Here is a 72,089-nt window from a genome sequence, read left to right as displayed (position 1 = left end):
GAGAATATGTGCTTCCAAATCAAAGAGGGGCAGGAGCATAAACAGAGACAGAAGCACACACTCTAACACACTCGCATAAAACACACATACAGAAAACACACACACATACATACGCACTTTCATAAACACACACACACACTCGCATAAACACACACATACACGAACATACACGTACACACAAATACTCAAACACAAATCAACTTTCCGTTAAAAGCTGTCATGAGGTGGGAGAGGTGGGTGTCATAAGTGTCAATCGAATTTGAAAGTTTGTTAACGAAATGGATTTATTTCAACTTCGTTTGACACGTGCCAATTCTCCTGCCCTTCACCCCCCACCCCACCTGCCTCTCTCTTTACTAAGACTTTTCGGTGGTTGGGGTGTTTATGCTACGCTGGGTTAGGTCGTAAAAATAAACTTTTTTTTTCGTTATTAAATTGTAATATTTTAAGAAATCATTTCCTTAAAAGTTAAGAAAGCCATTCTTAATGTATAGAGGAGCATGTTAACTATTCTGTACTTTCACCCAATAATTTAATAAGCAAAAGATAGGATAAAATTGAATTTAACTTGAACATTTTACCCCAAAATATCGCAGAAGTTTTCTTTGATATTTTTTATTTTACAAGCTGCCCCAGCGTAGTATTAACACCTCCAATCTCTCCATGATAAGAACGGCTTTCTAAAAAAAAACACTCCCAAGAAAGCCGTTCTTAACATGGAGAGATTGGAGGGGGTATTCCGGAAGTCGTTCTTAAAATGGGGAGAGGAGGGCGTTTTGTAACTATTCCGTACTTTAACCTAACGATTTAATAAAAAACATCGGGTTTGTATTACTGTACACATAGATTCGAAAAAGTTGTCAAAAAACAAATATATAACAAATAAATGTTATCAAAGGCAAGATAAATTACTGTTCTACCAAACTGTATTGGAAAATTCAACATAGCGGCCGACTCTCTCTTTAACACGGTAAGTTCGGAAAAAGGTGTAATAAATAATAAACTCGACAAAATACTGTTAGAAATTCGCTCGATATATGTTACCGTGACATAACTTGACATATATTCGGTGGTTTTTTAATAGTATTTTGCCTAGTTTATTATTTATAACACTTTTTCCCGAACTTACCGTGTTAAAGAGAGAGTTGGCCGCCATTTTGAATTTTCCAATACATCGGTAAACACTGTATGCTTTTCGAGCTGAATAAACATGTTTAATTGAATAAAAACACGAAAATTATATCCAGTTTGGTAAAAAAGTAACTTATCTTGCCTTTGATAACATTTATTTGTTATATATTTGTTTTTTTTTTGACAACTTTTTCGAATCTATGTGTACAGTAATACAAACCCAAAACATCAAATGTTAAATAAAAATAAGATAAATAAAAAATAAATAAAAATAAGAAACATAAAATCAAATAAAAAACGATCAATGTGTTGTATCTGTTAACGAAAATATATTTTTTTAATTATTGGCAAATAATTCAAAGTGTAGTATCTGTTTTATTCTATCGCAGTATATAAAAAAAAAGAGGCGGAGGAGAAATCGTTTTTATTTTCATTCCAATTCAAAATACTCCTTTTTGGAAAGTTGGGTTTTCTTCACATGAAAATAAAAAAAAAACATTAAAGCTTCAAATCATTATGGCTCCTTTGTGCTCGTCAACGAAAGACATAAAGCAGGAACGATGACGACGTGCGAATGGAAACAGTAAAGGATGTCATCCCCACCGCCGCCGCCGACGGCGCCAACAGCACGTCTGTTTCTCTGACCCTTTAAAATAATTCGTTTTAACTAAGGGGACCCGCGGAAATTCCACGGCGAATATTTCGCAGCAGTTAAAGACAACAAAACGAAAACGTGGCCATCAAAGAAATATATAACAAATAAATGTTAGCAAAGGTAAATTACTCTTCTACCTACCTAGTTAAGTTTTTTGTTGTGTCATCTGATTTCAACAGTTTATTTACTTTGTAATAAAATTAGTGTCGAGTCTTAAGTTGGAACAAGAAAAAAAAAACGCCTGACAGTCATATGGTGTGCTCGATCATAGCTGAAAACTCGAAAGTCAAGCAAAATACGGTTAGAAAATCACCTGATAAATGTCACGATAACTTTTATAGAATACGTTTCTAACAGAATTTTGTTTTATTGTCTATTTTTGACCGATTATCGAGACTCCAAGTATGTAAGAGTCACAAAAAGGCGGGACTGCTTAACTGCATCGTCATCATTTTCAATCCACTCATGTCGAACGCACGTGAGAAGAAAAATAGATGGCCCATCAAGCCAGAAATTAATTAATGACAGTTTAAAGGCTTCAAAATCACTTTCGAATTCAATATCAACTGTCGCATTAACACGCATTTTAGATTTCCGAAATCTCGTCCCAATAGTGTAGAAGCGCCCATTTCAACCTAATAACATGGATTTCAATTTGATAAAACAACTATCTAATAAATAAAATGTAATAATTTTTATAAAAATACAGAAAAAAGAATAGTTACTACGTTTTATCTTAAGCCAGAAAGAAATAATTAGTAATTATGCATTTATGCTACCGTATTTTAAGTTTTAATTAAAGAAAAAAAACAGATACCACAGTTTGATTTTCTCCAAAATGTATGGATAGAACTATTTCTTTCCACGTGGCTGTAGATTCCCACTAAATTTCTTCTTATAATATATATATATATATATATATATATATATATATATATATATATATATATATATATATATATATATATATATATATATATATATATATATATATATATATATATGTATATGTATATATATATATATATATTTATATATATATTATTTTTTAATTTTTTATAACTTTTCAAAGTTTCGGGTGCTAACCTCTCTCTCTCTTTCTTTCTCTCTCTTTCTTTCTTCCTCTCTCTCTCTCTCTCTCTCTCTCTCTCTCTCGGTCTCGCGTGCGCTTCTCCGTGTCCTTATATATAGACAGAGAGAGAGGGAAAAGGGGGGGGTGAGACCGAAAGAGACAGAGAATGTGTCTACTCTCTCCTCCACATGCTGCAACGCCAACGACGCACACACCCACATACACACACACTTGCATTAACACACACATACACAGACGCACACACGTCTACATTCACTCTTCAAACTAAACAAGTTTAAATCAACCAATGAAAAGGCAGCTACGTAACAAAAACTCCATAAAAGGTAAAAAGTTTGTAACGTCGACTGGGAAATGTTGGATTTTTCCCGGAAAAAGTTAACGGTTTTCACGCCGATGGTGAAATATAAAAGAGCCCCAAAACGGGCTGTAAATTCAGTTTGACCCTGGCAGCGAGAGATGTTCCAGAAGAATACATGACCAGCCAAAAGACCCAGCTAAGCCGCCGCCCTGCCGCTGCTTTTATTTCTGCCTATTTCTCTGATGTCAAACAAATATAAGGTATTTATATTTTCCTCATTTCAAAGTAGACAAGTAGACGACGCATTTATTTAAGGTGTGTAAACTGCACAAGTGTTCAAATGAACGTTGTTACTATGCGCACAGTTCATAAACACGTCAATTTCTTTTCAAATTTCGACACTTGTGTAGTTTAAACGATTAACGTCTTTTTATATTTAATTTTATATTTTATTATATAAAATACTGTTAGAAACCCAGCCAATAAAAATTACCGTGACAATTGTGCAGTTTATAGACCGTGCTGTTCTTGGATAAAATAGTTTTAATTTAAATCTAAATTAACGTCTTTTAATTTTATTTGTTAGATGAAAGTATACATATAATATTATTTAAGGGCGGTCAATAAACTGTAGAATTACCGTGACACTTGTGCAGTTTATAAACCGTGATGTTCTTGGATAAAATATTTTTAATTTAAATCTAAATTAAGGTCTTTTAATTTTATTTGTTAGATGAAAGTATACATATAATATTATTTAATGGCGGTCAATAAACTATAGAATTACCGTGACAATTGTGCAGTTTATAGACCGTGCTGTTCTTGGATAAAATATTTTTAATTTAAATCTAAATTAACGTTTTTTTTATTTAATTTGTTAGGTGAAAGCATGCATATAATATTATTTAAGGGCGGTCAATAAACTGTAGAATTACTGTGACAATTGTGCAGTTTATAAACCGTGCTGGTCTTGGATAAAATACGTTTAATTTAAATTTAAATTAACGTCTTTTTATTGAATTTGTTAGGTGAAAGTATACATATAATATTATTTAAGGGCGGTCCATAAACTGTAGAATCACAGTGACAATTGTGCCGTTTATAGACCGTGCTGTTGTTGGATAAAATATTTTTAATTTAAATCTAAATTAACGTCTTTTTATTGAATTTGTTAGGTGAAAGTATATATATAATATTATTTAAGGGCGGTCAATAAACTGTAGAATCACAGTGACAATTGTGCAGTTTATAGACCGTGCTGTTGTTGGATAAAATATTTTTAATTTAAATCTAAATTAACGTCTTTTTATTGAATTTGTTAGGTGAAAGTATATATATAATATTATTTAAGGGCGGTCAATAAACTGTAGAATCACAGTGACAATTGTGCAGTTTATAGACCGTGCTGTTGTTGGATAAAATATTTTTAATTTAAATCTAAATTAACGTCTTTTTATTGAATTTGTTAGTTGAAAGTATACATATAATATTATTTAAGGGCGGTCCATAAACTGTAGAATCACAGTGATAATTGTGCAGTTTATAAACCGTGCTGTTCTTGGATTAAATTCTGGATGTGTATTTTCCCCCCTAAAGTCCAACCCTATCCTCACCGTGGTAGGGGGGTGTAACGTTGTAGTTTAACAGCTACACGGCTAAATGGGCTCTGGCAAAAAAAAAAAAAAAATCCAGAAAATGTCGGCATTAGTTTGTTGCGTCCGTCATCTGGTCGTCTTTTTATACGCTTGCATGTGGCGAGCAAAAAGGCGTGAAGGGGGCAGGCTGAAAGGAGAACAATACCCGAAAGATGTAAACCGAACGAAAGAGAAAAATGGGCCTCCCTGCAAGGCCCCGTGCTCTCCCCAGCCTGCTCCCAGTTTCCCCGACTTTGCATGCAACTGGTTTTGAGCTTTTGGAAAGCTCTTTTCTCAGTGTCGGGGTGTTGACTCCACTTCCAAGTTAACAAATAGCTGCAAGTCTGGGTACGGTCCGATTGGTTCCGAAGCTCTTCCGCTGTGAGGTGCGCTTTCGAATCTCCCGAAGGGGGCTACCCTCTAAGCAGGCGACACGTGCTCGTGTTACTATGTAATGCATGCTTGCCTCGACTCGACTAAGGACGACTAGAGTTCGACTAGATTGTGTGCTCACAAGCCGCTTTAAGGCCGCTTTTATTATTCCTACTGTCTACGAACTGCGAAACAGTATGGTAGTGCAATTATATATGACCGTCCTCCGATACGAAATGGTAGTGCAATTATATATGACGGTCCTCCGATACGAAATGGTAGTGCAATTATATATGACCGTCCTCCGATACGAAATGGTAGTGCAATTATATATGACGGTCCTCCGATATGATAGTAGGAATGCCAGTTTTGTGAGCGATCATCGCCGTCTTATGAACACAAACTAGTGGTATCTTTACGAATCCTGTTGGGTAGAGAGAACACCTCTGTTTTCTGCTCCGCCTGTTATTCTGAGTAGAAACCGCTTTTTAGGAGATGTTCGCAGCAAAGCTTGTTTTTATATAGTGCCTCTCCTTTCGGGAGTTCATCACCTCGCTGCCCAGACAAGCGCTTTCCCCGGCGGAACCTGTTTTTTTTTTCTTTTTTTTCTTTTACTTTCCAGTTTAATGGCGAACGAACAGTCACCAGCAAGTGGTCTGCACCGACAGGAAGATGAGTATAGTATCACCCTTTCTTCTTTCTATTTCGATTTCAGTCTTTGTGATTTGAAAATTTAATTTAACTGTTTCCATTGTTCCAGCTTTCACACAGCAGTAGATTATCAACACTATAAATATCATCTCGTTTTTATAGATTGGAACAAGCAACGAAACCTAGCAGCATCACCGTTCCTGTCTGCCACGTGTCTTGTGCAGTTTGAATCAAGTATTTCTTTGCGTTCAAGCACATCTGGGTACAATCAAACTCTGTATGATGTATGTCTATCTGTTTCTTCCAACATTAGCATCTCAAAGTCTTGGCAGCAATCATTGTCATAGAAATAGAGTAAGTATTCTTTTTCTTTCCTTCTGTGTGTATATTTTTGTAATTTCAGGTACTCCTCTTGATCATTATGAAATTCTACTATCAGCTATTGTGAGAATTATGTGGATTGGAAAAAACAACTGACTCCATCAGCATCAGCTATCCTAGGTGCCACATGTTTCCTGTAGTTACAGAAGTCCTCAAGTAAGTGTTTCTTTCTTTGTGTACATGCACATCTGAGTACAATCAAATTCTAAACTATTAGCTTTATTTAAATGAATGCAGTTCTGCTTGTATTTCTTCTCATCAGCTAACTTATGCAACTACAAAAAAAAAGTAGTACATGGGTGTTTGATCATAGCCAGAAAGTTAAATATATCATTAAAAAAAATCCATTAGTTATGTTGTCTCTCTTCATTATATAAATAAAAAAAAGTTTTTAAATAATTAAAAGAAAAAAATCATCACAGTAAAAATTATATATGTAACAAAGAACACAAACAAACATGAAATTGCCATTAGTTTCAGCAAGAAGCAGAAAAGAGAAAATATGGAGATAACACCTGGGAAGTAACAGGTAAGAATTTTCTTTATTTCTTTTATTTCTTGTCTCGAATAGCAAATAGATTTTTTTCATGTATCAATTAAAAAAAAATAACCCAAGTCAGACAATTGATAGAAAAACTAAGCATTAAAGTTCAATTAAGCATTAGAAAAATAACTTCTAATAATTATGTGATCTATATACAAATTGTCTCCCTTGAATACATATATATATATATATTTTAATTGAAATAAATATATATATATATATATATATTTAAATTAAAAAATAACTTCTAATAATTGTGATCTATATACAAATTGTCTCCCTTGATTATATATATATATATCTATATATATATATTCAAGGGAGACAATTTGTATATAGATCAGATAATTATTAGAAGTTATTTTTTAATTGAAATATATATATATATATATATATATATATATATATATATATATATATATATATATATATATATAAATATATATACTAGCATGGGTTCCCGGCGTTTGGCAGTGTATGCTGCCCCCCTCCCCAACCAAAAAAAAAGGCAAAAAAATGGTTAATTTTTTATAATTTGACCCCTATTATGAACCCTTAAAATTTATTGTTTTGAGCTCAAATCAAGATATTAAGTTAGATCCATGTCCAAGGAAACTATATCAAAAATTTTAAGTGTTTAGACCCATAATTGTTGGAGGAGATTTGTAGAGTTCTCAAAGGCCAAATCATTGAACTTTGACCCCATTAATCGCCAAATTTCTGTCCAAATACCAATCGCATAGATTTTCCAAAATCTCAGTACTCTGTATATCAAATTTTGAATATGTAGACTAAAATTGACAGAGTGATTGCTTAGGGAAATGTACACACAGACAGACATTTTTACTTCTATAGATAGATAGATCGATATATAATAGGAGACAGAAAGATAAATATATACAATGATTAATGAATTAGTAGAGATAGTTGTTAAATTTTTGGAAATATGTATGGCAATTTGATGGTAAGACTTAGAGCAAACTGTTAAGATTTAAACTATATACATAGAAATTCAAATGACATGACTTATATGTAGAGTGCTCAATACATCAGTAGAGCAAGGTAATAAGTTAAGAAATGCATACGTCAATTTAGACGACCACACTTTTTTGTATTCTTGTTTGAATATGACATATTATAATATAAATTTTAATAATTTTATTCAAAATGTTATGGATTCTCAATGAAAAATCTAATATGTCAATATTGCTCTATGTATGATAAAGCATTGCCATATAATTTTCTTTCAATAACAAAAACGTTTGATAATATCAGCTCTGTCTAGTTTTGAGCACTATTTAAGGTGTAATTATAAAGTAAATATCTAAATAAAATGTCTGTATTGCTCTATGTCTAATTGAGTACTCTTATATAACTCTGGTTCAATCTTAATGTTTATTTATCCTGTAATAAAATAAACGTTTTATAATATCAGCTCTGTCTAGTGTTGAGCACTTATTTAAAATGTAATTATTAAGTAAAAATCTTAATAAAATGTCTTTATTGCTCTATGTCTTATTGAGCACTCTTATATAACACTAGTTTGATCTTAATGTTTATATCTCTTATAATAAAATAAACGTTTTATAATACCAGCTTTGTCATGTGTTGAGCACTTTTTAAAGTGTATTTATTAAGTAAAAATTTAAATAAAATATCTTGATTGCTCTATGTCTTATTGAGCACTCTTATATAACTCTAGTTAAATCTTAATATTTATATCTCTTGTAATAAAATAAACGTTTTATAATACCAGCTCTGTCATGTGTTGAGCACTTATTTAAAGTGTAATTATTAAGTAAAAATTTAAATAAAATATCTTGATTGCTCTATGTCTTATTGAGCACTCTTATATAACTCTAGTTAAATCTTAATATTTATATCTCTTGTAATAAAATAAACGTTTTATAATACCAGCTCTGTCATGTGTTGAGCACTTATTTAAAGTGTAATTATTAAGTAAAAATTTAAATAAAATATCTTGATTGCTCTATGTCTTATTGAGCACTCTTATATAACTCTAGTTAAATCTTAATATTTATATCTCTTGTAATAAAATAAACGTTTTATAATACCAGCTCTGTCATGTGTTGAGCACTTATTTAAAGTGTATTTATTAAGTAAAAATCTAAATAAAATGTCTGTATTGCTCTATGTCTTATTGAGCACTCTTATATAACTCTGGTTAAATCTTAATGTTTATTTATCCTGTAATAAAATAAACGTTTTATAATATCAGGTCTGTCTAGTTTTGAGCACTTATTTAAAGTGTAATTATTAAGTAAAAATCTTAATAAAATGTCTTTATTGCTCTATGTCTTATTGAGCACTCTTATATAATGCTCGTTTATAGATATTTAAATAAAAGTAACCTTTAATAATATCAGCTCTTTTTTGAAGCTTTGTATTTAGTTTTGAAAACATTTGTCATTTATAGCAGAGAAATTTCCTTTAAGAGTGCTCAATGTATGAGTTCATCTTTGGAGTTATTTGAAAAATATAAATTTCTGTTATGCGATCCAAAATTTTCTTTGAGACTGCAAAATAGATAAGTACAGCTCCGTAGTGAGTTTTAAAATTGTGTATTGCGAGTATGCTGGAAAAGTAATTACCAGAGTGCTTAATACTGTGGTAGAGTTCTGTGGAAAGATTTGAAAGAATTTTTCTCATTTATGCTAGACAAATTTACTTCGAGTAAAGCTCTTTCGTACGTTTAAACAATATATATATATATGCCAATGATGCTTGCATGTGCTCCATAGTTTAATATAGCTGTGTAGTAAATTTAAAAATTGCTTTATTTAATTATGCAAGACGATTTTACTTTAAGAGTGCTCAATGCATTTATAGAGCTTTGTAGTAAGATTTGGAAACATTTTGGCAATTATTTTAGACAAATCTACTTCCAGAGTGCTCAATATATTAGTAGAGCTAAATAAAACATTTGAGAAACAGATATGGCATTTCAACTGCATAAATTTATTTTGACAGAGTTCAATACATTAGTAGAGCTAAATATAGACTTTCAAAAAACATGTATGGCAATTTAGCTACATGAATATACTTTGAGAGTGCTCAATACATTAGTAGACGAAAGCATAAAATTCAGAAAACATGAAGAGCTCTGCAGTATGTTTTAAAAACCTAAAGGCATAGATATACTGTAAGTTTTTAAAATATATATATGACAAGTATTTGAAAAAAGTTTCCTATTTGAGTGCCTAATATATTTGAGAGCTCTATGGTAACTTTAAAAAACATATTTCAAAATTATGTTAGACAAATTCTCTTTGAGGGTGCTCATTTCTAATTAGAGCTCTGTAGAAAATTTTTGAGACATGTTCAGCAATTTAAGTTCATATGAGTTAATGAATAGAGCTATATAGTGAGTTTTGCAAATTTATATGGCACTTATCCTAGACAAGTTAACTCTTGTAGCTGTGCAATGCATAAGTAAGGTTCTGCATTAGTTTTGGGGTATGGTTCTCACTTTATTAGGGCAATAACTTGGACACATTATACTCTGGACAGATCCATTGAGGACAACCAAAGGTACCCTGTTTTTTTCCACTCCGCTGAATAAGACTCATCCGTCTTGGTTCACTCTTGGGACATTAAAACAAAAAAGGTAAAGAAATAAAAAAAAAATGCAAAAATGTAAATGTCTTTGCAAGTCATTCATTTTCACTTTCATAACACAAAAACATCTGTCAGAACTTTATAAAAGAATGCACAAACAATAAAATACAACTTTGCTGTCTTGGAATCTGAAATCAGTAGGAACTTCCCCTACTGACATTCCCGCACACCTCAAAAAAAAAAAAAAAAAAAGAATCCTTCCCAATGCAATACTTTTCAAGCAATTACAGTGTCAGACTTGGTACTGCAATAACTCTGTAAACTGAAAAAATATATATATAAAAACAAATGTTAAGCAAAATTGATTCCTGTTAACACCTCTCCCAACACCACAGATTAACTACAAAAATACTTGATACAGCAAGACACATTTACAAATGTGTATGAAAAAAAAATTAAAACACAAAATAAATCAACCAAGCAATGGCTCATGATTTTCTGGTGTTTGATGGAATGTTTGTAGGCATACAGCCTGGATATTTTTCCAAGGTAAGTGATGATATTCATCATTATTGTCTTTTTGGATTTGTTCAGATATATCTCATAACTATACTTGTTTTATGTATATATTTATATGTCTAGATGTTATGTGTCATGTTCCCTATAGATCTATAAAATCTAAAAGTGTATTCTGATGTAAAATTAACCAGTAAAAACAATGCTTGTGTTCCTGATGCATCAACTATTTCTTATTAGAATTTAAATTGAATCATGAAATTTATCTCCCTTGCCTGTCTTTCTTTATACCTCTGTATTTATCTAGATGGGTCTATCTCTCTTTTCTTATTCTTTATCCCTATTCCCCGTCTTGCCATCCCCTATGTGCGAACTTATAAATTTCAACATGTTTAGATTGATAAGCTTCTCATTTACGGGTACCAAACTCCCGTTTTCAACTTAGACGTTTTAACTTGAATACACGTTGAAATGTCATGGTAACAGAAGGCATCGATCGGGCACTTAAAGACACAAACCTACACGGTGAAGAGAAAGAAGAGAAAAAAACTAAGTGCCTAGAAGATTAGAAGGCATTTTGCAACGCCTACATGGACCCAACATGGCAGTAGGCGTCGATCAGGCACTTCCAGACACTTACACTGTTTTGAACTTAGAACTGAGATGATTTGGTCCACAGGCTTCAAATCTACCTATACCTACGTCCCCTCTCGTTTGGACTTAGAAATTTTCATTTGAATACAATCTGAGATGATTTGGTCTATAGGATTGTCACCTACCTACACCTACATCCCCTCTTGTTTGGACTTAGAAATTTTCAATTGAATACACGTTGAGAGGCCTTGGTCTATAGGATTCTCATCTACCTATATCTACGTCCCCTCTTGTTTGGACTTAGAAATTTTCAATTGAATACACGTTGACTTGCCTTGGTCTATAGGATTCTCATTTACCTATACCTACGTCCCCTCTTGTTTGGACTTAGAAATTTTCAATTGAATACACGTTGACTTGACTTGGTCTATAGTATTGTAATCTACCAATACAATACATACATCCCCTCTTGTTTGGACTTAGAAATTTTCAATTGAATACACGTTGACTTGTCTTGGTCTATAGGATTCTCATCAACCTATATCTACATCCCCTCTTGTTTGGACTTAGAAATTTTCAATTGAATACACGTTGACTTGTCTTGGTCAATAGGATTCTCATCAACCTCTACCTACATCCCCTCTTGTTTAGACTTAGAAATTTTCAATTGAATACACGTTGACTTGTCTTGGTCTATAGGATTCTCATCAACCTATATCTACATCCCCTCTTGTTTGGACTTAGAAATTTTCATTTGAATACACGTTGACTTGACTTGGTCTATAGTATTGTAATCTACAAATACATACATCCCCTCTTGTTTGGACTTAGAAATTTTCAATTGAATACACGTTGACTTGTCTTGGTCAAGAGGATTCTCATCAACCTATATCTACATCCCCTCTTGTTTGGACTTAGAAATTTTCAATTGAATACACGTTGACTTGTCTTGGTCAATAGGATTCTCATCAACCTATATCTACATCCCCTCTTGTTTAGACTAAGAAATTTTCAATTGAATACACGTTGACTTGTCTTGGTCTATAGGATTCTCATCAACCTATATCTACATCCCCTCTTGTTTGGACTTAGAAATTTTCAATTGAATACACGTTGACTTGTCTTGGTCAATAGGATTCTCATCAACCTATATCTACATCCCCTCTTGTTTGGACTTAGAAATTTTCAATTGAATACACGTTGACTTGTCTTGGTCAATAGGATTCTCATCAACCTATATCTACATCCCCTCTTGTTTGGACTTAGAAATTTTCAATTGAATACACGTTGACTTGTCTTTGTCTATAGGATTCTCATCAACCTATATCTACATCCCCTCTTGTTTGGACTTAGAAATTTTCATTTGAATACACGTTGACTTGACTTGGTCTATAGTATTGTAATCTACAAATACATACATCCCCTCTTGTTTGGACTTAGAAATTTTCAATTGAATACACGTTGACTTGTCTTGGTCAAGAGGATTCTCATCAACCTATATCTACATCCCCTCTTGTTTGGACTTAGAAATTTTCAATTGAATACACGTTGACTTGTCTTGGTCTATAGGATTCTCATCAACCTATATCTACATCCCCTCTTGTTTGGACTTAGAAATTTTCAATTGAATACACGTTGACTTGTCTTGGTCAATAGGATTCTCATCAACCTATATCTACATCCCCTCTTGTTTGGACTTAGAAATTTTCAATTGAATACACGTTGACTTGTCTTGGTCAATAGGATTCTCATCAACCTATATCTACATCCCCTCTTGTTTGGACTTAGAAATTTTCAATTGAATACACGTTGACTTGTCTTGGTCAATAGGATTCTCATCAACCTATATCTACATCCCCTCTTGTTTGGACTTAGAAATTTTCAATTGAATACACGTTGACTTGTTCTTGGTCAATAGGATTCTCATCAACCTATATCTACGTCCCCTCTTGTTTGGACTTAGAAATTTTCAATTGAATACACGTTGACTTGTCTTGGTCAATAGGATTCTCATCAACCTATATCTACATCCCCTCTTGTTTGGACTTAGAAATTTTCAATTGAATACACGTTTACTTGACTTGGTCAATAGGATTCTCATCAACCTATATCTACATCCCCTCTTGTTTGGACTTAGAAATTTTCAATTGAATACACGTTGACTTGCCTTGGTCAATAGGATTCTCATCAACCTATATCTACATCCCCTCTTGTTTGGACTTAGAAATTTTCAATTGAATACACGTTGACTTGCCTTGGTCAATAGGATTCTCATCAACCTATATCTACATCCCCTCTTGTTTGGACTTAGAAATTTTCAATTGAATACACGTTGACTTGCCTTAGTCTATAGGATTCTCATCAACCTATATCTACATCCCCTCTTGTTTGGACTTAGAAATTTTCAATTGAATACACGTTGACTTGCCTTGGTCAATAGGATTCTCATCAACCTATATCTACATCCCCTCTTGTTTGGACTTAGAAATTTTCAATTGAATACACGTTGACTTGCCTTGGTCAATAGGATTCTCATCAACCTATATCTACGTCCCCTCTTGTTTAGACTTAGAAATTTTCAATTGAATACACGTTGACTTGTCTTGGTCTATAGGATTCTCATCAACCTATATCTACATCCCCTCTTGTTTGGACTTAGAAATTTTCAATTGAATACACGTTGACTTGCCTTGGTCAATAGGATTCTCATCAACCTATATCTACATCCCCTCTTGTTTGGACTTAGAAATTTTCAATTGAATACACGTTGACTTGCCTTGGTCAATAGGATTCTCATCAACCTATATCTACGTCCCCTCTTGTTTAGACTTAGAAATTTTCAATTGAATACACGTTGACTTGTCTTGGTCTATAGGATTCTCATCAACCTATATCTACATCCCCTCTTGTTTGGACTTAGAAATTTTCAATTGAATACACGTTGACTTGCCTTGGTCAATAGGATTCTCATCAACCTATATCTACATCCCCTCTTGTTTGGACTTAGAAATTTTCAATTGAATACACGTTGACTTGCCTTGGTCAATAGGATTCTCATCAACCTATATCTACGTCCCCTCTTGTTTAGACTTAGAAATTTTCAATTGAATACACGTTGACTTGTCTTGGTCTATAGGATTCTCATCAACCTATATCTACATCCCCTCTTGTTTGGACTTAGAAATTTTCAATTGAATACACGTTGACTTGCCTTTGTCAATAGGATTCTCATCAACCTATATCTACGTCCCCTCTTGTTTAGACTTAGAAATTTTCAATTGAATACACGTTGACTTGCCTTAGTCTATAGGATTCTCATCAACCTATATCTACATCCCCTCTTGTTTGGACTTAGAAATTTTCAATTGAATACACGTTGACTTGCCTTGGTCAATAGGATTCTCATCAACCTATATCTACATCCCCTCTTGTTTGACTTAGAAATTTTCAATTGAATACACGTTGACTTGCCTTGGTCAATAGGATTCTCATCAACCTATATCTACATTCCCTCTTGTTTGGACTTAGAAATTTTCAATTGAATACACGTTGACTTGTCTTGGTCTATAGGATTCTCATCAACCTATATCTACATCCCCTCTTGTTTGGACTTAGAAATTTTCAATTGAATACACGTTGACTTGCCTTGGTCTATAGGATTCTCATCAACCTATATCTACATCCCCTCTTGTTTGGACTTAGAAATTTTCAATTGAATACACGTTGACTTGTCTTGGTCTATAGGATTCTCATCAACCTATATCTACATCCCCTCTTGTTTGGACTTAGAAATTTTCAATTGAATACACGTTGACTTGCCTTGGTCTATAGGATTCTCATCAACCTATATCTACATCCCCTCTTGTTTGGACTTAGAATTTTTTCAATTGAATACACGTTGACTTGCCTTGGTCAATAGGATTCTCATCAACCTATATCAACGTCCCCTCTTGTTTGGACTTAGAAATTTTCAATTGAATACACGTTGACTTGCCTTGGTCTATAGGATTCTCATCAACCTATATCTACATCCCCTCTTGTTTGGACTTAGAAATTTTCATTTGAATACACGTTGACTTGTCTTGGTCTATAGGATTCTCATCAACCTATATCTACATCCCCTCTTGTTTGGACTTAGAAATTTTCAATTGAATACACGTTGACTTGTCTTGGTCAATAGGATTCTCATCAACCTATATCTACGTCCCCTCTTGTTTGGACTTAGAAATTTTCAATTGAATACACGTTGACTTGTCTTGGTCAATAGGATTCTCATCAACCTATATCTACATCCCCTCTTGTTTGGACTTAGAAATTTTCAATTGAATACACGTTGACTTGCCTTGGTCAATAGGATTCTCATCAACCTATATCTACATCCCCTCTTGTTTAGACTTAGAAATTTTCAATTGAATACACGTTGACTTGCCTTGGTCTATAGGATTCTCATCAACCTATATCTACATCCCCTCTTGTTTGGACTTAGAAATTTTCAATTGAATACACGTTGACTTGCCTTGGTCAATAGGATTCTCATCAACCTATATCTACATCCCCTCTTGTTTAGACTTAGAAATTTTCAATTGAATACACGTTGACTTGTCTTGGTCTATAGGATTCTCATCAACCTATATCTACATCCTCTCTTGTTTAGACTTAGAAATTTTCAATTGAATACACGTTGACTTGTCTTGGTCTATAGGATTCTCATCAACCTATATCTACATCCCCTCTTGTTTAGACTTAGAAATTTTCAATTGAATACACGTTGACTTGCCTTGGTCAATAGGATTCTCATCAACCTATATCTACATCCCCTCTTGTTTGGACTTAGAAATTTTCAATTGAATACACGTTGACTTGCCTTGGTCTATAGGATTCTCATCAACCTATATCTACATCCCCTCTTGTTTGGACTTAGAAATTTTCAATTGAATACACGTGGACTTGTCTTGGTCTATAGGATTCTCATCAACCTATATCTACATCCCCTCTTGTTTGGACTTAGAAATTTTCAATTGAATACACGTTGAGAAGGCTTGGTCTATAGGATTCTCACCTATCTATACCTACATCCCCTCTTGTTTAGACTTAGAAATTTTCAATTGAATACACGTTGACTTGTCTTGGTCTATAGGATTCTCATCAACCTATATCTACATCCCCTCTTGTTTGGACTTAGAAATTTTCAATTGAATACACGTTGACTTGTCTTGGTCTATAGGATTCTCATCAACCTATATCTACATCCCCTCTTGTTTGGACTTAGAAATTTTCAATTGAATACACGTTGACTTGTCTTGGTCAATAGGATTCTCATCTACCTATATCCACATCCCCTCTTGTTTGGACTTTAACATTTTTCAATTGAATACACGTTGAGAAGGCTATGTCTATAGGATTCTCACCTATCTATACCTACATCCCCTCTTGTTTGGACTTAGAATTTTTCAATTGAATACAATCTGAGAAGGCTTGGTCTATAGGATTCTCACCTATCTATACCTACATCCTCTCTTGTTTGGACTTAGAATTTTTTCAATTGAATACACGTTGAGAAGGCTTGGTCTATAGGATTCTCACCTATCTATACCTACATCCCCTCTTGTTTGGACTTAGACATTTTCAATTGAATACACGTTGAGAAGGCTTGGTCTATAGGATTCTCACCTATCTATACCTACATCCACTCTTGTTTGGACTTAGAACTTTTCAATTGAATACACGTTGAGAAGGCTTGGTCTATAGGATTCTCACCTATCTATACCTACATCCCCTCTTGTTTGGACTTAGAACTTTTCAATTGAATACACGTTGAGAAGGCTTGGTCTATAGGATTCTCACCTATCTATACCTACATCCTCTCTTGTTTGGACTTAGAATTTTTTCAATTGAATACACGTTGAGAAGGCTTGGTCTATAGGATTCTCACCTATCTATACCTACATCCCCTCTTGTTTGGACTTAGACATTTTTCAATTGAATACACGTTGAGAAGGCTTGGTCTATAGGATTCTCACCTATCTATACCTACATCCCCTCTTGTTTGGACTTAGAAATTTTCAATTGAATACACGTTGAGAAGGCTTGGTCTATAGGATTCTCACCTATCTATACCTACATCCCCTCTTGTTTGGACTTAGAATTTTTTCAATTGAATACACGTTGAGAAGGCTTGGTCTATAGGATTCTCACCTCTCTATACCTACATCCCCTCTTGTTTGGACTTAGACATTTTTCAATTGAATACACGTTGAGAAGGCTTGGTCTATAGGATTGTCACCTATCTATACCTACATCCCCTCTTGTTTGGACTTAGAACTTTTCAATTGAATACAATCTGAGAAGGCTTGGTCTATAGGATTCTCACCTATCTATACCTACATCCCCTCTTGTTTGGACTTAGAATTTTTCAATTGAATACAATCTGAGAAGGCTTGGTCTATAGGATTCTCACCTATCTATACCTACATCCCCTCTTGTTTGGACTTAGAATTTTTTCAATTGAATACACGTTGAGAAGGCGTGGTCTATAGGATTCTCACCTATCTATACCTATATCCCCTCTTGTTTCGACTTAGAATTTTTTCAATTGAATACACGTTGAGAAGGCTTGGTCTATAGGATTCTCACCTATCTATACCTACATCCCCTCTTGTTTCGACTTAGAATTTTTCAATTGAATACAATCTGAGAAGGCTTGGTCTATAGGATTCTCACCTATCTATACCTACATCCCCTCTTGTTTGGACTTAGAATTTTTTTAATTGAATACACGTTGAGAAGGCTTGGTCTATAGGATTCTCACCTATCTATACCTACATCCCCTCTTGTTTGGACTTAGAAATTTTCAATTGAATACAATCTGAGAAGGCTTGGTCTATAGGATTCTCACCTATCTATACCTACATCCCCTCTTAATGCAAAACATCTAGAATCATTATTTAATGCAAAACATCTAGAATCATTATTTAATGCAAAACATCTTGAATCATTATTTAATGCAAAACATCTAGAATCATTATTTAATGCAAAACATCTAGAATCATTATTTAATGCAAAACATCTTGAATCATTATTTAATGCAAAACATCTAGAATCATTATTTAATGCAAAACATCTAGAATCATTATTTAATGCAAAACATCTAGAATCATTATTTAATGCAAAACATCTTGAATCATGATTTAATGCAAAACATCTATAATCATTATTGAATGCAAAATATCTAGAATCATTATTTAATGCAAAACATCTAGAATCATTATTTAATGCAAAACATCTAGAATCATTATTTAATGCAAAACATCTAGAATCATTATTTAATGCAAAACATCTAGAATCATTATTTAATGCAAAATATCTAGAATCATTATTTAATGCAAACATCTAGGATCATTATTTAATGCAAAACATCTAGAATCATTATTTAATGCAAAACATCTAGAATCATTATTTAATGCAAAACATCTTGAATCATTATTTAATGCAAAACATCTAGAATCATTATTTAATGCAAAACATCTAGAATCATTATTTAATGCAAAACATCTAGAATCATTATTTAATGCAAAACATCTAGAATCATTATTTAATGCAAAACATCTAGAATCATTATTTAATGCAAACATCTAGGATCATTATTTAATGCAAAACATCTAGAATCATTATTTAATGCAAAATATCTAGAATCATTATTTAATGCAAAACATCTAGAATCATTATTTAATGCAAACATCTAGGATCATTATTTAATGCAAACATCTTGAATCATTGTTTAATGCAAAACATCTAGAATCATTATTTAATGCAAAACATCTAGAATCATTATTTAATGCAAAACATCTAGAATCATTATTTAATGCAAAACATCTAGAATCATTATTTAATGCAAAACATCTTGAATCATGATTTAATGCAAAACATCTAGAATCATTATTTAATGCAAAATATCTAGAATCATTATTTAATGCAAAACATCTAGAATCATTATTTAATGCAAAACATCTAGAATCATTATTTAATGCAAACATCTAGAATCAGTATTTAATGCAAAACATCTAGAATCATTATTTAATGCAAACATCTTGAATCATTATTTAATGCAAAACATCTAGAATCATTATTTAATGCAAAACATCTAGAATCATTATTTAATGCAAACATCTAGGATCATTATTTAATGCAAAATATCTAGAATCATTATTTAATGCAAAACATCTAGAATCATTATTTAATGCAAAACATCTAAAATGATTATTTAATGCAAACGGTATTAAGATATAAATATATTTGTAAATTCTTGATTTAAGACGAGCGGAACTTTTTTTTTAATTTGAACAGATTAATGATAAATATTTTTTCTGTTTCGTTGAATCTGAAATGTAATTGTTTCGTTAAAGTAACTTATGTCTCAAAACCTATCAGACAGTAATGAGTTTCGTTTGGCGATATGTTGCACTCCTAAAAAAAAAAAATAAGTAAAGAAAGTTGAATTTCTTCTTACATTTAAAGTAAAGTTAGATAATAATTTAATTTGACCTTGATATTGACGCAAGGTTCATGCATTGCTCGTATATACTGATATGAAAACGTTATGTTTATCTTCAATAAAATTGTTGGATGATTTGAGAAATTTCTTAGTAGGACGGCACTTGGAGTAAATGTGGTATTATGGTCATAGATGATTCTAATTAAGAGTACGATAGACATTTTCTAAAGTGTGAGAAAATGGGTGTTGTTGGTCATCCTTTATCAGCATGACTAGAAAATGTCTCGTACTTTGTTAAAATATAATTTTTATGTCTTGTGCAAATATTTCAAAGTGTAGTAGCTGTTCTATCTGTAGTCATTATGGGCAAATAGAACAAACAGAACTTTCCTCATATGTACAAATAAGGTTTGTCATAAAATTGTCATACTATTTATAGGCTGATTCAATTTTTATTCTCTGCTTTGATATTACTAGTTAAGTGATCTCATTGTTTTATTTTTTGTTTTCACGTATATCAGGCTGACACAAGGCTGTTGGCTCTGGAGGCTCTCCTTGGTGCATGAATTACATAACATTATGGTATGTTTATAATTCAGGAAAAGATAATTGTTGTATATTTTAATTTAATTTTTTTTGTTTTTCTGTTTTCTTATTTAAAAAATGCTGGAATTGGACGAGATGTGGCAAAGATGCTGTCGAAATGTGGTGCCAAAACCTATGCCCTCAGCAGGACTGAAGAACACCTGAAAACATTAGTAGCAGAGGTCAGATAATTTTTTTTTTACATATTATATAAATAAATGAAAATAAATTAAAAAACATGCTTATCAGGTCCAGAAGCCACTCGACGTTAAAAGTTAATGAGATGGATGAATTGTTAGTTGAATGATGAATAATATTTTTTATTTTTTTTATTACATTTTCATCCCAAACAAGGCGCATTGCCACTTTGGTGTAGGGGGCTACTATGAGGGGCAACAGCTACTGGGATACTATGTAGGGAGTTGGGCAGCAAGATGTCAGTTCATTATTAAAGTTGTAGATGTTGCATGGATTTTATTCAATAAATATTTCTAATTCCATTTCCTTTTTCTCTCTCATATGAATTAAATAAATTTTAAGTATGTAATTAAATTCTAACTTGCAACGTCAATTTTTAGAATTAAATATTTAAACTTTATGAATGTAATACTTTTTTTATGTTAATATTACTAATTTTCATTCAATTTTTCATTCAATTGTTTTTATGTTAATATTACTAATTTTCAACTGTTTTTATGTTAATATTACTAATTTTCAACTGTTTTTATGTTAATATTACTAATTTTCAACTGTTTTTATGTTAATATTACTAATTTTCAACTGTTTTTATGTTAATATTACTAATTTTTAACTGTTTTTATGTTAATATTACTAATTTTCAACTGTTTTTATGTTAATATTACTAATTTTCAACTGTTTTTATGTTAATATTACTAATTTTCAACTGTTTTTATGTTAATATTACTAATTTTCAACTGTTTTTATGTTAATATTACTAATTTTCAACTGTTTTTATGTTAATATTACTAATTTTTAACTGTTTTTATTATTTCGCTTCACATTTTTATCTTTATGAACATTCCTATGATAATTGGAATTATTTTTATTTTATTATCAGATATATGCATTGACATCTTTTAAATCTCTTAAAATTTTAATGCAAAATTCTATTTTAAAAATAGTTTTACCTTAAATTATGTCTTAATTTACATTTTTCTTTCTCTTGTTTAATTTTTTATGGTTTGTTTTTACTTATGATTTTTTTTTAAATTAAAATATATTAAATTATCAGTAACATTAAAAAATAATTAACTTTAAATTAAATTATGCCTTTTTTTTACATGAATGATTTTATGGTCGTAAACACTTAAAAGCATTAGACCATTTAATTTGACAAACTTCTAATTCTCAATCTTTATTAGTGGTGCCATATGAATTCAAAGACATTTTTTTGTTCAGATATTCAACTAATATTATGAAGTATTTATCTTAAAATCTCACAGATTATAATACACTAAAAAGGGACATTAATAGTTTATTGGAAATTGATATTATTTACCTAGGTTTAGGGTTCCAATATTGAATCAAAACTTCTTGCCAGCAAAAGTAGTTCAAAATGAGAGTCAGCCAACAAACCCAGTTATCTATTATAAAGTGAAGTCGTATTCCTATCTGTTTAATATATACAAAAGGTGCGCTCGATATAAATGCAGGTGTAATTCAGGGGTCGGTCATGAACCTTTATTATTCCTGATATTCATAAATGATCTCCCTGATAAAATAGTCTCTGAGATAGGTGTATTTACTGACGACACCACACTGTATAACAGCACGAGGAGAAAACAAATGAAGACATATCTAAGGCAATGGTGGCAACCCTAGTCTGTAATGGAATGGGGTCAGAAATGGATGGTAACATTCAACGCTGCCAAGACTAAGCTCGTTTCCTTTAATAATTACATGAAACCTTACCAACCACCAATAGCTATGGCTAAAGATAAATTAACTGAAAGTATTTCATTCAAACTCCTCAGCTTAATGTTCACGAGGAACATAAGTTGAAACAGATACATTGAGAGCATTGCCAAGGCCGCTGTGAAGAAGGTGGGCTCTCTCTACCATGCTAGAAAGTTACTTACGCCAGAAAGTATCCTATACCTCTACAAGGCGACCATTCGCCCATGTATGGAGTATTGTTGTCGCATTTGAGCTGTTGCATCTGCTACTAGTCTCTCACTTCTGGACAAAGTTCAAAAGAAAGTCGCCAACCTGGCATGTCCTGAACTGTTATCTAATCTTAAACCTCTGTCTCATCGATGAAATGTTACATCCCTCCGCCTGTTTTACAAGTATTTTAATGGTGAATGCTCTGACGAACTACAAGCCCTTGTACCCCCTTGAGGTAAATACCCCTGACAAACAACAAAGTCCCACCCCTACACAGTAGAGATCCCTAGATGTAAGAAAGCCTTCTACTTTAATAGTTTCTTCCCCGGAACTGCTAGACTTTGGAATTCCCTTCCGGGTTCCTGCTTCCCCAACTGTACTGACATGCAGAAGTTCAAGTGTAATGTAAACAGACATCTTGCTGCTCAACTCCCTACATAGTATCCCTGCAACTTATTTCCCTGATAGTAGCCCCCTCCATCAAAGTGGCACTGTGCTTTGTTTGGGGTGAAAATGTTATAAAAAAATAAAAAATATTATTCATCATTCAACTAACAATTCATCCATTTCATTAACTTTTAATATCGAGTGGCTTCTGACCTGATAGCATGTTTTTCTTTTATTTATTTTTATTTATTTATATAATATGTTAAAAATGTGCTTAAAAAAAAGTTAAATAATCTCAACGAGAAAACTTATCATACTTGCTAATGTCATATCTCTCTATATATAAAAGGCACTTTGTATATATGGGTCCTGGATATGACCTTAAATTATATCCGATGGTGAGGTCCCAGCTTGCAGGCTTTGGGGAGTATGGAGCCACCCTTTAATTGCCATTGCTCCCAGGTCCACTCTGACCCGGAGTTGTAGTACCTGTTAGGGTTCCAACTATAGGTTAAATAGAAACTGACTTGAAAAAAAACAAATATATTCTATTAAAAAATTTTTTCAAAATCAATGGATTCGGCATTAAATAACCTGAAAAGGGTTGATATGCCGTAAAACAAAAACATCCAACTTGTATGTGTAAACTTGTTCCCTATAGACTCTGAAACAGCTGAACCGTTTTTTCTTTGTTTTTTTTTTATTTTCACTTAAATGTATTATTTTAGAAGTTCTACAGAATCTGCTCTGCTGGGCCTCAACTTCAGTATTCAATATGGTATCACTTCAATAACCAACATGGTCACAGAAAAGAACATAGAAAATCTTGTAGTCTATTTTTGTTCCATTGAATAAATTTACTTTCTTTTGTGTGTGTATTTTTTTTTTTTTTTTTTTGGTCCTGAAACATGTTCTTTTATTACAGTGCCCTGAAATTCATGCCGTTGTGTGTGATTTGAGTGATTGGGACAAAACTTGTTCCACAGTTACCTCCCTTGGACCCATTGATCTTCTAGTCAATAACGCTGGCATTGGTATCCTGAATTCGTTTTTAGAAGCTAAGAAAGAAGACTTTGAGCAGTAAGTTTAGTTATTAGTTTTTCAATTATTTGGTTTCCACAGTTATTTTTCTTTCTTTTTTTTAAGAACTTCTATTTTTAGACAGGAGAATTATTACAGCCCATTTTCCTTAAATTGCTTATTTTCAAGCTCATTCATTGGTTAGAGGTGTCCATATTTAACAGTCTTCCATCATGTTCATTAGTTCGTCTGATGACATCATCATAACTGGTCCACATATACATAATTTCTGGCCTTCCTTTTTTTAAAAATTTTTTGATTTCCACATTATTAGTTAGCATACACATTTATTGTTTGGGCTCAAATCAAGTTATTAAGTTAGATTTATGTCCAAGGAACCTATATCTAAAATTTCAATTGTTTATACCCAAAATTGGTGGAGGAGTTTGGTAGAGTTCTCAAAGGTCAAATCGTTAAACTTTGACCCCCTTAACAGCCAAATTTCTGGCCGAAAATGGATTACAAAGATTTTCCCAAATCTCCATACCCTGTATATTAAATATTGAGTCTGTAAACTGAAAATTGACAGTTATTGTGTAGGGAAATGTACATACACACTTTCACTTTTATAGATATATAGATAATCATTGAAAAGTTTTTTCAGTCTTGTTTTAATTAAAAATTATTGAAATTAGTAGGGCTTTTTTTAATAAAAATTATTGAAAACACTTTTTGTGCTATATTTTTTAAAGAATAATTATTGAAAACACCTTTTAAAATCTTTTAAAACTATAGTTTGTGTGTTTGCTATTATATTGTATTTGCCTCATAACTAAAGACGTCTTAATACATAATGTGTATTTGAATAATTTTGACTTTCAACCTTTCAGGACATTCAGTGTCAATTTGAATGCAGTAGTGAATGTATCACAGGCAAGTCAACTTTGATATTTCTGTGAATCTTCAAGAAAAAAACTTAATTTTCTCAAGGTTATTTTAACTCTTTTTGTTTATAAGCAAACTAAAAAAGTCATTTATTTTCTTTTTGGTTAACAACACATTGCATCAATTTCTTTTTAGAAAAAAATGAAAAAAAAAACACATTTATTCACCATTGTCACTAGTTTTGTATTATTAGAGTGGGCTATTGTTCAGGAGAGTTGGAGAAATGTCTGAAATTATAAAGCTTTCTGAAACAAAAAAAAATGTCTGTTCATCCTGTTGATGGAGGCACCCTTTGTTGCTAATAAATCTTTGACTTGGATTCCATTTTTTTTTTCTCTGAACGATTCTACTAAGTCTTCTTTCCAGAAAATGTTCAAAAATTATGGTGCTAAAAATAAAAAATTGTGTTTATGCAAAACTTTGAAACAATATAAGTAAAAATTTTCTCCTCTGCGTGTTTTGTCATTTTTTGAAATTGGGAACTATTCCCAATATGTTATGCATTATTCTATTCTCATTGTGAACTATACATATATATATATATATATATATATATATATATATATATATATATATATATATATATATATATATATATATATGCATGAATAAATATATATTATTCCAAACAATTTAAAACAAAAAAACTCGGAATAACATTTTTGCATGGCTAATGACCCCCTCATTCTAAATCCGAAAGGTGAAAGAAAAACTCCTTTTAAGAAGTAAAATATTCAGAATTTTAGGTCCAATGGCTTAAATTTCAAAATGCGAAAACATTCAGTTAAACGTTCATAAAAGAAATTGGTCTTTTCGGTTGTACTGCATTTGCAGAAAGCTAAAATTCAGTTAAGGAAAAGTGCAAATGGATACATAACCAACAAACATATGCTTCCATTGTTGGCTTAGTAAGAAAAATGTTATTCTGGTTTGTTTGTTTTTTTTTGTTCCCCCCCCCCCAATTGTTTAATGTATATATATTTTTTAACTGTTTTTGTTACAATTTATGATATTCAATCATAAATTGTTTTTTTATCTAATGTATCAACCAGCAAATTTCTAGCTTTGCTGCAATCATAATTTGCTAATTGCTTACCGTCCTCTCATTAGAAGAATAGCAAGAGTGATACTATTCACATTCCCTAAAGTGTTAAGACACACAAAAAGAGTGGAAAAACTAAAATAAAAAGAGGAAATAAGTATAAGAAGCAAGGTTAGTAGAAAGACAATTGGGAGTAAGTGGTTCACTAAAGCACACAAAGATCATCTGAACTAGGATTGTTAATCAAGTTATGGTGGCCAAAAAACCGGACATAAAGGTCGAAATATTCAGAGGTAGTTCACAGAGAGTTTTAGTGGTGGCAATTAGTTTTGTGACAGTTTTACAACAATTTTTCAGTTAGAGATAGTCGATTGCAGGTTGCTGCTTGGATCAGATGAGAAAAGTTTAGGAGGCAGAGATGACCTGACATCAACCAAGGTGTGAACGTTAGCGGTAAGACGGTTAATCATGTCACACACATGCAAAGTACAACTGATATTTGCAGAATTTGTGTTGTGATTTTTTTTATGTTTGTGAGCCATTGCGGTTGCTCCTACTGCAGTGAGAGACGATGACATGGAAACGGTGTTGAGATTGGCGATTGTTGTGGGCGGGGGAACACATGGTTGCACACAGGCGATACTAAGAATATAATTAAGGATTACTTAAGATTTCTACCTGGTCATGGCTGACGAACTGAAAACAATGTCTTGTAGAATAAATATAGATTGCAGTTTGAAATTCTGTACAGATTTCAAAGTTACACATAAACAGTCCGACAAGACACATCTGAAGAAGGCCAAAGGTGGCATCAGCCGAAACGTTGTGGAAAGAATATTCAAGATGAAAAGAGTATAAAAATCCATCAAAGATGTTTAGTTTTATTAAGATTATACAAATTAAAACAAAGGCCAACATATAAAAGCCACAGTCAGTTTATTATTTTGAAAATTTTAAAATAAAGCACCAGTTTCGATATTCAAGTAAAAAATAACAAAAGAAATGATCCTTCACTTTATGGCCATGAACTAAATTGACAATATTAATCCAAAAGAATTGATTGTTGAGTTTTATTGAACCACAAAAAGATGACTTTAAGGTGCAGCAATACAACTCTATAAGAGACTGTCGATTGATTATGTGTTAGTTTGAAATAACATTTTCATTGGTCTGTCAAACTTTAGTTTGAAATAACATTTTCTTCAGTCTGTAAAGCTTCAGCTTAAATAGCATTTTGTCATTTTATCAGCTTCAATTTAAAATAGTATTTTCATTGATCTGTGATGCTTCAGTTTCACATAGCATTATCGTCAGTTTGAAATAATGCTTTTTTTGTTCTGCTATGCGTGTTTGAAACAGCATTTTCATTGATCTGTCTTTCTCCAGTTTGAAATAGCATTTTCATTTCTAAACCTTGAATAAATGCATCTCAGATTCTCTATTCTTATATAATGATAGAGAATAAAGATGAACAGAAATCCAATTTCTCTTTACCCTTAAGAACTCGAAATAATCGTTGCATCAAATTTTCGACAAGCAAATTTGGCATTTTATGATTTTACTATAAGAGATTATCCTAGGATCCTTTTTCCCTGACGTAAAGTGAGCATAGGATTGAAAAGAATCTAGCTTCTGACATTAGTAACATCTTACTAATGTCTGTGTATGTATATTCATTACTGTACTCTCCATTGTAATAAACTTTTCTTTCTTCCTTTATACTGATGTAGCAGGTGTTCTTTCAGCTCAGTAACAAAGATAAAACCGGAGAAAAACCCATTCAATGTGACTTCTGCATCCAGAAATTTGCATGGAACAACACGCTCCAGAATCATCGGAGGATTCACATCAGGGAAAAGCCGTTCCAATGTGAAATCTTTGGAAAAAAATTTGCCCAATCCGACAAACTCTGACGCCACAAACAAATGCACCTGCAATGGATAAAAAAAAGGGAAGAAAATCTCCACTAGAAACAAGCAGTCATCGACATCCACAACGCCCTCTAAAAAAGCTGACGATTATCCACAAAATGATTATTTATCGGTGCTATAAAAATATCCAGGTGTAATTTTAAATAAGATTTTTTAAGACTTATTCTAGTGGAAATCGCTCCAGACAGGGCGTGATGCCATTTGATGCAAGAAGTTAAAAAAAATACTTGAATGTCAAAACTTAGTCAATGATTAAGTGTTACATGGATAGACAACACAAATTTGTCTCTTGATGCAATCAGAACTGATGAAATAGGAAGGAAATAATAAACCTTTCTTCCTTATTCTGATGTATCAGTTATTATTTCCATGCCGTAACAAGCCTACAACTTATTTTTAAATCTACAGAACATTATTTCAGTATAAAGTTGAAATGAAAAACATTGAAATTAACCACGGAATATTACACCTCCCTTCCATCTCTCCCCAGATAATTTATCCCCATTTTGGTTCGCTATTTGAAACAACACGTTTTAAGTTGGTAATATCATTTGCTATTGATCCTGGGTTTGATTCTTGTTTCTCCGAAATGCGTAAAACTCCAAAATACACTTTATCAACTGATAGGTTTGTTTTGTCAAAACTTGGAGATATAATGAAATAATGACTGCAAAGAACTTCTTTTCTTCCTCTTAAAATCAAACAGAATTTCCATGAACAGAGTCTCTGTCCAAGAACTTCCTGTGAAACAGATTACCACAGGGTTGCTTACCTGTAAGTTAAAATCGTCTTCAAATCCAATGTCAACAAATACTTGACATAAACTGTTTGTGTCAATAATCAATTTTTTTTTCTTTTTCGTTCTGTTAATCATTTTCAATCGTTCATATTTGTCATCATTCATCTATCCATCTTTTTTTAACCATTATCTTTGAGTGGTTTCTAGCCTTGATAATCGATGACATTAGTAAAAAAAAAGAAACAGTTGCTGTTGAGATTTTGGAAGTTCTGAAAGCTTTGATTGAATCTTTTTTTGCGCGCGAAGCAGTGTCTGTAACTGAACCGGTTGTTCAAATTTCACTCAGATGCACAAAATGTGTTATAATATTCCCAATTTGCTCATAAAAATATGAATTTTTGTCTGTTCTTTTTTAATTTTTCTTTTCATTTCTTCATTTTGTATATATATATATTAAAAACCAACACAACATGTTTGAGTTCTGCATCAGTTCTCATTTGTCTCAAGGGAATCATCATTCAGTAATGAGAATTCTGATCCAGCTGATGGATGCGAAGACGCATCACTCAGCTCTGTGTCGAGCCTCGAGTAAAGACTTAAACTCGGGCTGTGAGGTGATGAACCTGGTTTAAGCCCTGAGGGACTCATCGCTTCCGGGTTACTCTTGGCCAATTTCTCTGCTTCAAATTTCTCTTCTTCTATCCGAATGAAATCAAACACAGATTTGCTCAAGCTGCCTTCGTCTAAGGGATTATCCTTTTCTTCGTGCTCCCCTTGAATATTTGGATAGGTATCAGGCAGATTGCTCGTAACCTGTGAGTCAAGGCTGGGACTCATCTCTTCTGGAGAAACCTCATCTTTGTAGTTTGATTTGGTTGCGTTTTGATTCATGGGGAGAATATTTTTGTGGGCCGTCAGCTTTTCTAATGTACGGATTATCTGGAACAAAAAAAAACTTAAGTTAGAGAAAGATGAAGCATACGAGAGAAGAATGCATAATTGGTTATCCAGACTTTAGCTTTGTTTGCCCTCTACTCGTTGTGCTGTTCGGATGGAAGAATCTAGTGACTGCTAGGTTTTCATTGTATGGGTAATTTATTTCATAAACGTCTCACTAGACAACTGATCATTATGAAATAAAGTTGCAATGCAAATCTAATTTTATAATCAGATTTAAAAAGGCAGATCTAGTTTTTTTCAGAATTTTTACCATATCAAGCATTTTTGAAGAACAATGTTCCATATAACAATCTAATGAAAGTTAGTCTTTATATAAAGTAAAGCTTGATCTGATTCTCAACTTTGTTGTCATGAAAATATTTCTGCTTACAAATCAATATTTGATTCTAACTAACCAGTTTATTGGGTGGATCCTGGCAGCATGTTTTTAAAAATAATGAACAAATCAATTTGATTTCATTTCTTTCATAAAATGATTTTTCCCAGTCAGAATATTTTTCAAATTAGAGAATGAAATAATGGTCAACTGAAAAAGCAATGTTTACAAGGAAGAGAGAGTGAGAGATAGAGAGCGAGCTACTTCATAGTTTATAGCAGGTGACATTCTCTGTCTCTTTCTGTAATTAAAAAGAAGGGTGTTGTGTTATAAAAATAAGACACATTCACAACTAGGTTGTTTCTCTGTCTTTCCTTTAAGTAGTACAATAGCTCAGTTGAAAGTGTCAGGTTAGAGTGTTTGAGGATGAATTTGGAGATGTACCAAGAAGATGAGTCAAAGTTTTTCAATAGACTGATTACACAGGATGAAACCTGGGTCCATCTCTATGATCCAGAGATCAAAGCCCAGTCAATGCAGTTGAAGCACTTGGACTCACCACCTCCAAAGAAGGCAAGGGTGCAGCCCTTTGCTGGCAACGTCATGCTCACAGTCTTCTGGGACCAGGACGGAGTAGTGATGACAGATTTCCTGGCAGAGGGTACCACAATTACAGGAGCCTATTATGCTTCTCTTTTGAGGAAATTAAGGAAAGCTATCAAAATCGAGAGGCAGGGCAAGATCAGCAAAGGTACACTCCGGTCCACAACTCGCATGTCACCAGATCAGAAGCATGGGTGTGTGGTTATGAAATCCTCCCCCATCCTCCCTACTCTCCTGACTTTCACCTCTTCCCAGCCATGAAGTTGTTTTTGAAAGGAAAGCGTTTTCCCAGATGATGCAGCCTTGATTTCTGAAGTCATGTCATCGTTAGAGGACCAAGCTGGGGTGTTCTACAAAAACGGTCTCCAGATCTGCATCAAACGATGGGAGAAATGTATAACTCTGGGTGGTTTATATGTAGAGAAAGACTAATAACTGTGCCAAGTTTTGTTGCTTTACTACTTTGGAAATTGGGTCAGGGCCATTACTTATTGCACACCCCATGTATCTGAAGGTCACTATTTCAATCACTGGTCATTTGACATCATTTTTTAATTTTTTTCTTCTTTCTTAAACTGTGTTGTTGCTCTCCGTAAAGATTAAGATTAACATTACCTAAACAACAATTTGTAGTTCTATAACAATTTCGATCATTTTATACTTTAATAACCAAATGATACTGTACTAATTAAATTTAACTTCTTGACACATCCTAGAAGCAGCTTATCCTGCCTTAGAGTTCAAAATAGACTTCATAACTTAGGGAGGATGCCCTGCAACTTTTCCCTGCAATTTCTTTCCCACAGAAGAGAAATTGCGAGCCTGTCTCTGCTATATTATTTTCATGGTAAGTGCTCGTCTGAGCTCCAATCTATGGTCTCCCCTGGCCTGATTTTCACAAAAAAAGACTCATCTAGCTGAAACCACTATCAATAATTTCCCCACTCATTATCTGTGCTTAAACCCACACAATAATAGTAATAAGTATTTTCAATATTTTCCTTCTACATTCTCTCGTCCATTTTTTCAATTTACATATAACTCAAGATGTTTTTATACGCATTAGAAAGATGTTTTAGCAGATAAGAATCTTTACATTTATTTGAACATCTGCTTTACTATTCACATAGGATGCCTACTCGAGAGAACTTGATTGTCATGAAAAACCCCTGTACAGAGAGACCTTAGGCACTCCAAGATAGTAGTCTAGTATGGCATTCACATTCTCCCCAGTAGATAATCACTTTCTCTCCAGTAGATAATCACTTTCTCTCCAGTAGATAATCACTTTCTCTCCAGTAGATATTCACATTCTCTCCAGTAGATATTCACATTCTCTCCAGTAGATATTCACATTCTCTCTAGTTGATAATCACAGAAAACTTTTGAAAGAAAACTTACAGCCATTGAATTATAAGTGGTTTGCTATACTTATAGGTAAATGTGCACTGAAAAGATACCATAATACTTTAAATTCAAATTTTGATACATCTCTTAATTTAAACACAAAAAAAAAACAATTGGGACGCTGAAAACGTACACAGTAAAACAATATTGTCGCATTGATTATTTGTAACGCAAATTTAAAAAAAACATTTTCTGAGTTTTTTTATTTATGTTGGTAGTGTAGAAGAAAATGTATGAATGTTTTTTTAAGAAAGGTGTATTAAAAAAATGGAGAATAAATTAAAGAAAAAAGTAAGGCGGTGGGTAAACCCCTGTTGTAAAATGCTCTTATGGTTGTATGTTATTTGTAAGAAAATTGTGTTAAAATAACTTAAACGTAATACGGAAATGAACGATGTAAAAAAAAATGCAGAAAGTATTAACAATCGTTTATTTGGATAATTTAAACGCGAAAAAAGAAATTGGGATGCTGAAAACGTACACAGTAAAACAATTCGTTTTATCGTTGTGTTGATTATTTGTTTATGTACGCATGTGCAACCGGAAGTTGTAAACCGGATGTTGGGGTACAACACCCGTTACAGGGTCATTTGAGTTTTATAATTATATAGATTGTAAATTACTCTTAAAGTTTTAAATAGCATTTTTGGATGCAGTGAATGTCTTGTCTTCTAATGATTACCTTTATATTAAACAATGCTTCAAGCAATTACATTAACATCTTATCTGAGTAATATATAGTTATACATATGCAATAATAAAATGAAGAAATGGGGTTCAAGTTACTTTTCGTGCTTTTGATTTGATCAACATCTCATCAGTATGATCAGCATGCGATTCATTATCGTTACGTGTGCTTGAGATGCTGTTGTAGATGTTGAGCAGGTTATCTTTACTGAAGGAAGCCATTAGATTCAGATTGACAAAGTCTGTTCGGCACAGCCATTCCAACATGAAGAGACATATCTGAAAAACAAGAATACAAGACATGTTGTTGTTGGCAATTATTTCAAAACAAGCTTTTCAAGCAGATAAAATTATTCATTGCTGAACATGCTGACATTTTTATTTAAAAAAACTTATGGTCATGACTCATTCTTTCTTTATTGCCCCTCATCTTTCCCTTTCTTTGGAGGGGACAACTTGTGACCCTTCACCGCTAACACCGGGGCTGGCCTTTTTCACTTTTCCATGGGTTGACGGCCACAAGAGTTTAGCTGCTACCGCCTCCACCTTCCTCTCCTCAACGCCAGACCTTCGCTGTAAGTTTTATCCTTCATTTTGTTTCCACATTAGGACTTTGATTAATTTCTTACTTTCTATTTCGTTAATATTTTGGACTTATTCAATTTCGATGTATTTTTAAGTATTTTCTGCTTCCCCCTTCCACAGCAAGCTTCACACTAATTCTGTTTTATTCTTTCTTTCTGTTTTCAGTTTTTACCTTCTTCATTTTTAATAAACGTGTTGATTCAATTACAAAATGTCTTCAGAGTTTTAATTTTGGAGAAGTGTTTACACTTTCCATCGTAAAACTTAAAACACTCTAGACAATGGAGCATGTGGTCTTTATGGGACGGAACACTTATCAATTCATACTTACTAACTGCGAGTGCTTTGCTGCGTCTGTCTGTAAATGGTGATTGATCAAGTTCAGAATTTTATCACAGTTAAGGCCACGGCATTTAGTGTTGAATGTTTCTAAATCAGTGCGTGAAGGAATTTGTCGGGGGTTTTGTATCATCTCCCTAACCAGTTGATCCTCTTCATTCCACTCGGGCAAACTGTATTCCTCAGAGTCAAGCCTAAACAATACACAAAAAGATACAGTCATTTCAATGACATAATCTATTTCTTTTGCTCAAAAAAATACAAAAATATTTAATTCATGAGAATTGGCAAAAAGCTTATAGTAACATCTTTAACAAAATTAAAAACTTTGAATAAACATATATTGTTTTTGAAACCATATTAAGATGCAAATATTTGATTAAAAAAAAATAAAATTATTTTTTTTTTAATTAGATGATTTTTTTAAATGAAATATTTGCATCTTAACATGGTTTTAAAACGGATTCTTTTTATTCAAAATTTTTATATTTAAATTACTTTTTTAAAATTATTTTCAAGAAACAACTACCAAAACAAATTGTTAATTCCAAAAGTTTTAAGCTGAGTTTTTTTCTTGTTACAAAATAGATGTTTTAACTTGTCTGAGTAACTCTTCGAAAAATGTGCAACTTTTATAATTTATTTAAAAATATTTTCCAATTTTACTGTTTGGAAAATATTTTTATTATTTGGTAAGGTTAAAAATATATAGAATATTTTTACTTATTCGGTAATGTAAGAAATAAATGATTTGCACTAAAACTTACCTGTCATCTATTAGTTCTGTGTTGGCCAGATTATCTTTATTGTTTGATATGTGGGATGAAGACAAACAATGAGGTTGAACAACATCAGCATCGTCATCCCAACCACCTCCTGCTTTGCCAGGGATATGTTGCGGCACAATCACTAAAACAAAAACAGTAATTTGAAATAATTAAAACAATTTGCTAAACTTTCCCAATGAATTCTAAAGAAATTCAGAGTTTGACTCATATACAGTTTATATATATATATATATATATATATATATATATATATATATATATATATATATATATATACATTTCTGTATAATATATATATATATATATTTCTGTATAAATACATTTTCTTATATATATATAATATGTTAAGCATACTTTCAATTTAAAGGTACAAAATGATAAATAAAAAAAAAAACCTGTTGCTTACCTCGTGGAAGAGAATCTGTCAAAGTTTGAGTTAATATTTCTGTTTTCTGATCAAGTTTCACAGGCGCAAAATTGTTGCTCAGTTTGTGTGCATCAATCAGAAACGTTTTGTTGGACTGTGGAGATTCAGTCAGTTTGTCCAAAAAATTCCCAAGACTGTCCCTTAAAAGTTGGCCAGTTGTTTCTGCCATTTAAAAAATATCACACAAGGGATAGAAAAAATAATAAAATAAATAACATATTTAAAGCCATTTCTTTTATAAAAAAAAAACAATAATTTATCATGATGTTGTAGTTTGCTTGAAGCATTGTGCATAATGTATAAAGAGTTGTGTTAGAAGGCTATGGCAATACAGTTAATGAGACAAGGTAAAAAGAATAATGACAATATTGAAAGATTTCAATAATTTTCAATTATAACTTGTCCATTTACCAACATGATGCATCGAACCAAAAAGGTATTGTGGTGTTATGTTTTTTTTAAATTTTCAGAAAGAAAATTGTTTTAAAATATGTATAGCTATCCAGTTGATATTTTGTTGAGAGTTGAATTAAACTGATTTCTTAGAATCAATGCAAAATTCAAACAAAAACTATTATATCCAGGCTTTTTAATTAAAGCGTGAAATTCTACTCTATTTTATGCCAATTACTCTAATAAAACAGCCTGGAAAAATATCTACAAAATAATTTTAAAAAAAAACAAGTTCTTAATTAGCATTTTAGAGTGTAGAGGTGGATCAATTTTCTATATGAATTTAATATAAAATGGTTACTCACTTTCTCGCCAGCTTGTTTTAATGATTACCCACTATTGAACCAGATAAGTATAAGAGAGAGATATGGGAAACTATTTAGGTGGGATGACGGGTTGAGGGGAGCCTGGAATTTACTTGAAGAGTATAAAAATAGTCATTAATGACAAAATTAATCTTAAGGTCAATGCTGTGATCAAAATCCAGATCATTAATTTATCATGAATAAATAATACATAATTCATAAGTGGTCCCCAGTCACAGGTATATCTTCATTTGGGGAAATGACGTTAGGTTTCCACAACTCTTGCAGGGTGATGTTGACATCCCCCTACATACGAGGCCTGGTATTTCTATATTGGTCACCCATCTGGTACTGACTAGGCTCAATGTTGCTTAACTTTAGTGCGTCAATGTGATTATGCCGTATTGTATTTATTGCTGTTCGGCTGAGGTATGGTTTGGTTCAGTTCAAGGTGGTCCATCCTCCCAGGCTTTATGTTCTGTCTGAGAAGAGGTTAGTCTACTTTTTTTTAGCCATTTTTTGTAAAACAGAGTGTGTTGGCTTTTTAAAACAACACCTGACCTTGTGTCTGACTTGTAGAAGAGGAGGTAAATAAAATACTGTTGCAACATCTGGGCTTGTGCACCAACCACTAGACTCTCCTTCTGGGACTGGGTGCAAAAACGAATTTCTAATCTAATAAGTCCCACACTGCTTGTCAAGATCCAGCTCCTGTCACATCACTGCAGAGATGTATCCCTGTGCTTGTTTTATAAGTACTTTTACAGAACATGCGCCAGGTAACTCACCAGACTAGTTGCTACACCTCACCCTTTCATTGTAGAGGTTCCTAGATGCTAGTTTTCTTACCTCGGACTTTACCCTTTTCTGCTCCCCATTTCCTAGGTAGTATCTACATACAAAAATTTTAATGTAATATGAACAAATATCTTGCTGCCTCAGCCAAGTTGTCCCTTATAAATCTGGCTCCAACCACAGCAGCCCTTTATGTGTCAGTGACGATATGCTTTGTTTGGAGTGAATTGAAGTATAAAAAAAAGTTGTGTTGCATAAAGTTAATTTTTTTTTATGATGTTATTATTCCTAACCTTCAGAGACAAGCAGTCAAATATAATTATTAATCATGGTCCCAAAAGATAAAGAACGTCTACATCCCCATCGAATAAATAAAAGTGGTATCCTTGTGCCAGACTAGTAATTTATGAAATCTGTGAAAGTAACATACTTGGCTGGTGCTGAGGAGAATTTCCAAAGCCTTCCATTTTACCACTTCCCGGGATGTTACCCATTCCTGTTGGCGCTGAAGAAAAGAAAACAAGAATAAATCAAAAATCGCTCAAAGAAAACTGGATCAATTTAATCTCAGCAGAACGGATCAAATAAGAATTTTGGAATTTTTTAGATGACGATTTTATTATTTGACCAAATGTTTTAAATCATGAATTATACGAACTACTGTTCTGATTGCCACAACTTTTTTGGCCAATATAACCTCCGACCTTCTTCAGTTGCATCTTATTGAACTCAGAAACATCAAGATTTTAAGCAAAAATAAAACAAGAAAATACAAATCTACAAACCAGAATTTGAAGAATACGACTTTTTGGGGTCAGTTTCGGATTCCCTTTTGCGTTCAGCATCAAATAAAACTTCAGAAAGACTCTGCAAGAAAAATGTTTAAAAAATAATACTCACACATGCGCATACATATACATACATATATATATTAGTGTTGGGGCGATTAATCGGAATCGGGAATCAGAAAAATCGGAACTTTTGGGGGTGTCGGAATCGGTACCGGAATTGGAAAATTTTGCTGATTTTCCAATGCCAAAACCGATTCCTTGAATTATCTTTATTTGATTTTGCTTTTGTAAAACGTCTATCACTGCTTGCATTAATAATAAAATAATAAATATTCATTGATTTAAACTTCCAGTAAGACTAAAATCTTTACATCACCCCCTTCACAAGTGTGTTTTTACGTTTGAGAAAATATAGGCACATTCAAAATGTGTTTTTACAGTAATCAGGACAACAAAAGACTAAGTCCAAATTCATCATAAGTTGATTTATTATAGGCACAACCAAAAAATGGAAAAAATAAACAAACAGTTGTTTATAAACAAATTAAAATCTATTAAAATCCATTCTTGAGCAACTTTTTTTTCCAGAAAGATAAAAACCTTAATTTTATTATATGAAAAGTAAAAAGCAGAATAATATAAAACTTTTTCTACTATTTTTAATAGAATTTTAAATTTTCAAAAATGATACCATCCACCACCATTTTTATCTCAATCGTTAAAAAATTAAGATATTTTTGAAAAGGTTTTTTAACCAAATAATTTTTTTTTCGTCTAAATAAGATTTAGGACGATTTGCTATAAGAATATACCTGAATTTTAAATAATTCCAACTTGTTATACCATTCTATACATTTGCATAGCGAAATAAAAAAAAAATTAATGATGATAGGTTAAAATTAAGTATGGAGGCCTGGATATGACTAAATAAACTTATTTAGCCATGTATTTTTAATGTTTGGTTTCACAATTAAGTGAAGAGTTCAATTCTTTTTTCATAAGTGATATATATGTCATATGTGTTGAAAACAACTCCATCGAGTATCACGGTTGGGCCACCATAGGTGAATCAACAAGAAATTGCAGAAAGAAATCATCATATTTTTAGCAAAGTGTGCAGTTATTTATTGATTCTTTTTTCTTTTTTCGTATTGATTCTTTAAAGCATTTACTATTTAATGGAATATTAGCAATACTGGGCTCACTAAAAAAAAAATTATTAATTTATTTTTCAAAGATTGAAAGTAGTGGTTTTTGCAAAAATAATGAAAATGTATAATTTTTTTTTTTTTTGCTAATCTGAAAGATAATAATTATTAACATATTCAACAAATTTCACAATTCAAAGCACAAAAGATGAAAAATAAAACACATTCAAAATTTGGATTTTCAACCTTAAGGTCTGATATGCGCGCTGTTGTTTTTTCCCCCCTTTTTTTTAATCTACAATCCTCACCCTCCCCACAATTTGGCTAATTATTTTAAGCATATTTGGACCCACAAATAAAGGGGAATGTTGTAGACAAATAAATAAATATATATATATATAATAGCAATACACATGAAAAAATTTGAAATACCTTAAAATATTTCAATATTGGTATACATAGAAAGAGCTTGGTGAGCTAAGAAATAATCTTTTTAAATTTTTTAAATCAAATTAAAATCAAGTAAGTTATGGCTATTTTTGTGCCTCACATGTTTGGATATTTTTTCCTCTTTAAGACCATATGCATTTCGTCACATTTTTTACAATACTTTTTCAGTAAAAATGTCATATCAGAAGATTAAGCAATGAAATTTACCATATAAGTGTATTTCTGTACAAGGAATCTGAATATGCTACTGAAAATCTCCAAAAATTAATGGTTTCACATAATCTGCAGTAAATGCACATAAATATGCTGCAATTCCTTAAAAATTCTATATATCCATTAAAAGAAAAAAGTTAAAGAACTCAAAGCTGAATTGTAATGCATTATATGTACAAATAATTGAAATCGAAATCTAGGACGGTTTAAGGGCAGTTAACCATTTTTTTTCTATCGGAGATAAATCCTGTGTGCCTTTTTTTTAAAGACGATTATGTGTGGTTTTAAGATCTTTGCAATTATGAGAGGGTGGGGAGGTTGCCACTCTGACTTTGGGTTAATGATAGAGCTAAGGAAGTTAGAAAATATGCGCTAATCTGAAAAAAAAATTGATAATCTTTGTAAATTTTCTTGTATAATTTTGTCAATGAAAAGAATACTTATTTCACGATGATATAATAACTATGCCTGTCACCAGTCATGGATTCTAGTTGCATGATTGCAAAGCCTCTTATAGGAATCACCTTGATTCTTATCCATATGTACATTATCCTGTTTTTTTGTTACAGGTGTTACGTAATTTCATTTAATGTAATTGTAAAATCTTAATATCATCTGATAACTCACCTGGGCTGTTTGTCTAACCATCAGGTAAGGGATGTTCCCATGTAGGGGGTCAGGTGGGCCACTGAACTCTGGAAGGTTAAAAGAATAATTATTCAGTCGACATAAAGAGTAGAAAGTGGGTCTTGGGTTTACATTCAGCAGCCTTGTGACTTACTTCCCTCTTTGCTTCTCGAAATTTGCCAAAACTAAACTATTTGTTCCTTGTACCATCTAAGAGATGCCTTTGATAGTTTCCAGACTTTTTTCTACAGGCATTTAAAATTATAGACTCTTGAAAATTCAGTATGTTTATTGCTATTGGCAATGAGTAGAGGGAGAAAGGAAGATCATTTATGCAGACCACAAACGTGTTTACAATGGGCTGTGTGTTTGACATGCCTGATCTATAGTATCAGACTTGACTGACTTGTTAGTTGTTGGTATAGACCAATTCATACTCTCCAAGAACATCAGTTTTTGTGGAAGAAACCATATAGCTGCCAACGTAATGAATTCAGCAACTAGCTTGATGTTAACACCAGAGAGCATAGTAATTGAGACACTGACATACAGACAAATGTCACCCACAGTTGATTCAAGACAATATAGCAAAGACTGGACATCCGCTATGGTGTCGATAATAAGCCAGATCATCAGTATAGTATAAAATGTTGAATGATCTTGCGTCATGATCTGAATGTTAGATTAGAAATCGTGGAATAATGCTTTGATGAAATTATTGTGAGATTTTAAAAATAAACAAAACTGATTTCTAGGCTAGTTAGTTATGTCGAGAAACAAACAACTGGAATAGTTAGAAAATAGAAAAATGTCAAAGCAAGTTTTATAACTGATTAGTGAAGATGTCTCTAGGCTGGTTCTCACTGATGAAGACTCAGCTAAACATTCCCCACCCCCACTCTTCTATACATAAAGAAGCCGGAGGCAACTTTCTAACACCAAAATATAGTTCCTTTTGTGTTTTTTTTTTCATTTCTTCAATGGTAAAAATACAACAAGATGTTAAGAGAATTCTTTAATAGAAGTTTTTACTCTTTCTTTTTGATTAACGTAACCCCCAGCAAAAAAATGCGCCTAACCATTGCTTTGTGCGTGTGTGTGTGTGTGGGGGGGGCACGTTATACAAAATTATGTTGTATCAAAATTAAACTAATTACATCAAATTCGTTTCCATTTTTATAACCACCCAATAGATAAAAACGAGGCCAACAAACGAATTATAAAACACATACTAGTTGCTTCTTTGATACCAGTAGCTTGACGTCGAAGGCCATGGCGGAAATCTGGGTGCCCTTTTTCTACAATATATGCCATCAATTTTAAAACCTGAAAATAATTTAAAAAAACAATTTACACAAATATAAAGGTAAGCTTTTTTTATCCTCAAAAATAAAATTTATACAATAGTTTTGCATTTGTTAATACGACACACACTCACACAAACATCCAAATGGTTAGAAGCGTTGTCGACTAGACAGTATACTAAGTTTGAAACATAGGACAGTCTACCTACACTGAAAAGCCATGATGCAGCAACACAGTCCATCTATGATTAACTGCATCTGCTGCATTCTTGAGTTGAGCATAGCAGTAAGTGAAATCGTTAAGTACCATTAATAATAATGCAAAGCTTTTCATATAAAAATAGTGGGGCTTTGCAAGCTGATTCTTTTGTTATTATTTCTGAAGTTATTCAGTTTATTGTTAAAATATTTTTGACACTCGTGCTATTTTGAGATTAGTCAGATAATTTATTTGTAAAATAAATTCTTCTTTTAGAAACGAAATCTAATAATGTGGCAGATTTAGTTTTTGAAAATTGCTTTTGTTAATATTTTCCAGTGCGAGGAAAGATATAAAAATATCTACCATGTTTGGAAATTTCATTAATTATTTTCAAGTTTCACTCACACAAACATCCAAATGGTTAGAAGCGTTGTCGACTAGACAGTATACTAAGTTTGAAACATAGGGCAGTCTACCTACACTGAAAAGCCATGATACAGCAACACAGTCCATCTATGATTAACTTAAATTAAGAAAATAGAATATCAAACATACAAAATTTCCAGTTTTATTATTAACCCTTTATGACCCAAATTATGATATAGATAATTAAATAAAAATGTTATTGTTAATTTTGTGACCTGAATGATGTAGATGATTAAAAAAAATTTATTGTTAATTTTGTGATTTGAATTATGATGTAGATGATTAAAAAAATATTTATTGTTAATTTTGTGACCCAAATTATGATGTAGATAATTAAATAAAAATGTTATTGATAATTTTGTGACTTGAATTATGATGTAGATGATTAAAAAAAGTTTTATTGTTAATTTTGTGACTTGAATTATGATGCAGATGATTAAAAAAAAATTTTTATTGTTAATTTTAGATAGTGGCATACTGAATGTAAGCAATGGACAGTTGCAATATGGAAGTGTTGGACACCTCCCCAGATACTGAACTAATGCATACAAGGTGTGTTTGAATCAATTCCCACTTTATATGCTGTTATATTCATTTATTTATGACTTGAAAAATTAGTTCAATCAGGTTATGAATGGTTAAGAAAATTTTGAAAACAGTTTCTTCTTACTTTGAGTTTTGTGTGGTAGGATCTTTTCTCCAACTGACTGACCAGAAATTCAAGCAAACTAATGCAGTATCCAGGCGATTCATAGCTGATTTCTGATTTGGTTAAAGAGAAAATCAACTTTTTTTTCTTTCATAATGTTCGAGATGCGAATTGAAAAATTGTATTTTATCCAGACTAAAATTCTCACCTATGTTCTTATATTCAAAATATTTTGGCTGATGTAACCTCTGACCTTTACGATGAAAGCCATACAGAAATTCTAATTAAATATTTAATCCAAAGAAAGCAGATCATTATCATTTTGTCAGTCATCATTGGACAAAAATTTGTTATTATTAGTTATTATTAGTGTTGTGACAATTAATTGGAATCGAGAATTGGAAAAATCAGGGATTTTTAGGGTATCAGAATCGGTATCGGAAAAATTTAAGCCTATTTTCCGATGCCTAAATCATTTCTTTAAATTATCTTTTTATTTGATTTTGGTTTAAGAAACAACTTCCACTGCTTGTAGTAATAAAAAAATAATAAATATTTATTGATTTAAACTTCCAGTAAAACTAAAATTTCTGGATCACCTCACAAGCATGTTTTTACGTTCAAGAAAATAAAGGCACATTTAAGATGTTTTTACAGTAATCAGGACAAAATAACACTTTTATAATTAAACATTTTTTTTACAAGTAAGTCGCCACTTATAAAGGCCCGGAGGCCACTCGGGGATAAGGGTTATTGTGTTTACAGTAATCAATGGGATAATATCGTCGTAATTGCTAGTAATGAATATCTGATTAAGGGGGCGGTTCAACAGAAACTTGAATATCAAATATATAAATATTTAGAGATTTATAAAGAATCGGATTTAGTAATTGTATTGGAATCAGGAAAAAATATTGGAATCGTCCCATCACTAGTTATTATTGCCTGTAGTAAAGATTGAACCTTCAACCTTTAGAAGATTGGAACTTAGAACTGATTGTTAACTAACATTTTTAACCATTAGGCCATATTTATCCACGTGGACATATAGCCCTGTTGTTAAAAGTATTTGTTAAATATTGGGTTTGATTCAAAATTTGATACCATTTCCCAGAGTTCAACATAAAGATTGCAGAGTTTGATGTAAAGATGCACGGAAGTCACATCAGCAGAAATGTTGCAAATATAACAACCAAGATGAGAATAGTAGTCAATCTATATATCTATAAAAGTGAACGTGTCTGTCTGTCTGTCTGTCTGTGTGTCTGTCTGTGTACATTTCCCTACGCAATAATCTAATACAAAATAAAATGGAGTCTCATGAACACAAATAAATAAAAATAAAATATAATACAAAATAAAATGGAGTCTTATGAACACAAATAAATAAAAATAAAATATAATACAAAATAAAATGGAGTCTCATGAACACAAATAAATAAAAATAAAATATAATGCAAAATAAAATGGAGTCTCATGAACACAAATAAATAAAAACAAAATATAATACAAAATAAAATGGAGTCTCATGAACACAAATAAATACAAACAAAATATAATACAAAATAAAATGGAGTCTCATGAACACAAATAAATACAAACAAAATATAATACAAAATAAAATGGAAAATAAATTTTAAAAAATCACATCTAACAATAGAAAATTTCAACCAAATGTACTTTCAGAATCCCAATTATACAGACTAGTAAAAGGAGTTAAATTTCTTTTTTTTTTTTACTCTTTTTCACTCCTAACATGTATAACAGAGGATTGTGGAGAGTTGAGAAGCGACATGTCTGTCCACATTATATTTAAACTTCTGCAGGTTAGTACAGTTAGGAAAGTAAGAACGGTATAACTGGACGTATACTAAATATACTTACACCCTTACACAATAGAAGCATATAGGTTGTCATTGATGGACGTACATCCAAGCAGCATAACATTAATGCGGGAGTGCCTCAGAGGTCGATTCTTGGACCACTATTATTCCTGATATTCATAAATGACCTCACTGATAATATTGTGTCCGTGTAATGGGGCCGTAAATGGATGGTAACATTTAATGCTAATAAAACTAAGCTGCTCTCCTTTAACAATTACAAGGTTTGAACAGGCGGCATATGAAAGGGGCAAACCCTCAGTTTGTTCAGGTATGCTGAAAACGAATATCGCAAGGAAAATTAGCACAGACTGACTATAGATTCACCATCAAAGTATTGAAATATTTTTATTTTATTTTATAAAGGAATCACTACTTATCAAGCCCCAGAGGCAACTCGAGGGTAATGGTTAAAGTGTGTACAGTAGTCAATGGGACAATATCATAGTAATCGTTAGAAGTGTAAATTTGGTAAATTGGATTACTTAAGAGGAACGGCTCATCAAGAACTTGTTTACATTGGACTTGAAGACGACGAAATAAAAATATAAAGTTGAAAGAACTAGCGAAAAATATGATTTTAACGATGCCTTTAAAATCGTAAACTGCCTGTTCACATTTTTTTACATTTTTCGAAGATAATAAAAAGTGTAAAAAAAAAGCAAACCTTTAGAATCTTAAAAAGATCTCCCGGGAGCATTTTTGCAACATGAAAACTATACAAACCAAAATAAAGAGAGGAGGCAACCCTACTCAAAAATATGGTTTATTACATCGCCTAAAAAAAAGAAGAATCAGGGGCTCCAATAATACGATAATTTGGTGGGGAAGTAAATTGTTTTCTTTTTTCTAACTTGGTTTTAAAAAGTTATTATTTTCATGAACTCTAACCACACCTCACAACCCTAATCCGGCCGGTCGGAGAAAAAAGTTTTTATTTTTTTAAATTTTGTTCAAACCGACAACACACATACGCACGCATGTACACACATACACAGACACACACACACACACACACACACACACACACACACACGCGCACGCACACACACACACACACGCACGCACACATAAGCATCGCTTGTCACCAGGCTAAAGAAGAGAGAAAGTGGGGGAAGGAGAGAAAGGGTCGTGTTCTCTGCACTGCACGGGCCGGGGTCAAACAGAAGTTAAATGAAATCGATTATAAATCGCTCGACAAAGTTGTGTCTGAACTTTTTATTCTATGAAACTTAAGATTAATAAAACGAAATAATCGTGACCCGTGGAAATTCCACGGCGAATATTTCGCATTCAAGAGAACAAAACGAAAAAATAGTGAACAAATAAATATATAAGAAAATGAATGTTACCAAAGGCAAGATAAGTTACTCTTCTACCTACCTAGATCACATTTTTTGTTGTTTTAACTTATTTTAAAACGTTTATTTCACATAAACAAAAGTCGCGCACAGTTTTAAGTTAGAAAAATAAAGAAGTGTCTGACATTTTACAGACATCTTGTGAGACTCGATAATCGCTCCAAACTCGAAAATTAAGCAAAATACTGGAAGCAACACATCCAATAAATGTCAGTAAACGTTCGAACATGTTTTCTTTTTCACATTAGCGAAACACTTATCAGAGAAACAGCGAAAATGAGAAGCAAACACAAATGAAGAAGTCGGTTTTTATCGTTGAGCACAAAAACAAAAACAAAAAGAGTATCTAATCTAATAGGCCCCATGCTATAGGTCAATCTCCAAAGTCTGTCCCATCGCCTCAGTGTTGCATCCCTGTTTACAAGTACTTTAATGGGATGTGCTCTGATTAAGCCATAGCACTTATACCAGTGCCCGGAAAACTTGTCCCGGGAACACTCGTCTCCGGAATAGCCGGACCCGGAAAACTCGCACTGTTCAGTTTGTTCAGGTATGCTGAAAACGAATATCGCAAGGAAAATTAGCAGAGGCAAATAGTTTTGGAGCTAGTTTTATTAATGCGTGTATTGTGAAATGTAAATCACTGGCGACCATGTTTGAACAGGCGGCATATGAAAGGGGCCAACCCTCAGTTTGTTCAGGTATGCTGAAAACGAATATCGCAAGGAAAATTAGCAGAGACAAATAGTTTTTGAGCTAGTTTTATTAATGCGTGTGTTTGGAAATGTAAATCACTGGCGACCATGTTTGAACAGTTTGAACAGTCGGCATATGAAAGTGGTCAACCCGCAGTTTGTTCAGGTATGCTGAAAACGAATATCGCAAGGAGAATTAGCAGAGACAAATAGATTTTTGGCTAGTTTTATTAATGCGTGTATTTGGAAATGTAAATCACGGGCGACCATGTTTGAACAGGCGGCATATGAAAGTGGCCAACCCTCAATTTGTTCAGGTATGCGGAAAACGAATATCGCAAGTAAAATTAGCACAGACAGACTACCAGTTTTGGAGCTAGTTTTAGTTAATGCGTGCATTTTGAAATGTAGATCACTGGCGACCATGTTTGAACAGGCGGCATATGAAATGGGCCAACCCTCAGTTTGTTCAGGTATGCTGAAAACGAATATCGCAAGGAAAATTAGCAGAGACAAATAGTTTTCGAGCTAGTTTTATTAATGCATGTATTTTGAAATGTAAATTACTGGCGAACATATTGGAACAGGCGGCATATGAAACGGGCCAACCCTATGTTTGTTAAGGTATGCTGAAAACGAATATCGCAAGGAAAATTAGCAGAGACAAATAGTTTTGGAGCTAGTTTTATTAATGCGTGTATTTTGAAAGGCAAATCACTGGCGACCATGTTTAAACATGCGGCATATGAAAGGGGCAAACCCTCAGTTTGGTCAGGTACGCTGAAAACGAATATCGCAAGGAAAATTAGCAGAGACAGACAGACTACTAGATTTGGAGCTAGTTTTATTAATGCGTGTATTTGGAAATGTAAATCACTGGCGACCATGTTTGAACAGGCGGCATATGAAAGGGGCCAACCCTAAGTTTGTTTAGGTATGCTGAAAACGAATATCGCAAGGAAAATTAGCAGAGATTAATGCGTGTATTTGAAATGTAAATCACTGGCGACCATGTTTGAACAGGCGGCATATGAAAGGGGCCAACCCTCAGTTTTTTTTCAGGTATACTGAAAACGAATATCGCAAGGAAAATCAGCACAGACTGACTATAGATTCACCATCATAGTATTGAATTTTTTTTTTATTTTAGAAAGGAATCACTACTTATAAAGCCCTAGAGGCTACTCGAGGATAAGGGTTAAAGTGTGTACAGTAGTCAATTGGACAATATCATAGTAATCGTTAGAAGTGTAAATTTGGTAAATTGGATTATTAAGAGGAACGGCTCATCAAGAACTTATTTACATTGGACTTGAAGACGACGAAATAAAAATATAAAGTTGAAAGAACTAGCGAAAAATACCATTTTAACGATGCCTTTCAAATCGTAAACTGCCTGTTTAAAAAGTGTAAAAAAAAAAAAAAAGCAAAGCTGTAGAATCCTAAAAAGATCTCCCGAGAGCGTTTTTGCAACATGAAAAATATACAAACCAAAATAAAGAGAGGAGGAAACCTACTCAAAAATATGGTTTATTACATCGCCTAAAAAAAAAGAAGAATCGGGGCCTCCAATAATACGATAATTTGGTGGGGAAGTAAATTGTTTTCTTTTTTCTAACTTGGTTTTAAAAAGTTTTTATTGCTAACATTTATTTTCATAAACTCTAACCACACCTCACAACCCTAATCTGGCCGGTCGGGAAAAAAGTTTTGTTTTTTTTAAATTTTGGTGAAACGCACGCACGCACGCACGCACACATAAGCATATCGCTTGTCACCAAGCTAAAGAAGAGAGCAAGTGGGGGGGGGGGAAGGAGAGAAAGGATCGTCTTCACTGCACGTGCCGGGGTCAAACAGAAGTTAAATGAAATCTATTAAAAATGGCTCCACAAAGTTGTGTCTGAACTTTTTATTCTATGAAACTTAAGATTAATAAAACGAAATAATCGTGACCCGTGGAAATTCCACGGCGAATATTTCGCATTCAATAAGAACAAAACGAAAAAGTAGTGAACAAATAAATATATAAGAAAATTAATGTTACCAAAGGCAAGATAAGTTACCCTTCTACCTACCAAGATCACATTTTTGTTGTTTTAACTTATTTTAAAACGTTTATTTAACACAAACAAAAGTAGCGCACAGTTTTAAGTTAGAACAATAAATAAGTGTCTGATATTTTACAGACATCTTGTAAGACTCGATAATCGCTCGAAACTCGAAAATTAAGCAAAATACTGGTAGCAACACATCCAATAAATGTCAGCAAACGTTCGAACATGTTTTCTTTTTCACATTAGCGAAACTCTTATCAGAGCAAAAGCGAAAATGAGAAGCAAACACAAATGAAGAAGTCGGTTTTTATCGTTGAGCACAAAAACAACAAAAAAAGTATCTAATCTAATAGGCCCCGTGCTATAGGTCAATCTCCAAAGTCTGTCCCATCGCCTCAGTGTTGTATCCCTGTTTACAAGTACTTTAATGGGATGTGCTCTGATGAATCCATAGCACTTATACCAGTGCCCGGAAAACTTGTCCCGGGAACACTCGTCTCCGGAATAACCGTACCCGGAAAACTCGCACTGTTCAGTTTGTTCAGGTATGCTGAAAACGAATATCGCAAGGAAAATTAGCAGAGACAAATAGTTTTGGAGCTAGTTTTATTAATGCGTTTATTTGGAAATGTAAATCACTGGCGACCATGTTTGAACAGGCGGCATATGAAAGGGGCCAACCCGCAGTTTGTTCAGGTATGCTGAAAACGAATATCGCAAGGAAAATTAGCAGAGACAAATAGTTTTTGAGCTAGTTTTATTAATGCGTGTATTTTGAAATGTAAATCACTGGCGACCATGTTTGAACAGGCGGCTTATGAAAGGGGCCAACCCGCAGTTTGTTCAGGTATGCTGAAAACGAATATCGCAAGGAAAATTAGCAGAGACAAATAGTTTTGGAGCTAGTTTTATTAATGCGTGTATTTTGAAATGTAAATCACTGGCGACCATGTTTGAACAGGCGGCATATGAAAGGGGCCAACCCGCAGTTTGTTCAGGTATGCTGAAAACGAATATTGCAAGGAAAATTAGCAGAGACAAATAGTTTTGGAGCTAGTTTTATTAATGCGCGTATTTTGAAATGTAAATCACCGGCGACCATGTTTGAACAGGCGGCATATTAAAGGGGCCAACCCTCAGTTTGTTCAGGTATGCTGAAAACGAATATCGCAAGGAAAATTAGCAGAGACAAATAGTTTTGGAGCTAGTTTTATTAATGCGTGTATTGTGAAATGTAAATCACTGGCGACCATGTTTGAACAGGCAGTATATGAAAGGGGCCAACCCTCAGTTTGTTCAGGTATGCTGAAAACGAATATCGCAAGGAAAATTAGCAGTGACAAATAGTTTTGGAGCTAGTTTTATTAATGCGTGTATTTTGAAATGTACATCACTGGCGACCATGTTTGAACAGGCAGTATATGAAAGGGGCCAACCCTCAGTTTGTTCAGGTATGTTGAAAACGAATATCGCAAGGAAAATTAGCACAGACAGACGAATAGTTTTCGAGATAGTAATGCGTGTATTTTGAAATGTAAATCACTGGCGACCATGTCAGAACAGGCGGCATATGAAAGGGGCCAACCAACAAGTTGTTCAGGTATGCTGAAAACGAATATCGCAAGGAAAATTAGCAGAGAATGACCGACTACTAGTTTTGGAGCTAGTTTTATTAATGCGTGCATTTTGAAATGTAAATCACTGGCGACCATGTGTGAACAGTTTTAACAGGGTGCATATGAAAGGGGCCAACCCTCAGTTTGTTCAGGTATGCTGAAAACGAATATCGCAAGGAAAATCAGCACAGACTGACTATAGACTCACCATCAAAGTATTGAAATATTTTTTTTTATTTTATAAAGGAATCACTACTTATCAAGCCCCAGAGGCCACTCGAGGATAAGGGTTAAAGTGTGTACAGTAGTCAATGGACAATATCATAGTAATCGTTAGAAGTGTACATTTGGTAAATTGGATTATTTAAGAGGAACGGCTCATTAAGAACTTGTTTACATTGGACTTGAAGACGACGAATTAAAAATATAAAGTTGAAAGAACTAGCGAAAAATATCATTTTAACGATGCATTTCAAATCGTAAACTGCCTGCTTACATTTTTTTTTACATTTTTCGAAGATAATAAAAAGTGTAAAAAAAAAGCAAACCTTTAGAATCCTAAAAAGATCTCCCGGGAGCATTTTTGCATCATGAAAAATATACAAACCAAAATAAAGAGAGGAGGCAACCCTGCTCAAAAATATGGTTTATTACATCGCCTAAAAAAAGAAGAATCGGGGGGCTCCGTGGGGAAGTAAATTGTTTTCTTTTTTCTAACTTGGTTTGAAAAAGTTTTTATTGCTAACATTTATTTTCATGAACTCTAACCACACCTCACAACCCTAATCCGGCCGGTCGGGGAAAAACGTTTTTATTTTTTTAAATTTTGGTGAATACGACAACACACACACGAACGCATGTACACACATACACACACGCACACACGCACGCACACATAAGCATATCGTTTGTCACCAAGCTAAAGAAGAGAGAGAGAGAGTGGGGGAAGGAGAGAAAGGATCGTACGTGCCGGGGTCAAACAGAAGTTAAATGAAATCGATTATAAATCTCTCGACAAAGTTGTGTCTGAACTTTTTATTCTATGAAACTAAAGATTAATAAAACGAAATAATCGTGACCCGTGGAAATTCCACGGCGAATATTTCGCATTCAAGAGAACAAAACGAAAAAGTAGTGAACAAATAAATATATAAGAAAATGAATGTTACCAAAGGCAAGATAAGTTACTCTTCTACCTACCTAGATCACATTTTTGTTGTTTTAACTTATTTTAAAACGTTTATTTAACACAAACAAAAGTAGCGCACGGTTTTAAGTTAGAACAATAAAGAAGTGTCTGACATTTTACAGACATCTTGTGAGACTCGATAATCGCTCCAAACTCGAAAATTAAGCAAAATACTGGTAGCAACACATCCAATAAATGTCAGCAAACGTTCGAGCATGTTTTCTTTTTCACATTAGCGAAACACTTATCAGAGCAAAAGCGAAAATGAGAAGCAAACACAAATGAAGAAGTCGGTTTTTATCGTTGAGCACAAAAACAACAAAAAAAAAGAGTATCTAATCTAATAGGCCCCGTGCGTGCTATAGGTCAATCTCCAACGTCTGTCCCATCGCCTCAGTGTTGCAGTTGCATCCCTGTTTACAAGTACTTTAATGGGATGTGCTCTGATGAACCCATAGCACTTATACCAGTGCCCGGAAAACTTGTCCCGGGAAAACTCGTCTCTGGAAAAATCGTACCCGGAAAACTCGAACCGTTCAGTTTGTTCAGGTATGCTGAAAACGAATATCGCAAGGAAAATTAGCAGAGGCAAATAGTTTTGGAGATAGTTTTATTAATGCGTGTATTGCGAAATGTAAATCACTGGCGACCATGTTTGAACAGTTTAACCAGGCGGTGTATGAAAGGGGCCAACCCTCAGTTTGTTCAGGTATGCTGAAAACGAATATCGCAAGGAAAATTAGCAGAGATAAATAGTTTTGGAGCTAGTTGTATTAATGCGTGTATTTTGAAATGTAAATCACGGCGACCATGTTTGAACAGGCAGCATATGAAAGGGGCCAACCCTCAGTTTGTTCAGGTATGCTGAAAACGAATATCGCAAGGAAAATTAGCACAGACAGACGAATAGTTTTCGAGATAGTAATGCGTGTATTTTGAAATGTAAATCACTGGCGACCATGTTTGAACAGGCGGCATATGAAAGGGGCCAACCCTCAGTTTGATCAGGTATGCTGAAAACGAATATCGCAAGGAAAATTAGCAGAGACGGAAATACTACTAGTTTTGGAGCTCGTTTTTTAATGCGTGTATTTTGAAATGTAAATCCCTGGTAACCATGTTTGAACAGGCGGCATATGAAAGGTGCAAACCCTCAGTTTGTTCAGGTATGCTGAAAACAAATATCGCAAGGAAAATTAGCAGAGACAAATAGATTTTGGGCTAGTTTTATTAATGAGTGTATTTTGAAATGCAAATCACTGGCGACCATGTTTGAACAGGCGGCATATGAAAGGGGCCAACCCTCAGTTTGATCAGGTATGCTGAAAACGAATATCGCAAGGAAAATTAGCAGAGACGGAAATACTACTAGTTTTGGAGCTCGTTTTTTAATGCGTGTATTTTGAAATGTAAATCCCTGGTTACCATGTTTGAACAGGCGGCATATGAAAGGTGAAAACCCTCAGTTTGTTCAGGTATGCTGAAAACAAATATCGCAAGGAAAATTAACAGAGACAATTAGATTTTGGGCTAGTTTTATTAATGCGTGTATTTTGAAATGTAAATCACTGGCGACCATGTTTGAACAGGCGGCATATGAAAGGGGCCAACCCTCAGTTTGATCAGGTATGCTGAAAACGAATATCGCAAGGAAAATTAGCAGAGACGGAAATACTACTAGTTTTGGAGCTCGTTTATTAATGCGTGTATTTTGAAATGTAAATCCCTGGTAACCATGTTTGAACAGGCGGCATATGAAAGGTGCAAACCCTCAGTTTGTTCAGGTATGCTGAAAACGAATATCGCAAGGAAAATGAGCACATACTGACTATAGATTCACCATCATAGTATTGAAATATTTTTTTTATTTTGTAAAGGAATCACTACTTATCAAGCCCCAGAGGCCACTCGAGGATAAGGGTTAAAGTGTGTACAGTAGTCAATGGGCCAATATCATAGTTGTCGCTAGAAGTGTAGATTTGGTAAATTGGATTACTTAAGAGGAACGGCTCATCAAGAACTTGTTTACATTGGACTTGAAGACGACGAAATAAAAATATAAAGTTGAAAGAACTAGCGAAAAATATCATTTTAAAGATGCCTTTCAAATCGTAAACTACCTGTTTACATTTTTTTACATTTAAAAAGTGTAAAAAAAAAAAAAAAAGTCTTTAGAATCCTAAAAAGATCTCCCGAGAGGATGTTTGCAACATGAAAAATATACAAACCAAAATAAAGAGAGGAGGCAACCTACTCAAAAATATGGTTTATTACATCGCCTAAAAAAAAAAGAAGAAGACTCAGGGCCTCCAATAATACGATAATTTGGTGGGGAAGTAAATGGTTTTCTTTTTTCTAACTTGGTTTTAAAAAGTTTTTATTGCTAACATTTATTTTCATAAACTCTAACCACACCTCACAACCCTAATCCGGCCGGTCGGGAAAAAAGTTTTTATTTTTTTAAATTTTGTTGAAACCGACAACACTCATACGCACGCACGTACATACATACACACACGCACACACACACACACGCACGAACGCACACATAAGCATCGCTTTTCACCAAGCTAAAGAAGAGAGAGAGAGTGGGGGAAGGAGAGAAAGGATCGTGTTCTCTGCACTGCACGTGCCGGGGTCAAACAGAAGTTAAATGAAATCGATTAAAAATGGCTCGACAAAGTTGTCTCAGAACTTTTTATTCTATGAAACTTAAGATTAATAAAACGAAATAATCGTGACCCGTGGAAATTCCACGGCGAATATTTCGCATTCAATAAGAACAAAACGAAAAAGTAGTGAACAAATAAATATATAAGAAAATTAATGTTACCAAAGGCAAGATAAGTTACTCTTCTACCTACCAAGATCACATTTTTGTTGTTTTAACTTATTTTAAAACGTTTATTTAACACAAACAAAAGTAGCGCACAGTTTTAAGTTAGAACAATAAAGCAGTGTCTGACATTTTACAGACATCTTGTGAGACTCGATAATCACTCCAAACTCGAAAAATAAGCAAAATACTGGTAGCAACACATCCAATAAATGTCAGCAAACGTTCGAACATGTTTTCTTTTTCACATAAGCGAAACACTTATCAGAGAAAAAGCGAAAATGAGAAGCAAACACAAATGAAGAAGTCGGTTTTTATCGTTGAGCACAAAAACAAAAACAAAAACAAAAAGAGTATCTAATCTCCCCGTGCTATAGGTCAATCTCCAAAGTCTGTCCCATCGCCTCGGTGTTGCATCTTTGTTTACAAGTACTTTAATGGGATGTGCTCTGATGAACCCATAGCACTTATACCACCTCGACGTACAATGGCAAAATCACACTGGGTCACTGCTGAGGTCCCTAAAGGTCGGAAATCCTTCTACTCTAATAGTGTTTACGTTACGCAGACTTGCTATCGTATGGAAAAGTCGGTACTTAGTTGGATACGGGGTAATATTTAAAGATAGCGACCAGAGAAAAAAATAGTAAAAAGGTCGTGACCAGGTGAAAAAATAGTAAAATAGTTTTATTTTGCTTTTATTAATTATTAATAAACGAATGAATCATTTCTATTTAAAATCCATTAAGTATTATTCATGCAAAACTTAAAAAAAACAAAACATGTTTCTAATGCATCAACATTATGTGAACAAGCTAAATCTCTTTGGCTCCTCCGTGCCCCTGCCACTAAGTGTGTGTATATATACTTATATATATATATATATATATATATATATATATATATATATATATATATATATAGATGTATATATATATATATGGATGTATATATACATATATATACATATATATATATATTTATATATATATATAAATACTTAGAGAGAGAGAGAGAGAGAGAGAGAGAGAGAGAGAGAGAGAGAGAATATGTGCTTCCAAATCAAAGAGGGGCAGGAGCATAAACAGAGACAGAAGCACACACTCTAACACACTCGCATAAAACACACATACAGAAAACACACACACATACATACGCACTTTCATAAACACACACACACACTCGCATAAACACACACATACACGAACATACACGTACACACAAATACTCAAACACAAATCAACTTTCCGTTAAAAGCTGTCATGAGGTGGGAGAGGTGGGTGTCATAAGTGTCAATCGAATTTGAAAGTTTGTTAACGAAATGGATTTATTTCAACTTCGTTTGACACGTGCCAATTCTCCTGCCCTTCACCCCCCACCCCACCTGCCTCTCTCTTTACTAAGACTTTTCGGTGGTTGGGGTGTTTATGCTACGCTGGGTTAGGTCGTAAAAATAAACTTTTTTTTTCGTTATTAAATTGTAATATTTTAAGAAATCATTTCCTTAAAAGTTAAGAAAGCCATTCTTAATGTATAGAGGAGCATGTTAACTATTCTGTACTTTCACCCAATAATTTAATAAGCAAAAGATAGGATAAAATTGAATTTAACTTGAACATTTTACCCCAAAATATCGCAGAAGTTTTCTTTGATATTTTTTATTTTACAAGCTGCCCCAGCGTAGTATTAACACCTCCAATCTCTCCATGATAAGAACGGCTTTCTAAAAAAAAACACTCCCAAGAAAGCCGTTCTTAACATGGAGAGATTGGAGGGGGTATTCCGGAAGTCGTTCTTAAAATGGGGAGAGGAGGGCGTTTTGTAACTATTCCGTACTTTAACCTAACGATTTAATAAAAAACATCGGGTTTGTATTACTGTACACATAGATTCGAAAAAGTTGTCAAAAAACAAATATATAACAAATAAATGTTATCAAAGGCAAGATAAATTACTGTTCTACCAAACTGTATTGGAAAATTCAACATAGCGGCCGACTCTCTCTTTAACACGGTAAGTTCGGAAAAAGGTGTAATAAATAATAAACTCGACAAAATACTGTTAGAAATTCGCTCGATATATGTTACCGTGACATAACTTGACATATATTCGGTGGTTTTTTAATAGTATTTTGCCTAGTTTATTATTTATAACACTTTTTCCCGAACTTACCGTGTTAAAGAGAGAGTTGGCCGCCATTTTGAATTTTCCAATACATCGGTAAACACTGTATGCTTTTCGAGCTGAATAAACATGTTTAATTGAATAAAAACACGAAAATTATATCCAGTTTGGTAAAAAAGTAACTTATCTTGCCTTTGATAACATTTATTTGTTATATATTTGTTTTTTTTTTGACAACTTTTTCGAATCTATGTGTACAGTAATACAAACCCAAAACATCAAATGTTAAATAAAAATAAGATAAATAAAAAATAAATAAAAATAAGAAACATAAAATCAAATAAAAAACGATCAATGTGTTGTATCTGTTAACGAAAATATATTTTTTTAATTATTGGCAAATAATTCAAAGTGTAGTATCTGTTTTATTCTATCGCAGTATATAAAAAAAAAAGAGGCGGAGGAGAAATCGTTTTTATTTTCATTCCAATTCAAAATACTCCTTTTTGGAAAGTTGGGTTTTCTTCACATGAAAATAAAAAAAAAACATTAAAGCTTCAAATCATTATGGCTCCTTTGTACTCGTCAACGAAAGACATAAAGCAGGAACGATGACGACGTGCGAATGGAAACAGTAAAGGATGTCATCCCCACCGCCGCCGCCGACGGCGCCAACAGCACGTCTGTTTCTCTGACCCTTTAAAATAATTCGTTTTAACTAAGGGGACCCGCGGAAATTCCACGGCGAATATTTCGCAGCAGTTAAAGACAACAAAACGAAAACGTGGCCATCAAAGAAATATATAACAAATAAATGTTAGCAAAGGTAAATTACTCTTCTACCTACCTAGTTAAGTTTTTTGTTGTGTCATCTGATTTCAACAGTTTATTTACTTTGTAATAAAATTAGTGTCGAGTCTTAAGTTGGAACAAGAAAAAAAAAACGCCTGACAGTCATATGGTGTGCTCGATCATAGCTGAAAACTCGAAAGTCAAGCAAAATACGGTTAGAAAATCACCTGATAAATGTCACGATAACTTTTATAGAATACGTTTCTAACAGAATTTTGTTTTATTGTCTATTTTTGACCGATTATCGAGACTCCAAGTATGTAAGAGTCACAAAAAGGCGGGACTGCTTAACTGCATCGTCATCATTTTCAATCCACTCATGTCGAACGCACGTGAGAAGAAAAATAGATGGCCCATCAAGCCAGAAATTAATTAATGACAGTTTAAAGGCTTCAAAATCACTTTCGAATTCAATATCAACTGTCGCATTAACACGCATTTTAGATTTCCGAAATCTCGTCCCAATAGTGTAGAAGCGCCCATTTCAACCTAATAACATGGATTTCAATTTGATAAAACAACTATCTAATAAATAAAATGTAATAATTTTTATAAAAATACAGAAAAAAGAATAGTTACTACGTTTTATCTTAAGCCAGAAAGAAATAATTAGTAATTATGCATTTATGCTACCGTATTTTAAGTTTTAATTAAAGAAAAAAAACAGATACCACAGTTTGATTTTCTCCAAAATGTATGGATAGAACTATTTCTTTCCACGTGGCTGTAGATTCCCACTAAATTTCTTCTTATAATATATATATATATATATATATATATATATATATATATATATATATATATATATATATATGTGTGTATATATATATATATATATATATATATATATGTATATATATATATATATATATATATATTTATATATATATTATTTTTTAATTTTTTATAACTTTTCAAAGTTTCGGGTGCTAACCTCTCTCTCTCTTTCTTTCTCTCTCTTTCTTTCTTCCTCTCTCTCTCTCTCTCTCTCTCTCTCTCTCTCTCTCTCTCTCTCTCTCTCTCGGTCTCGCGTGCGCTTCTCCGTGTCCTTATATATAGACAGAGAGAGAGGGAAAAGGGGGGGGTGAGACCGAAAGAGACAGAGAATGTGTCTACTCTCTCCTCCACATGCTGCAACGCCAACGACGCACACACCCACATACACACACACTTGCATTAACACACACATACACAGACGCACACACGTCTACATTCACTCTTCAAACTAAACAAGTTTAAATCAACCAATGAAAAGGCAGCTACGTAACAAAAACTCCATAAAAGGTAAAAAGTTTGTAACGTCGACTGGGAAATGTTGGATTTTTCCCGGAAAAAGTTAACGGTTTTCACGCCGATGGTGAAATATAAAAGAGCCCCAAAACGGGCTGTAAATTCAGTTTGACCCTGGCAGCGAGAGATGTTCCAGAAGAATACATGACCAGCCAAAAGACCCAGCTAAGCCGCCGCCCTGCCGCTGCTTTTATTTCTGCCTATTTCTCTGATGTCAAACAAATATAAGGTATTTATATTTTCCTCATTTCAAAGTAGACAAGTAGACGACGCATTTATTTAAGGTGTGTAAACTGTACAAGTGTTCAAATGAACGTTGTTACTATGCGCACAGTTCATAAACACGTCAATTTCTTTTCAAATTTCGACACTTGTGTAGTTTAAACGATTAACGTCTTTTTATATTTAATTTTATATTTTATTATATAAAATACTGTTAGAAACCCAGCCAATAAAAATTACCGTGACAATTGTGCAGTTTATAGACCGTGCTGTTCTTGGATAAAATAGTTTTAATTTAAATCTAAATTAACGTCTTTTAATTTTATTTGTTAGATGAAAGTATACATATAATATTATTTAAGGGCGGTCAATAAACTGTAGAATTACCGTGACACTTGTGCAGTTTATAAACCGTGATGTTCTTGGATAAAATATTTTTAATTTAAATCTAAATTAAGGTCTTTTAATTTTATTTGTTAGATGAAAGTATACATATAATATTATTTAAGGGCGGTCAATAAACTATAGAATTACCGTGACAATTGTGCAGTTTATAGACCGTGCTGTTCTTGGATAAAATATTTTTAATTTAAATCTAAATTAACGTTTTTTTTATTTAATTTGTTAGGTGAAAGCATGCATATAATATTATTTAAGGGCGGTCAATAAACTGTAGAATTACTGTGACAATTGTGCAGTTTATAAACCGTGCTGGTCTTGGATAAAATACGTTTAATTTAAATTTAAATTAACGTCTTTTTATTGAATTTGTTAGGTGAAAGTATACATATAATATTATTTAAGGGCGGTCCATAAACTGTAGAATCACAGTGACAATTGTGCCGTTTATAGACCGTGCTGTTGTTGGATAAAATATTTTTAATTTAAATCTAAATTAACGTCTTTTTATTGAATTTGTTAGGTGAAAGTATATATATAATATTATTTAAGGGCGGTCAATAAACTGTAGAATCACAGTGACAATTGTGCAGTTTATAGACCGTGCTGTTGTTGGATAAAATATTTTTAATTTAAATCTAAATTAACGTCTTTTTATTGAATTTGTTAGGTGAAAGTATACATATAATATTATTTAAGGGCGGTCCATAAACTGTAGAATCACAGTGATAATTGTGCAGTTTATAAACCGTGCTGTTCTTGGATAAAATTCTGGATGTGTATTTTCCCCCCTAAAGTCCAACCCTATCCTCACCGTGGTAGGGGGGTGTAACGTTGTAGTTTAACAGCTACACGGCTAAATGGGCTCTGGCAAAAAAAAAAAAAAATCCAGAAAATGTCGGCATTAGTTTGTTGCGTCCGTCATCTGGTCGTCTTTTTATACGCTTGCATGTGGCGAGCAAAAAGGCGTGAAGGGGGCAGGCTGAAAGGAGAACAATACCCGAAAGATGTAAACCGAACGAAAGAGAAAAATGGGCCTCCCTGCAAGGCCCCGTGCTCTCCCCAGCCTGCTCCCAGTTTCCCCGACTTTGCATGCAACTGGTTTTGAGCTTTTGGAAAGCTCTTTTCTCAGTGTCGGGGTGTTGACTCCACTTCCAAGTTAACAAATAGCTGCAAGTCTGGGTACGGTCCGATTGGTTCCGAAGCTCTTCCGCTGTGAGGTGCGCTTTCGAATCTCCCGAAGGGGGCTACCCTCTAAGCAGGCGACACGTGCTCGTGTTACTATGTAATGCATGCTTGCCTCGACTCGACTAAGGACGACTAGAGTTCGACTAGATTGTGTGCTCACAAGCCGCTTTAAGGCCGCTTTTATTATTCCTACTGTCTACGAACTGCGAAACAGTATGGTAGTGCAATTATATATGACCGTCCTCCGATACGAAATGGTAGTGCAATTATATATGACGGTCCTCCGATACGAAATGGTAGTGCAATTATATATGACCGTCCTCCGATACGAAATGGTAGTGCAATTATATATGACGGTCCTCCGATATGATAGTAGGAATGCCAGTTTTGTGAGCGATCATCGCCGTCTTATGAACACAAACTAGTGGTATCTTTACGAATCCTGTTGGGTAGAGAGAACACCTCTGTTTTCTGCTCCGCCTGTTATTCTGAGTAGAAACCGCTTTTTAGGAGATGTTCGCAGCAAAGCTTGTTTTTATATAGTGCCTCTCCTTTCGGGAGTTCATCACCTCGCTGCCTAGACAAGAGCTTTCCCCGGCGGAACCTGTTTTTTTTTTCTTTTTTTTTCTTTTACTTTCCAGTTTAATGGCGAACGAACAGTCACCAGCAAGTGGTCTGCACCGACAGGAAGATGAGTATAGTATCACCCTTTCTTCTTTCTATTTCGATTTCAGTCTTTGTGATTTGAAAATTTAATTTAACTGTTTCCATTGTTCCAGCTTTCACACAGCAGTAGATTATCAACACTATAAATATCATCTCGTTTTTATAGATTGGAACAAGCAACGAAACCTAGCAGCATCACCGTTCCTGTCTGCCACATGTCTTGTGCAGTTTGAATCAAGTATTTCTTTGCGTTCAAGCACATCTGGGTACAATCAAACTCTGTATGATGTATGTCTATCTGTTTCTTCCAACATTAGCATCTCAAAGTCTTGGCAGCAATCATTGTCATAGAAATAGAGTAAGTATTCTTTTTCTTTCCTTCTGTGTGTATATTTTTGTAATTTCAGGTACTCCTCTTGATCATTATGAAATTCTACTATCAGCTATTGTGAGAATTATGTGGATTGGAAAAAACAACTGACTCCATCAGCATCAGCTATCCTAGGTGCCACATGTTTCCTGTAGTTACAGAAGTCCTCAAGTAAGTGTTTCTTTCTTTGTGTACATGCACATCTGAGTACAATCAAATTCTAAACTATTAGCTTTATTTAAATGAATGCAGTTCTGCTTGTATTTCTTCTCATCAGCTAACTTATGCAACTACAAAAAAAAAGTAGTACATGGGTGTTTGATCATAGCCAGAAAGTTAAATATATCATTAAAAAAAATCCATTAGTTATGTTGTCTCTCTTCATTATATAAATAAAAAAAAGGTTTTAAATAATTAAAAGAAAAAAAATCATCACAGTAAAAATTATATATGTAACAAAGAACACAAACAAACATGAAATTGCCATTAGTTTCAGCAAGAAGCAGAAAAGAGAAAATATGGAGATAACACCTGGGAAGTAACAGGTAAGAATTTTCTTTATTTCTTTTATTTCTTGTCTCGAATAGCAAATAGATTTTTTTCATGTATCAATTAAAAAAAAATAACCCAAGTCAGACAATTGATAGAAAAACTAAGCATTAAAGTTCAATTAAGCATTAGAAAAATAACTTCTAATAATTATGTGATCTATATACAAATTGTCTCCCTTGAATACATATATATATATATATATTTTAATTGAAATAAATATATATATATATATATATATTTAAATTAAAAAATAACTTCTAATAATTGTGATCTATATACAAATTGTCTCCCTTGATTATATATATATATCTATATATATATATATTCAAGGGAGACAATTTGTATATAGATCAGATAATTATTAGAAGTTATTTTTTAATTGAATATATATATATATATATATATATATATATATATATATATATAAATATATATACTAGCATGGGTTCCCGGCGTTTGGCGGTGTATGCTGCCCCCCTCCCCAACCAAAAAAAAAGGCAAAAAAATGGTTAATTTTTTATAATTTGACCCCTATTATGAACCCTTAAAATTTATTGTTTTGAGCTCAAATCAAGATATTAAGTTAGATCCATGTCCAAGGAAACTATATCAAAAATTTCAAGTGTTTAGACCCATAATTGTTGGAGGAGATTTGTAGAGTTCTCAAAGGCCAAATCATTGAACTTTGACCCCATTAATCGCCAAATTTCTGTCCAAATACCAATCGCATAGATTTTCCAAAATCTCAGTACTCTGTATATCAAATTTTGAATATGTAGACTAAAATTGACAGAGTGATTGCTTAGGGAAATGTACACACAGACAGACATTTTTACTTCTATAGATAGATAGATCGATATATAATAGGAGACAGAAAGATAAATATATACAATGATTAATGAATTAGTAGAGATAGTTGTTAAATTTTTGGAAATATGTATGGCAATTTGATGGTAAGACTTAGAGCAAACTGTTAAGATTTAAACTATATACATAAAAATTCAAATGACATGACTTATATGTAGAGTGCTCAATACATCAGTAGAGCAAGGTTAATAAGTTAAGAAATGCATACGTCAATTTAGACGACCACACTTTTTTGCATTCTTGTTTGAATATGACATATTATAATATAAATTTTAATAATTTTATTCAAAATGTTATGGATTCTCAATGAAAAATCTAATATGTCAATATTGCTCTATGTATGATAAAGCATTGCCATATAATTTTCTTTCAATAACAAAAACGTTTGATAATATCAGCTCTGTCTAGTTTTGAGCACTATTTAAGGTGTAATTATAAAGTAAATATCTAAATAAAATGTCTGTATTGCTCTATGTCTAATTGAGTACTCTTATATAACTCTGGTTCAATCTTAATGTTTATTTATCCTGTAATAAAATAAACGTTTTATAATATCAGCTCTGTCTAGTGTTAGGCACTTATTTAAAATGTAATTATTAAGTAAAAATCTTAATAAAATGTCTTTATTGCTCTATGTCTTATTGAGTACTCTTATATAACACTAGTTTGATCTTAATGTTTATATCTCTTATAATAAAATAAACGTTTTATAATACCAGCTTTGTCATGTGTTGAGCACTTTTTAAAGTGTATTCATTAAGTAAAAATTTAAATAAAATATCTTGATTGCTCTATGTCTTATTGAGCACTCTTATATAACTCTAGTTAAATCTTAATATTTATATCTCTTGTAATAAAATAAACGTTTTATAATACCAGCTCTGTCATGTGTTGAGCACTTATTTAAAGTGTAATTATTAAGTAAAAATTTAAATAAAATATCTTGATTGCTCTATGTCTTATTGAGCACTCTTATATAACTCTAGTTAAATCTTAATATTTATATCTCTTGTAATAAAATAAACGTTTTATAATACCAGCTCTGTCATGTGTTGAGCACTTATTTAAAGTGTAATTATTAAGTAAAAATCTAAATAAAATGTCTGTATTGCTCTATGTCTTATTGAGCACTCTTATATAACTCTGGTTAAATCTTAATGTTTATTTATCCTGTAATAAAATAAACGTTTTATAATATCAGGTCTGTCTAGTTTTGAGCACTTATTTAAAGTGTAATTATTAAGTAAAAATCTTAATAAAATGTCTTTATTGCTCTATGTCTTATTGAGCACTCTTATATAATGCTCGTTTATAGATATTTAAATAAAAGTAACCTTTAATAATATCAGCTCTTTTTTGAAGCTTTGTATTTAGTTTTGAAAACATTTGTCATTTATAGCAGAGAAATTTCCTTTAAGAGTGCTCAATGTATGAGTTCATCTTTGGAGTTATTTGAAAAATATAAATTTCTGTTATGCGATCCAAAATTTTCTTTGAGACTGCAAAATAGATAAGTACAGCTCCGTAGTGAGTTTTAAAATTGTGTATTGCGAGTATGCTGGAAAAGTAATTACCAGAGTGCTTAATACTGTGGTAGAGTTCTGTGGAAAGATTTGAAAGAATTTTTCTCATTTATGCTAGACAAATTTACTTCGAGTAAAGCTCTTTCGTACGTTTAAACAATATATATATATATGCCAATGATGCTTGCATGTGCTCCATAGTTTAATATAGCTGTGTAGTAAATTTAAAAATTGCTTTATTCAATTATGCAAGACGATTTTACTTTAAGAGTGCTCAATGCATTTATAGAGCTTTGTAGTAAGATTTGGAAACATTTTGGCAATTATTTTAGACAAATCTACTTCCAGAGTGATCAATATATTAGTAGAGCTAAATAAAACATTTGAGAAACAGATATGGCATTTCAACTGCATAAATTTATTTTGACAGAGTTCAATACATTAGTAGAGCTAAATATAGACTTTCAAAAAACATGTATGGCAATTTAGCTACATGAATATACTTTGAGAGTGCTCAATACATTAGTAGACGAAAGCATAAAATTCAGAAAACATGAAGAGCTCTGCAGTATGTTTTAAAAACCTAAAGGCATAGATATACTGTAAGTTTTTAAAATATATATATGACAAGTATTTGAAAAAAGTTTCCTATTTGAGTGCCTAATATATTTGAGAGCTCTATGGTAACTTTAAAAAACATATTTCAAAATTATGTTAGACAAATTCTCTTTGAGAGTGCTCATTTCTAATTAGAGCTCTGTAGAAAATTTTTGAGACATGTTCAGCAATTTAAGTTCATATGAGTTAATGAATAGAGCTATATAGTGAGTTTTGCAAATTTATATGGCACTTATCCTAGACAAGTTAACTCTTGTAGCTGTGCAATGCATAAGTAAGGTTCTGCATTAGTTTTGGGGTATGGTTCTCACTTTATTAGGGCAATAACTTGGACACATTATACTCTGGACAGATCCATTGAGGACAACCAAAGGTACCCTGTTTTTTCCACTCCGCTGAATAAGACTCATCCGTCTTGGTTCACTCTTGGGACATTAAAACAAAAAAGGTAAAGAAATAAAAAAAAAATGCAAAAATGTAAATGTCTTTGCAAGTCATTCATTTTCACTTTCATAACACAAAAACATCTGTCAGAACTTTATAAAAGAATGCACAAACAATAAAATACAACTTTGCTGTCTTGGAATCTGAAATCAGTAGGAACTTCCCCTACTGACATTCCCGCACACCTCAAAAAAAAAAAAAAAGAATCCTTCCCAATGCAATACTTTTCAAGCAATTACAGTGTCAGACTTGGTACTGCAATAACTCTGTAAACTGAAAAAATATATATATAAAAACAAATGTTAAGCAAAATTGATTCCTGTTAACACCTCTCCCAACACCACAGATTAACTACAAAAATACTTGATACAGCAAGACACATTTACAAATGTGTATGAAAAAAAAATTAAAACACAAAATAAATCAACCAAGCAATGGCTCATGATTTTCTGGTGTTTGATGGAATGTTTGTAGGCATACAGCCTGGATATTTTTCCAAGGTAAGTGATGATATTCATCATTATTGTCTTTTTGGATTTGTTCAGATATATCTCATAACTATACTTGTTTTATGTATATATTTATATGTCTAGATGTTATGTGTCATGTTCCCTATAGATCTATAAAATCTAAAAGTGTATTCTGATGTAAAATTAACCAGTAAAAACAATGCTTGTGTTCCTGATGCATCAACTATTTCTTATTAGAATTTAAATTGAATCATGAAATTTATCTCCCTTGCCTGTCTTTCTTTATACCTCTGTATTTATCTAGATGGGTCTATCTCTCTTTTCTTATTCTTTATCCCTATTCCCCGTCTTGCCATCCCCTATGTGCGAACTTATAAATTTCAACATGTTTAGATTGACAAGCTTCTCATTTACGGGTACCAAACTCCCGTTTTCAACTTAGACGTTTTAACTTGAATACACGTTGAAATGTCATGGTAACAGTAGGCATCGATCGGGCACTTAAAGACACAAACCTACACGGTGAAGAGAAAGAAGAGAAAAAAACTAAGTGCCTAGAAGATTAGAAGGCATTTTGCAACGCCTACATGGACCCAACATGGCAGTAGGCGTCGATCAGGCACTTCCAGACACTTACACTGTTTTGAACTTAGAATTGAGATGATTTGGTCTACAGGCTTCAAATCTACCTATACCTACGTCCCCTCTCGTTTGGACTTAGAAATTTTCATTTGAATACAATCTGAGATGATTTGGTCTATAGGATTGTCACCTACCTATACCTATATCCCCTCTTGTTTGGACTTAGAAATTTTCAATTGAATACACGTTGAGAGGCCTTGGTCTATAGGATTCTCATCTACCTATATCTACGACCCCTCTTGTTTGGACTTAGAAATTTTCAATTGAATACACGTTGAGAGGCCTTGGTCTATAGGATTCTCATTTACCTATACCTACGTCCCCTCTTGTTTGGACTTAGAAATTTTCAATTGAATACACGTTGACTTGTCTTGGTCTATAGTATTGTCATCTACCAATACAATACATACATCCCCTCTTGTTTGGACTTAGAAATTTTCAATTGAATACACGTTGACTTGTCTTGGTCAATAGGATTCTCATCAACCTATATCTACATCCCCTCTTGTTTGGACTTAGAAATTTTCAATTGAATACACGTTGACTTGTCTTGGTCAATAGGATTCTCATCAACCTATATCTACATCCCCTCTTGTTTGGACTTAGAAATTTTCAATTGAATACACGTTGACTTGACTTGGTCTATAGTATTGTCATCTACCAATACAATACATACATCCCCTCTTGTTTGGACTTCGAAATTTTCAATTGAATACACGTTGACTTGTCTTGGTCAATAGGATTCTCATCAACCTATATCTACATCCCCTCTTGTTTGGACTTAGAAATTTTCAATTGAATACACGTTGACTTGTCTTGGTCAATAGGATTCTCATCAACCTATATCTACATCCCCTCTTGTTTGGACTTAGAAATTTTCAATTGAATACACGTTGACTTGTCTTGGTCAATAGGATTCTCATCAACCAATATCTACATCCCCTCTTGTTTGGACTTAGAAATTTTCAATTGAATACACGTTGACTTGACTTGGTCTATAGTATTGTCATCTACCAATACAATACATACATCCCCTCTTGTTTGGACTTAGAAATTTTCAATTGAATACACGTTGACTTGTCTTGGTCAATAGGATTCTCATCAACCTATATCTACATCCCCTCTTGTTTGGACTTAAAAATTTTCAATTGAATACACGTTGACTTGTCTTGCTCAATAGGATTCTCATCAACCTATATCTACATCCCCTCTTGTTTGGACTTAAAAATTTTCAATTGAATACACGTTGACTTGTCTTGGTCAATAGGATTCTCATCAACCTATATCTACATCCCCTCTTGTTTGGACTTAAAAATTTTCAATTGAATACACGTTGACTTGTCTTGGTCTATAGGATTCTCATCAACCTATATCTACATCCCCTCTTGTTTGGACTTGGACATTTTTCAATTGAATACACGTTGAGAAGGCTTGGTCTATAGGATTCTCACCTATCTATACCTACATCCCCTCTTGTTTCGACTTAGAATTTTTTCAATTGAATACACGTTGAGAAGGCTTGGTCTATAGGATTCTCACCTATCTATACCTACATCCCCTCTTGTTTGGACTTAGAATTTTTCAATTGAATACAATCTGAGAAGGCTTGGTTTATAGGATTCTCACCTATCTATACCTACATCCCCTCTTGTTTAGACTTAGAATTTTTTCAATTGAATACACATTGAGAAGGCTTGGTCTATAGGATTCTCACCTATCTATACCTACATCCCCTGTTGTTTGGACTTAGAATTTTTCAATTGAATACAATCTGAGAAGGCTTGGTCTATAGGATTCTCACCTATCTATACCTACATCCCCTCTTGTTTGGACTTAGAATTTTTTCAATTGAATACACGTTGAGAAGGCTTGGTCTATAGGATTCTCACCTATCTATACCTACATCCCCTCTTGTTTGGACTTAGAATTTCTTCAATTGAATACACGTTGAGAAGGCTTGGTCTATAGGATTCTCACCTATCTATACCTACATCCCCTCTTGTTTGGACTTAGAAATTTTCAATTGAATACAATCTGAGAAGGCTTGGTCTATAGGATTCTCACCTATCTATACCTACATCCCCTCTTGTTTGGACTTAGAAATTTTCAATTGAATACAATCTGAGAAGGCTTGGTCTATAGGATTCTCACCTATCTATACCTACATCCCCTCTTGTTTGGACTTAGAATTTTTTCAATTGAATACACGTTGAGAAGGCTTGGTCTATAGGATTCTCACCTATCTATACCTACATCCCCTCTTCTTTGGACTTAGAATTTTTCAATTGAATACAATCTGAGAAGGCTTGGTCCATAGGATTCTCACCTATCTATACCTACATCCCCTCTTGTTTGGACTTAGAATTTTTTCAATTGAATACACGTTGAGAAGGCTTAGTCTATAGGATTCTCACCTATCTATACCTACATCCCCTCTTGTTTGGACTTAGAATTTTTTCAATTGAATACACGTTGAGAAGGCTTGGTCTATAGGATTCTCACCTATCTATACCTACATCCCCTCTTGTTTGGACTTAGAAATTTTCAATTGAATACAATCTGAGAAGGCTTGGTCTATAGGATTCTCACCTATCTATACCTACATCCCCTTTTCTTTGGACTTAGAATTTTTTCAATTGAATACACGTTGAGAAGGCTTGGTCTATAGGATTCTCACCTATCTATACCTACATCCCCTCTTGTTTGGACTTAGAATTTTTTCAATTGAATACACGTTGAGAAGGCTTGGTCTATAGGATTCTCACCTCTCTATACCTACATCCCCTCTTGTTTGGACTTAGACATTTTTCAATTCAATACACGTTGAGAAGGCTTGGTCTATAGGATTCTCACCTATCTATACCTACATCCCCTGTTGTTTGGACTTAGAAATTTTCAATTGAATACAATCTGAGAAGGCTTGGTCTATAGGATTCTCACCTATCTATACCTACATCCCCTCTTGTTTGGACTTAGAATTTTTTCAATTGAATACACGTTGAGAAGGCTTGGTCTATAGGATTCTCACCTATCTATACCTACATCCCCTCTTGTTTGGACTTAGAAATTTTCAATTGAATACAATCTGAGAAGGCTTGGTCTATAGGATTCTCACCTATCTATACCTACATCCCCTTTTCTTTGGACTTAGAATTTTTTCAATTGAATACACGTTGAGAAGGCTTGGTCTATAGGATTCTCACCTATCTATACCTACATCCCCTCTTGTTTGGACTTAGAATTTTTTCAATTGAATACACGTTGAGAAGGCTTGGTCTATAGGATTCTCACCTCTCTATACCTACATCCCCTCTTGTTTGGACTTAGACATTTTTCAATTCAATACACGTTGAGAAGGCTTGGTCTATAGGATTCTCACCTATCTATACCTACATCCCCTGTTGTTTGGACTTAGAAATTTTCAATTGAATACAATCTGAGAAGGCTTGGTCTATAGGATTCTCACCTATCTATACCTACATCCCCTCTTGTTTGGACTTAGAATTTTTTCAATTGAATACACGTTGAGAAGGCTTGGTCTATAGGATTCTCACCTATCTATACCTACATCCCCTCTTCTTTGGACTTAGATTTTTTCAATTGAATACAATCTGAGAAGGCTTGGTCTATAGGATTCTCACCTATCTATACCTACATCCCCTCTTGTTTGGACTTAGAATTTTTTCAATTGAATACACGTTGAGAAGGCTTGGTCTATAGGATTCTCACCTATCTATACCTACATCCCCTCTTGTTTGGACTTAGAATTTTTTCAATTGAATACACGTTGAGAAGGCTTGGTCTATAGGATTCTCACCTATCTATACCTACATCCCCTCTTCTTTGGACTTAGATTTTTTCAATTGAATACAATCTGAGAAGGCTTGGTCTATAGGATTCTCACCTATCTATACCTACATCCCCTCTTGTTTGGACTTAGAATTTTTTCAATTGAATACACGTTGAGAAGGCTTGGTCTATAGGATTCTCACCTATCTATACCTACATCCCCTCTTGTTTGGACTTAGAATTTTTTCAATTGGATACACGTTGAGAAGGCTTGGTCTATAGGATTCTCACCTATCTATACCTACATCCCCTCTTGTTTGGACTTGGAATTTTTTCAATTGAATACACGTTGAGAAGGCTTGGTCTATAGGATTCTCACCTATCTATACCTACATCCCCTGTTGTTTGGACTTAGAATTTTTTCAATTGAATACACGTTGAGAAGGCTTGGTCTATAGGATTCTCACCTATCTATACCTACATCCCCTCTTGTTTGGACTTAGAATTTTTTCAATTGAATACACGTTGAGAATGCTTGGTCTATAGGATTCTCACCTATCTATACCTACATCCCCTCTTGTTTCGACTTTGAATTTTTTCAATTGAATACACGTTGAGAAGGCTTGGTCTATAGGATTCTCACCTATCTATACCTACATCCCCTCTTGTTTGGACTTAGAAATTTTCAATTGAATACAATCTGAGAAGGCTTGGTCTATAGGATTCTCACCTATCTATACCTACATCCCCTCTTGTTTGGACTTAGAAATTTTCAATTGAATACAATCTGAGAAGGCTTGGTCTATAGGATTCTCACCTATCTATACCTACATCCCCTCTTAATGCAAAACATCTAGAATCATTATTTAATGCAAAATATCTAGAATCATTATTTAATGCAAAACATCTTGAATCATTATTTAATGCAAAACATCTAGAATCATTATTTAATGCAAAACATCTTGAATCATTATTTAATGCAAAATATCTAGAATCATTATTTAATGCAAAACATCTTGAATCATTATTTAATGCAAAACATCTAGAATCATTATTTAATGCAAAATATCTAGAATCATTATTTAATGCAAAACATCTAGAATCATTATTTAATGCAAAATATCTAGAATCATTATTTAATGCAAAATATCTAGAATCATTATTTAATGCAAAACATCTAGAATCATTATTTAATGCAAAATATCTAGAATCATTATTTAATGCAAAACATCTTGAATCATTATTTAATGCAAAACATCTAGAATCATTATTTAATGCAAACATCTAGGATCATTATTTAATGCAAAATATCTAGAATCATTATTTAATGCAAAACATCTAGAATCATTATTTAATGCAAAACATCTAGAATCATGATTTAATGCAAAACATCTAGAATCATTATTTAATGCAAACATCTAGGATCATTATTTAATGCAAAATATCTAGAGACATTATTTAATGCAAAACATCTAGAATCATTATTTAATGCAAAACATCTAAAATGATTATTTAATGCAAAATATCTAGAATCATTATTTAATGCAAAACATCTAGAATCATTATTTAATGCAAAATATCTAGAATCATTATTTAATGCAAAACATCTAGAATCATTATTTAATGCAAAATATCTAGAATCATTATTTAATGCAAAACATCTTGAATCATTATTTAATGCAAAACATCTAGAATCATTATTTAATGCAAACATCTAGGATCATTATTTAATGCAAAATATCTAGAATCATTATTTAATGCAAAACATCTAGAATCATTATTTAATGCAAAACATCTAGAATCATGATTTAATGCAAAACATCTAGAATCATTATTTAATGCAAACATCTAGGATCATTATTTAATGCAAAATATCTAGAATCATTATTTAATGCAAAACATCTAGAATCATTATTTAATGCAAAACATCTAAAATGATTATTTAATGCAAACGGTATTAAGATATAAATATATTTATAAATTCTTGATTTAAGACGAGCGGAACTTTTTTTTTAATTTGAACAGATTAATGATAAATATTTTTTCTGTTTCGTTGAATCTGAAATGTAATTGTTTCGTTAAAGTAACTTATGTCTCAAAACCTATCAGACAGTAATGAGTTTCGTTTGGCGATATGTTGCACTCCTAAAAAAAAATAAATAAGTAAAGAAAGTTGAATTTCTTCTTACATTTAAAGTAAAGTTAGATAATAATTTAATTTGACCTTGATATTGACGCAAGGTTCATGC

Source organism: Euprymna scolopes, chromosome 19 (assembly GCF_053919585.1).
Source record: "Euprymna scolopes isolate OS-2025 chromosome 19, ASM5391958v1, whole genome shotgun sequence".
Lineage (NCBI taxonomy): Eukaryota > Metazoa > Mollusca > Cephalopoda > Sepiida > Sepiolidae > Euprymna > Euprymna scolopes.
Note: the sequence above shows the minus strand (reverse complement) of the source record.